The 72,089-nt window shown below is 33.6% G+C and overlaps 2 protein-coding genes across 2 annotated transcripts; both read right to left on the reverse strand.

Moving 5' to 3' along the window:
• Positions 1–4,583: 4,583 nt before the first annotated feature.
• LOC127724911 (salivary glue protein Sgs-3-like) lies at positions 4,584–8,866 on the reverse strand. The gene is made up of 3 exons (XM_052231913.1): positions 8,854–8,866; positions 7,354–7,410; positions 4,584–5,188 (listed from the first exon to the last, which is right to left on the reverse strand). Exons 1-3 carry the CDS (start codon positions 8,864–8,866, stop codon positions 4,584–4,586), a joined length of 675 nt encoding a protein of 224 aa, XP_052087873.1.
• Positions 8,867–16,651: 7,785 nt separating this feature from the next.
• On the reverse strand, positions 16,652–57,335 carry LOC127724912 (furin-like protease kpc-1). The gene is made up of 7 exons (XM_052231914.1): positions 57,228–57,335; positions 54,522–54,586; positions 43,494–43,582; positions 38,165–38,337; positions 28,975–29,178; positions 23,586–23,689; positions 16,652–16,781 (listed from the first exon to the last, which is right to left on the reverse strand). Exons 1-7 carry the CDS (start codon positions 57,333–57,335, stop codon positions 16,652–16,654), a joined length of 873 nt encoding a protein of 290 aa, XP_052087874.1.
• Between the last annotated feature and the right edge of the window lie 14,754 nt (positions 57,336–72,089).

Genomic DNA, 72,089 nt, shown 5'->3' on the forward strand with positions numbered 1-72,089 from the left:
CTTATTTTCTAAGCAAAATCTGAAAGGAAAATCGGCAAAAATTTCACCTCTCATTATTGGAAACAATAACTAAAAGATTGAACATTTCTGTTCTAAAAACAAATATATCATTCTGAAAATTATGTGTACACGTACTTTGCATTTAACGTTTATCAAAGTCAAAAAAATGTAAACAAATGTAACACTCATTCTCTGACAAAAAATAACTGCCAATTATGGTCACAAATCACAGAATAATAACGCTTTTAACCTTTAAAGTTAAACGTTGAAACTATTGTGATATTAAATCAGTGTAAAGATAGAGTTACAATATATGAATTCTCTTATAATTTAGAAACAAGTATCCGTTTGAAAATGTCTGGTTTTCTGTGTAGTTTTTGATTTTGTGTATAGTGATATCATTGTCAAGAGTCATCTTCTACCTAGCTATATATATATATATATATATATAGATTGATGGATGTACGACAGGTTTCCCAGCAGATGTGCCACCACAAACCTATAGTAGTACAACGATCACAATAACAGAAAACACTACAGCAGCACTTGTAACTGTCCCTGCTATAATAGCTGTATTGCCGCTCGCTGAAAAAGAACGAAACAATTAAGAAAGTTTTGATTTAAGATTTATTTAATTCCACTGGTTGACATTATTTCATTTTCAAGAAGAGTTTCTTTTTCTCTATCCACACAAAGGGCGCTAAATTTATTTGGAATGGGATCAAATTACATTGGTCTGCTGGTGGATCCAAATAAGAATAGTAATTGCCGCTATTGCCGCTTCATCGTCTGAGAAAAACACCAACAAAGACAACGCAGCCCCGTACTCATATTTCGGTTTAAAAATCGAGAACGAGGTCGGTGACCCTATTTTCGTAATAGATAATTTTAAAGCTTTTATAATTTTTTTATATGCTTATGTTTCCTTAAGTGTTTTAATTTCCCAGCACTGTGTCGATATACTAATGCTGGTGGACTGCTGGTCCCCTAGGTTATTATCAGTCGAGTAGTCAGCGCGTCGGCGCTGACATGATTTATAACATACCTTTTTTAAATTCCTCTTTGAAACATTCACAAATTATCTAGAAACTAAGGTTGATATAGTCATAATTATAAATTAACTGTTTACAAAACTTCGAATTTTTGAAATACTAAGGCTTTTCTACCCTAGGAATAGATTACCTTAGCTGTATTTGGCAAAACTTTAAGGAATGTTTGGTCCCCAATGCTCTTCAACTTCGTACTTTATTTGGCCTTTTTAACCTTTTTTGATTCAAGCGTCACTGATGAGTCTTTTGTAGACGAAACGCGCGTCTGGCGCATAAATTTCTATCCTGGTATCTATGATGAGTTTATTTCCAACTCCCTCAAGTAAAGTCGACCTTTTGTGGATTTGGTTAATTTTTGTCGGTCCATTTTGGTCAAGTATTTCCTCTTTTACTTCTTTTCGAAAATTTAAAACATCCTTGGTTTTCAAATTTTTTATTTTTTTTTAAACCAGAAAAGCGCTTTGGACGCCACAAATCTATTGCATGCTATTTTTCATTTGCCAGCATCAGGTCGATATACCGCTGTCGGCTAATTTCTAGTCCTCGAGGGTATCATCAACTCATTAATCAGTACTTCGACACTTTCATGATTTATGATTTAATTCTCTTAAATTTTCTTTTGATAAATTTACAAATTATCTAGAAACTAATGTTTAAATACACTCAGGCAAAGTTTTCATTGGGTTGATTGGTTTAAAGTTCCCTTTGGTTCCTCACTTATTTACCTGTGATCACCCCCCCCCCCCCCCCTTTTTTTTATGTTTTGATGGGATTCGTATTGCTCAGGCTTGAGTTTCTATGATTATTTTGTTTTGTTTTTGTTTTTTGGTCGTTTTTCGTATTTTGCCATGGCATTGTCAGTTTGTTTTCGACTTATGAGTTTGAATATCTGTTTGATATCTTTCGCCTCTCTTTTAATCAAGTATTTATACATCTTTGGATTTCAACATTGTAGGATTGAGTATCGTTTCATAATATATGAAAATTATGACAGGAATTTTAAAAAATATTTGACATTCTTTTATGATATGCTGCTTTCGCTTTGTAAACAACAGCGTGATAAAATTCTATATATATCTATACGTTTTGCAAATTCACAGATTGATTTATTTATGACTGTTACAGTTACATGTAACCCCCATCGTACATTTACATACTACTAGTATTGTAACCTATGTACAAACGCTATGTAGATTTCGCCATGCATCGCAACCTTTGTACAAACACGATGTCGATTTCGCCATGTATTGGAATCTATGTACAAACACTATGTCGATTTCGCCCTGTATCGTAACCTATGTACAAACACTATGTACATTATATTGTGTGAAATTTTGAATTAAAAAAAAATTGGAATTGCAGAATGTCATATTTTTTTCTGATTGTTTATGACGTCTTTACACTAAACCCATTGGATGTAGGATGTGTACTGATTGATACTTTAGTCTTAGATACATGAATATGTTATTAGTTGTTACTGGCTTTGAACTAGCTATCAGTAACTGCGAGTACTCTCAGATCTGTACTTTGTGTCTTTTGAGATTTTGTTAGTTGTTTCTGTGATTTGTATCGATCTGATAAAGTTAGCCCTTTTCAACTTTTTATAGTTTGTTCTTATGTCGTGCTGTAAACCACTGTCCCAGGTAAGGTCAGGGTTGGGCGCCCACAATCATTCTTAACCCCGCCAAATTCTGTACATGCCTGTCCCAAGTCTGTTATTCAGTTAGTTTTTGTCGTTTGAATTATTTTACAAAATTTGTTATTTCGGGGCATTTTATAAATTGCTAAGCGATTACGGCTTTTTCTCATTGATGAAGGCCATACGATGACCTATAGTTGCTCATATCTATGTCATTTGGTCGCTGCTAGAGAGTTGTCTCATTGGCATTCATACCACATCTTATTTAAATTATGTTATTATAGAGCCCGTAAATTTAGATACAATCCATCTAAACTTATCGAGATAACCAATTTAACGTTTTTGTTGTTATTTTTTGGTGCCAGCATTGGTTTCATTGTTACTAAATTAAAACATAACTATATATAAATCTGTCTTCTTTGATAGTTGTATGTTGTACTTTGCGTAGATCTAACGAGTCAGGCCATTTTCAACTAATTTGTACAGTTTGTCCAATCATTTTCCATGGGAAGAAGATCTGTACAACGTCATTAATGCGAAGAAACTGTTGACACAGATATGTCTAGCCTATACATAATTCAGATAGTATAATGCAAATGTTGAAATTTAAAATGGCAACACTTGGCAAAAGTGTCAAAGTTAATGGTAGTTTCCTGAATACTGACCTGAGAACAAACTTAACATGTCAACTATGTAAACGTTTGGACCATGACAACAGCAAACCAAAAAAAAAACACAAAAAAACAAACTTTGAAGTGGTTTTCATTTCTGTTGCAATAAAGATATTTTATATCAATTATATACATAAGGTAAAGGAATGTAATCCATACACAGAAATATGTATTTAAGGATATTTTGGGGTACATATGTCAATAAAAAAGTTTATAAAAATACCGAACTCTGAAGCAATACCAAAAGTGTGAAGTCCATAAAAACGGACAAAAACCAACAGACCATGTGAAAAACAACTGACGTATTCCTGACATGGTACAAGCATTTCTCGAAGAAAATGGTGGGTGAAAGCTGCTTTTATAGCTAGCTAAACCTCCCTCTTGCAGGACAGTTTTTTTTATAGTTCTGTTATATGGACAAAATTTGGTGGGCAATCCAAACAGACATGATGACAGGTTTATGTGACAATAATTGGGATCCAGCCGCCAAAAACTGTGTAAACATACAACACAACTGACCAAAATAAATCAAACAAACATACAAATTAATCTAACAAAGACGCCAATAAAAAAGGTGTAGCAGATAGTAAATTTGACAATGACATCAACAATAAAGTGTTTGTCGTTGATAGTACATACCGTAAATAGTATAAACTGTCTCGACCAAGAAAAAATTATTTAAATATAAGTACAAGGGTAAACAAAATAGAAACAACACTGTTAAAACACATGTTGTCCGTGATTTATTTTTGCGATTCGATATTAGTCTATTTAACTTGAAATTTAAAAATTCAATATTATTCATAGATGAGAAATCTTAGAGTTAGAACAACAAGAAAACCATTCTTAACATCTTTGAGATGAATAACAGCAACAAAAGAAAAATTTATTTTACTATCTCTGTCGGTACCTCCCATAGTGAAGTGTGAGAACCCGAGGGTTTATTTGACTATAGACTGATTATCGAGTCACCGACGATGGCAAGATTCAAATGATACATATAAACGGAAAATGATAAGTTCGTTAATGATATACTTGTACATGTACTTAAAACGAAAGTTACAAGTCTTTTAGGCAGTTTTTTTATGATTATTTTTTGTCACTATGTATGCCCGTACAATATAACTCATTTGGCTTGCAAAAATATTGATGCCAAACGTACGTGGTGGAGGCTGTTGCAAAGTCACTTGTTGGTATGGTAAATAAATTATGCTACAAACTTCACTACTTACCCGGAGTTGTTACAGTGTCTGTAGTTGTTTTTGTTGTTGGTATGTCAGCAGTGGTTGTTGCTTTTGTTGTTATGCTGTCAGTAGTTTTTTTTCGTGTTGTTACAGCGTCAGTAGTTGTCTTCGTTGTTGTTACGTCAGCAGTCGTGGTTGCTTTTGTTGTTATGGTATCAGTAATTATATTTCGTGTGGTTACAGCGTCAGTAGTTGTTTTTGTTGTTGGTATGTGAGAAGTAGTTGTTGCCTTTGTTGTAATGGTATCAGTAGTTATTTTTCGTGTTGTTTCAGCGTCAGTAGTTGTTTCTGTTGTTGGTATGTCAGAAGTAGTTGTTGCCTTTGTTGTTATGGTATCAGTAGTTATTTTTTGTGTTGTTTTAGCGTCAGTAGTTGTTTCTGTTGTTGGTATGTCAGAAGTAGTTGTTGCCTTTGTTGTTATGCTGTCAGTAGTTATTTCTTGTGTTGTTACAGCGTCAGTAGTTGTTCTTGTTGTTGGTATGTCAGAAGTAGTTGTTGCCTTTGTTGTTATGGTGTCAGTAGTTATAGATCGTGTTGTTACAGCGTCAGTTGTTGGTTCTGTTGTTACAACGTTACTTTCTTGTGCTGTAAAAATAATAACAACAGTAAAAATTGGGATCTATGAATACCGATCATTTACCTCAATTTAGAATAGACCCTTGAATTTTGAAGAGTTTATATGATCTGTTCATCCTATTTCGACTCTTCAAAATTCAAAAGTATATCCTAAATTGAGGTAAATTATATGGCCTTCCAAATACCGTTTCGATTCCTAACATCACTGAAGAGGCATTATTTGTCGAAATCCGGATATGGTGTACTAATTTTTGCACCTTTTGTTTGCGGTATACCATCTTTTCCGCAAGTTTATTGTTTTCTGTTTGGTATTAAATTTATAATTAAGATCCATTTTGTTACATCTGGTGATCCGTTTATTTGGCAATCGCCAATGACAGTTAGCAGGGTTTAAGAACATCTGTTGTTCGACCTACTAGTCAAATGCGTTTTGTTAAAATATACTTTTTCACTTTTTTTTGTCTGTTGGAAACTGTTGTTTGTGCTGTATTTAGACCCCTCTACCAAGAAATTTATTTTGCATGCACACGTTTAAAAATTGCTGTTTTTATCCAACGCAATCATAGGTTTGAACGTTGTTTTCAATTAAGACTTGTTTATATTTGTTCGTTTGGGCTTGTATTGTATTTGCCTTCGGGATTATATGATCCGTTCATCCTATTTTGACTCCTCAAAATACAAAAGTCTATCCTAAATTGAAGTAAATTATATGGCCTTCCAAATACCGTTTCGTTTCCTAACATCACTGAAGAGACATTAATTGTCGAAATCCGATCCGGATATGGTGTACTAATTTTTGCACCTTTGTTTGCGGTATACCATCTTTTCCGCAAGTTTATTGTTTTCTGTTTGGTATTAAATTTATAATTAAGATCCATTTTGTTACATCTGGTGATCCGTTTATTTGGCAATCGCCAATGGCAGTCAGCAGGGTTTAAGAACATCCTTTGTTCGACCTGCTAGTCAAATGCGTTTTGTTAAAATATACTTTTTCACTTTTTTGGTCTTTTGGAAAATGTTGTTTGTGCTGTATTTGGACCCCTCTACCAAGAAATTTGTTTTTGCATGCACACGTATAAAATTGCGGTTTTTATCCAACGCAATCATAGGTTTGAACGTTGTTTTCAATTAAGACTTGTTTATATTTTTTCGTTTGGGCTTGTATTATATTTGCCTTCGGGTTTATATGATCCGTTCATCCTATTTCGACTCTTCAAAATTCAAGGGTCTATCCTAAATTGAGGTAAATTATATGGCCTTCCAAATACCGTTTCGTTTCCTAACATCACTGAAGAGACATTAATTGTCAAAATCCGGATATGGTGTACTAATTTTTGCACCTTTTGTTAGCGGTATACCATCTTTTCCACAAGTTTATTGTTTTCTGTTTGGTATTAAATTTATAATTAAGATCCATTTTGTTACATCTGGTGATCCGTTTATTTGGCAATCGCCAATGGCAGTCAGCAGGGTTTACGAACATCCGTTGTTCGACCTGCTAGTCATATGCGTTTTGTTAAAATATACTTTTTCACTTTTTTGGTCTTTTGGAAAATATATATATATATTTATATCGGCAATTTGTACATTTTCCCTTTGATCTTACTGCCTAATAATTTGTAGATCCTGGACAGTACTTGATACTCGAAAATATCAGGCAATGACGTCACGAATCAATGCAAAAACGTCACGTGTTCATGTCCACTAGCGTCAATTTATCAATGAAACGCACGCGACTTCATTCATACAACCGAACAACTATCACAACATTTTCTACGCGTAAAAATAGTTTTACTAACTATTTTATTTCATTTCATATTCTCAACCCAAAAAAAAAACATACAGTTAAGACACATTGACGATAAAAAGAATAATGGCATTTTATTTTTTGATATCGACTTCATCAGCTCGAATATCCGCTCGCCCTAGCGGGCTTGCTTGATATTCTTGCTGATAAAGTCGGTATCAAAAACAAAAATGCCATTATTCTATATATATCACATATAGTTATTTATATATATATTTCCAAATAAATGTATGTAAAGTTTTGTAACTAAGTGAAAAAGTAGTTTTTGTTAAGTGTGAAAAAATGAAAGTTACATCACAAGTTAGCGTAGAGTAGCATGCTGACCGGAACTTGAACTGCCGGTGATTTTGAATAAAGTAATACCCACCTTGCCATGGATCTGTTGTAGTTCCGTAAAATGTAAGTGACCAGTTGTCTAAGGTTACTGGAAATATAATGTTAGTCCAATAAGATATATATTGTTCTATTTGTATGCGTTATCCATATATAAATTAAGTCATATTAAAAAGATAAACATTACCAAATACATTAATATGACGTTTATAAAAGAGTGTGGGTTGAAGCTAAAGTGCAACCAGAGATTACTAAAATGAACTTTTACTCAGGGGGTGCAACATCATCTTGATGACAATTACATAATGTAAAGAATTAAAAAAAAAACTAGACTAAGGTATCATTCGAATCATGCCAACACAATAGCATTGGCGTCTGAACGAATGGTTCCCACCCTCTGGAATCTCAAGTCCTCTAGCATGTTCAATCATGTATCAACCCATTTGAGGCTATATTATGGGGTATATAGATAGTCCATTTGTAGCATAAATTAACAACTAACGTCTTTTTTTTTCAATCAAGGACAATGAGGAAGCGAGACACACAAAACACTAAAACACAAACACACACACACACACACACACACACAAACCGACTCATTTTAATCTCAATGACATGATCACATAAACACTCGATTTTTTATTCGAACGCCACTGATGAGTCTTATTTAGACGAAACGTGTCTGGTATCTGGTGACATTTTTTACAATCACTGGGTCAATGTCACTTTTGGTGGACGTTTCGTCCCCGAGGATATTACCAGTCAAGAAGTCAGCCCTATTTTGTTGAGATAAAATATCATTTATATGTTGGTTTTCTGTAGTTTTACTGTCTATATATTATGAATTATTCTTAATCGGGTTTCTTAAGACAGAAGGAGATTGAGATGACATGTTCAAGTCAACAGGTGACACAAACTTGAGTGCGTTATAACTAAGACAGAAGGAGTTTGAGATGACATGTTCAAGTCAACAGGTGACACAAACTTGAGTGCGTTATAACTAAGGTCAGTTATAGTTGGGAGTATAATTATGTGTATTGTTTTGCCATAATTGTGATCAGAATTAGTATTGAGAAATAATTGCAATATTATAATAGTTTTTTTAACAGTTGACTGGGACACACACATTGTGTTGCGTGTTGCGATCCTTCCTTAATTCCTTTGACAGGAGATGTGTAGACAGATCGTCAATTAACTGCACTGGTCGAACCATTATGAAAAAAAACCCGTTAAACTGAATCGAAATCTCTGCGAATATAAATAAGGACAACTGTGTGTGCAAAACTTGGTTTCAAAAAAAAAAAAAATTCAGTCATTTTAATAAACTGAAATTAACGCAAAGAGAGGTTGAAGATGCAAAAGGGATGTTCAAACTCATATGTTGAAGAGAAGGTGAAAAGTAAAATAACAAAAATACCGAACTCCTAGGCAAATTCAAAACGGAAAGTCCTTTATAAAAAATGGCAAAATCAAAAGCTCAAACATTGTTGTCAAACATATCTAACGAATGGGAAACAGTTGTCATATTCCTGACTTGGTGTAGGCATTGAAATGTCATGGCAAGATCATAACAGATACTATATGCATAATGTGTGTACGATTGGACGATATAAAATTATGTAATAGACTAATACTAGTTTACGGTAAAATTAAAAAGCTATTTCCGGAATACTTCCGGATTGTGAACATAAATGAATAACTAGTTTAATGAGCCAATGGGTGTAATCTAGTAAAGGTGGCACGGTAGTATTTACAATCTTGAATTTAGGTTGCTTGCTTTTTTGTGTGCCCTACTTAAGTCAATGTATCTGAACACTGTGATTGGACAAAAAATACAGTATCTACTGAACATACTTTCCCCAGCTGAGGGATAAATCAGGTGTAAAAAAATATGAAATAATTTTACATACAGGTGAAAATGAATTTTTGAGATTAAAAAAAAAATTTGTACTTACAAATGTACTGCATGATAAAATACATAAAAGCACAAGTGGCCTTAGGTTTATAAAGATATCAGAAAAAGTAGACGGTCGTTATACATATTAATATTTATTTCTGAATATTACAATGAAAGTACTGATTTTTGGGCAGTGTGAGAAAGTGGTGAAAATTCTAAAAAGGCTATCATTATCTTTATGGGCCAGGAAGTACTACCGTGTCACCTATATCCACGATCTTTCAGGCTTCATAAAATCGTGCGTAGAGTTTGACGAGGTATATATATTTAAATTCCATGAGTGGAATTTTAGCAACTATTTCTCTTGCTATGTACTAAGATTAGACAAATGTTGTATGAGCCTTCCTGATGTTTCAATTTTCTTGGAATTTTGGTTTTAGTTAGACAAGACAGATTCATAATCTAACTAGTGACATTGGGTATGAAGTCTTAAAGTTCAAGAATTTTAATCAAAATATATTTCAAAACACTATTGACAGTTGACCTTCCTGGTCTTTCAATGTCACAAAGAATTAACCTGTATCTAATCTACTTTCTATGGTCTTTAATTATAATTAAACGGTTAACTCAATTATAAATACGCTTCGAAATGCACACTTGTTGTAGTAAAATCGTTACCATGTATGTTATTACCGAAAACAAAATTTTCAACAAAATTATCCCAACCACAACTACTCCTTAATATACTTGTCTGTCTACTGCCCCCTCCCCTAATCCATAATAGTATATTTTGTACAGCTGTCAACTGAACGTTTTACTGTATGAAACATAATTTTGCATTAGTCTTGAATAGGGAACCAATTCCAACGAATCTTCTGCTATACTGCCTTGGCATCCACATTTATGTCTGCTCAAAGAAACATGCCTTTTCAAGGTAATATGTTTGACGCTTTTAAATTAATACAATCATGGTTCAACCGCGATTTTAAAAAAATCGACCAGGGATAAGCAAAAATCTATTTTCTCAAGTTTGTGGAATATCACGCTGCGTTCACACGTAATTCGAATTCGATTCGCATTAACTAATTCGAATTAGTTTAATTCGCATTCGAAACGTTTAACGTCCAAACGTAAATTCTAGTTCGAATTGTAATGCGCGTCAAATTCGCTTTACTGTCCTAACGACGTTAACTTTTAATTCGTATTAACAAAAACGCATTTCTAATGCGAATTGGATAATGCGATTTAGCCAATTCGAATCAATTCGAATTAAAAAAGAAGAGTGTGTGAACGCGATTAGCGAATTCGATTGGCATTTGATTCGGATTCAATTCGAATTAGATGTACGTGTGAACGAGGCATAAAACTAGAATTTTGTAATTACTTAATGTTAGATTCTCAAAATGTCCATGCAGGATTAGCCTTTCACTTTATCAACAAGGACTTTTAATGGTTTTTAATATGCTTCAATTTCGTATTTGATTTGGCCTTTCAACTGTTTTGTTTTGACCGCCATTGACGAGTCTTATGCAGACAAAACGCGCATCTGGGGTACCAAGAAGTTTAATCCTGTTATTTGTATGAAAATGTGTTATTACGCTTTGACAATAAAATTACAATAGTTAAAATTATATTGGGTTACCAGTAACAGCATCAAGGTGCGACTTTATTTCCAGGGTCCAGCTTCCAATGGGATTTTCATTCCAAAAATGAACTGACATAAAATTCCAGGTTAGACTTCCTGCTGAAACATTGTCTGTAGCGTCCACATGTCTGTAGTGCAACAGATGACTTTTGGTACCAGATGGAGAAACTAAATACAAGTAAGCCACACCTCTCAAGGCTGAGTAGGAGAATGTAATATCAGCTACCACGTGCTCAAGATAGTTTACCGATGAACAATCACCAGGTGTTACAGTAATAGAATCAGAGGCCGAGGTAGTGGTGCTCCTGTAAGGTACAGATGATACTTTAAAAAAATTACAAAATTTTGAATTAAAACGCCGGTGACAAATAGCTGCTTACATCTGCGTCAAGTGGTCTCTTGTCGATAGTTGTCTCAATTGCCATCATACCACATCTTCTTATTTTTATATGAATCTCAAAAATATTTTGCAAGAATTTTTTTTAAGGCTATAGAATTAGCTAGAAAAACTAGCGTGAGGAAAAGAACGAAGTGTGAGATATTTAAAAAGTTATATTAAGGAAAAGTGACAAACATGAGCAAATCCTTAAATGATCTATTAATTGTTCTTGGCTTTCAGCTCTATTTTGACATAAGCTAATCTGAAAATTGTTCATACTGAAAAATGTTTTTTGTGCAAAAATGTAAGTTTCTATGTGTTCAGGTTATTGTATATTCACTAGCTTGGCTTATTTGTGTTGACCATTTTGTCAGTTTTTTACATTATAGCGGTACAAAATCTTCCTATATTTAGTTAGCATTTTATTATCTATGAAATAATGGTTACTACATGTACCATAACAGCTCATGTTTGATGAACTGATAAACGCATTTTGCCCGAAAATGATTCATATTTTGTAAGGAAAATTCAATAAATTCTAGTTTTATTGTATAAACTAGTTCGAATTGATTTTTTCAGACATTATGTTCAATCTAAAAGTCTTTAGACATATTCTCTAAGTGCGACTTCCATTGTGGAAAATAGCATATCATTATTAAATGATGGTAGATTTAGGATATAGTAAAATCCATTGTTAATATCTAATCTTGATACAAGAAAACTTATATGCAAATTTAGAATAAGTGATCATTCCCTCGCTATTGAAACTGGAAGATATAAAAATATTCCACGCCCTCAAAGACTTTGTAATAAGTGCAAAGTTCTGGATGATGAATCCCATTTCTTTTTATTATGTAAAATAAATGATGATTTAAGACATGTCTTATTTAACGATTTAAAAACTCAATACAGAGATTTTCTGATAATAAAATGAAATATATCCTAAATCCAACCACTAGTCAGCAAGGGAAATCTTTAGGCTCCTTTATTAAACAGTCTATTGAACTGAGGACAGGGGGCACTTGCGGTCATTTGTTGTGTTTAATGTTGTTTTTTTTTTTCATGTAAATGTAAATGTCATCATTATATTGTTGTTATTACATGTAATTGTTAAGCCTTTGACCATCTTATGGGTGTAATTTGTGCTGAATAAAGAAATTAAAAATATCAAATTAATACAGATATATTTTATATCTATTTATTGTTTGAAACACGAAATATGTTTTGGTCCAGTTATGATTCACTATAAAAATTCATAAAATGTTAAAAAATATATTCCGCTTGACATAAATAAAAACAACTTGTGTGTGTGTTTTTTCTGAAATCGCTGGTACTTCTAAAGTAAAACAAAATTTAAATTTTTCACTAGTCTTATTTGATGTTTTTATTTGAAACTGTCATTATCATTTCAAAATTTGACCTCTTAGATAAAAATACGAAGATGTGGTATGCTTGCTAATGAGACAGCTTTCCACCATTGACCAAATGACGTTGAAGTTACCAACTATTGGTCAACGTACGGCCTTCAACAGTTAGCAAAATCCCTACCGCATAGTTAGGTATAAAAGACCCCGACATGACAAAATGTACAAAATAGACAAGGCGAAGACGAATTTAACATTTGAGAAATTTTGATAACTTTGTTTTATAAATCAATTAGAGTATGATCATTGCGGATTCTTAAGTCAGCTGATTGTAAAGTCAACCAACACTTATTTTCTGACGAAATAACCTCATAGACAAGTGTATGTAAATTTCAGCTATTCATAAATTTAAAATCGAGGTAATTTATGTGCGTTTTAGAAGTATGGATGACAGGATTGCGATCTACTGCAACATAAAAGCCGGGTTTTGCTCCCTTTTTATATCTGTTTTCAAGGACTTTTAAAGTCCCACTACCAGCTTTGTAGTTTCGAATTAATATCTAACATGACAAACTCCAAATCGAGCAAATTTTAAAGAGGATTTATATTTTTCTCTGTTAAAATTATTTTTATTCCAAAAATGTATCATAAAAAAGGTTTGAATATCACTCTGGTATCTTTCGCCTCTCTTTTGCAAATATATTAGCTATCTCTGAAACTATTTCCACTAGGCGGCTGGAAATCAGGAATTTGAGGAAATTTGCAGACTTTATAGGATAATATTTTAGGATTCTAAAATCATTGCACTAAATATTCAAACTCAAACTTTCCAACAAGATGAAAGGAATAAGCTGTTTGTGTTTCCACCAAATTAAATCCGTATAAATGTTATCTAAAAAGTTTTTATTTCTTTTTTAAAATATTTGTTGCCAGCTGTAAATGTGAGATGTCATTCTTGGTTCGTGTCTGTTTTATATAAAAACAGGATAAAAGTATGTCGATGTATTTCTTAAGGATGTTCGCTCCTCTTGTTTTTGAATTTTTGTCAGATATTCGGAATCCTCTGGTTTTATCCATGTCGTGCCATTAAAAATTTGCCCACTAAGCCCTACTTTTCTTTTCATAATTTTATGACATATAGTTTAAAAAGCCATATTTGAAAATCTTGTAATATCCTTATTATTTTTTCATAGATTTTGAAAGAAAAAAGGTGCCAATGTTAAATGTATGAAAAATCTAGAGAGAATTATTTCCCGCCAAATTTTAAATGGCTTATATCTTGAAAACAAGCACTCGGACCCTTCATTTTTTTCTGCATATTTAGTTCCTTTAATTATATACTATCAATTTATAACAATCTTTTTAAAAGCTTGTTATTTTGAAACATAGTAGCGAACATTCTTAAGACTATTTGAATACTATCTAATTAATTTGAAATCATCGTCTGGACAACAGATTGTTGTATTTGTTAATTGAACATTAATTTGTTTACATTCATTTGACTTCAATCACAGCATGTACGAGTTTGCCTGGTCTAATTTTCAATCAATACAAATTTCGGAATAACGGAATTATGGATTTCTGGTACAACTAACCACAAACAATTCGCAAATGGTCTATAGACAGTAGAAATATAAATATTCTATTACCACAGTTGTTGTTTTGTCAAGGCTTTGATACATACTTCTGAATGAGACATTAAAACCATGTGTCTGGAAATGCTATGAGGGTTTATGCGATTCCGACAATTCTCACTTCAATTTATTCTATCTGGACTTTTAGAGATATGAAACATCGGTGTATACTCATTTTAAAAAGCATACATACTTTTTATATCATTCTTTAGGCCCATTTATCAATATAATCTAAGATAAATACTTACACGGAAGGAGACCTTGTAATTGTGGTGCACGTTTGTTGTGTTGGAACTGTTACCCAGATTTTACCATAGCTCACCATAGCATCAGCGTCCATTAAACCAAAACCCAGAATCTGACTGACTAAATAATACAAAATATAATGTTTTCAGTATTCATCATTTAACTTTCCCCCTTTTTCAGACTCAAACTGATATAGCCAATAAAGATAATTTAAAGTTAGCATGCCTGTGAAAAATTAATGTTCCGTTGTTCTCGCATTGTCCCTGCGTGCGTCAAATTTCAAAATGGGATTTCTGAAGAACAATATCTATTACTTTTCGCAATTAAAAAGGTGTCCTCTTATTAAATAATTAATTAATCTTTCCCCTGTTACGCCTGTAAGAAACTTTTCATCTAATTTGAGTTTACATACGATTTTTATTTGTTCTTCACAACACGACGAGTACCATAATTGACCTTGTAATTTATAACCCTTCCAGAGCATCTGCAGCTTACCAATTTATCATGGTGTGTTTCGTGTTGCTAAATATTTAATTATCTGTGTTTTTGTTTTTCTTTCCTTTTTTCTGTTTCCAAAAGTGTTTTATGTTCTTCGTTTACTCTTTTGGTATCATCATATTTTTGTTATATTACACACAACTGTATATATATGAATAAAAAGGATGTCAGGTTTATGTCAATGAGAAGGCATTCTAACGAAATGAAACACAAAAGGGAATCAAGAGATCTCCAACAAAAGACAAGTGTGTACTGAGAAACACGACGAGTACCAGAAATAGAAATTTCTAACCGTTCCAGAGCATCTGATGTTCAACCAGTTTTTTTTTGTTGATTTCGTGTTGCACAACCTTTAAGTATCTGTTTTTTATGTATTGTAGACCGTTTTTTTGTCTTTCATATTTTTTTCTGTTTACAGTAGTGTTCTTCATGTCCTTCTTTATAAAAAATAAGGAGATGTGGTATGATTGCCAATGACAACTATCCACCAAAGTTCAAATGAAGTGGATGTAAGCAATTATGGGCAACCGTACGGCCTTCAACAATGCGTAAAACCCATACCGTATAGTCGGCTATAAAAGGCCCCGACATGAAAAATATTAAAAAATTCAATTGAGAAAACTAACGGCATATAATTTTAACAAAACAATTATAACTGACATGAACCAACGACAACCACTGCACTACAGGTTCCTGACTTGGTACAGGCACATAAAGAATGTGGCAGAGTTCAACCTGTTTGTGAGCGCTTTACCATTTGCTTTGACTTTTGAATTCTTATTGCCTACGAGTATGTACTTAGTTATTTTGTTAAACATGATAAATATAGAATTTATCCAATAGAGACAATTGAATTATCCAATTTTAAAGTCCGAGCCTTGGCGAGATTAGATAATTCCGATAATCCACGAGTATCTATGTAAGAATCTGTTTCTCTAATGATTATCAAATAAATTTTCATTTTAAATAAACGAAAATCCCTTAGAGTGCCTTCAACATTTAACAAAGTAGTCAATTTTTCTAAGACCTGTTAGCGCTTTTCGATTCATCCATTGGGCTTATAAAGGTTGTGACTCTTTAACTCCGCCAATCAATCACTGAGATCATCGGCAACCACACGCTGATTGAATATTTTTATACAATGGGTCCAGAAAGGGTTAAATTCCCAAAGAATTATGGGAACAATGATATAGGGTCTACGTCGTTATAAAATCAGTCCAACGTTTAAAAAATAACATGTAGAGGTCAATATAACAATAGACAAGTGTTTACAAAACGTATCCTGCCGGTTCTAAATCGCCCGAATCTTAAAAAGCTGTAAATAAATTCAACAATCATCATCGGAGATTCGTCATTAACACAAGCACAGTATGTTTGATGTTGTGAAATACTATGAGTGTAACTGTGGAGGTTAATTCGTAATAATGTGTCTAATACTAATAATTGAGTTTTCAATCAATATATAAACCAAAACAGATATTTTCAGATGAAGCCAAATATTGTTTAATGACAAAATATTATTAACCAACCAAAACAACGTGTTTATGTTAGTGATAATGGCTTCAATGGTAAATACTGAATTCAGAACCAAAAACCTGGTTATCTATAATATCTGTTCTTGAATGCGACTTTTACTTGCGTAGATAATCCAAGGTCTGTTTTTCATATCTCAATTACTCAAAAACTCACATTCTTTATTTGCCCCGTTCATTGACCAATCAGAGTAGGTGTCATTCAAACCATTCCTGTTTGATGTGAAAACAATCAGATGTTGGATGTCTCTCCAAGTTAGATCGGAACTATAATGAGGAATAAATTGGAAGAGTAAATAAAATATATCTATCAAAAGAAATAAACTCTAAACATGCAATGTATACGTTTCTAAGTACAAAATTGTATCTGATATATATATATATTACCAAGAATCTATAATAACATTATCAAAAAGTCACCTTAAAGTTATTGAAAAAAAAGATAGATAATCAACAATGAAAAAATAATCATTAAAGATTCAAGGCTTGTAATTTTGTGCGCATGACGCGGGTTTCGTCTACAAAAGACTCACCAGGGACGATCGAAACAAAAGAGTTGAAAGCCAAAAAAATTACCAAGCTGAAGAGCATAATTTGCCAAATATTTTCCGAGAGGTTTTGCCAATTACAGCTAAGGTAATCTATTCCTGGGATAGAAAATCCTTGGAAACAAATGTGCGTACCTGTTTATAAAAGCAATATGTTCGTACATGAAAATAATTCTTAATAATATTGAACGAACGCAATAAAATATGTTAGCAAAATTTCATCATGTCTGTTTATTTCAATTCAAAATTTAATCAATTAATTTGACAAGAAATATACGTCAATTGATAGATGAATGCACACAAAATCTTTCTTACAACCAAACAACTACCGCAACGTGTAGTATGCGTAACATTTTGTTTTTTACTACTTTGTGTAATGTTATTCTTGCTGATGAAGTCTGTGTAAAAAAAGATGCCGTTATTCTATATTTATCCTTTTGATAACTCGAACTGATTACCTCATATCGATGGCTTCTAGATGAGTGGAAGGAGGGACTATTACTCAAACTAATTACCTCATAATGACTGCATCTGGATGAGTGGATATGGACAGCCGTTTCTTGTGGATACAATTACAAATTTGATAGTGTATATGAATAAATGGAGATGTGGGGAAATATCAATGAGATAGCAACCAAAAAAACAATTGCTATGCCGTAGCAAAATGTCCCGCGACGATGTGCACTGTTGACTACACTAGAAAGGGTGTGAGTATGCCAAGGGTATTAAAAGTCAACTAACTTCAGCAGAAAATGTTAAATCAGTTACTAGTATGTATGGTCAACTATGATGTCGAACAATCCTACTTAGTATAAATTCTTTTAGGCAAACAATCCTGAGAAGTTGCGTTCACAAGTTTATAGTAAAAATTTATAAAAGTCCGTTTACTTTGTAAGTATGAGATGCATTCAAATTGGTTTAGCGAATATGATGACGAATAATTCCACCAAGTGTGAAATGGTCGGACAAACGGCGGACAGGACGAAAAATATTATAATGTCCAAACGCTCCGCGCGCGGCGGGGGACGAAGTACCAAACAAATCTGGAGATCATCATACACACTGCAACAACGGACAGATTTCTATAAAATTTCCTAATCTCTAAATCGCCTCGAGCCTAGAAAAAAAACTCATCAAAGATACCAGGCGTTTTGTATGCCAGAAGCGAGTTTCATATACCTAGTACTTATTAGTGATGCTCGAATCAAATAGATAAAAGGCCAAATCAAGTTAGAAGTTGAAAAGCATTGAGGACCAAAAATTCCCAAAAGTTTGGTCAAATACATCTCAAAAGATTAACGGTACCAAATTTTACTGCACCAGATGTGCACTTGTCGCTCATGTTATCTTTGGCTGGGGTAAGAAAATCCTAAGTATTTAGAACAATTCAAAGTTTTGTGAACAGTATAAATTGATGAAAATTACCGGATCAATGATATTTAATGCCAACACAGAAGTGCTGAAAAGAAGTGAAAACATAACCACAAGGTATTACATATTTGCCATCAACACCAAATTCCCCCAAAATAATAAAAAAGACAACAAATTAAGAAGTTACATATTTCAGACAATCACATGGACATGTTGCGAGATAAGTTGTAGTATATCCTTCTAGTTTTATTCTCAATCAATTGGCTTAAAGAGGTTAAACATTAAATAAAATTGAGAATGGAAATGGGGAATGTGTCAAAGAGACAACAACCCGACCACAGAACAGACAACAGCAGAAGGCCACCAACAGGTCTTCAATGCAGCGAGAAATTCCCGCACCCGGAGGCGTCCTTCAGCTGGCCCCTAAACAAATATATATACTAGTTCAGTGATAATGAACGCCATACTAAACTCCAAATTGTACACAAGAAACTAAAATTAAAAATAATACAAGACTAACAAAGGCTAGAGGCTCCTGACTTGGGACAGGCGCAAAAATGCGGCGGGGTTAAACATGTTTATGAGATCTCAACCCTCCCCCTACACCTCTAGCCAATGTAGAAAAGTAAACGCATAACAATACGCACATTAAAATTCAGTTCAAGAGAAGTCCGAGTCTGATGTCAGAAGATGTAACCAAAGAAAATAAACAAAATGACAATAATACATAAATAACAACAGACTACTAGCAGTTAACTGACATGCCAGCTCCAGACTTCAATTAAACTGATTGAAAGATTATGTCTTCATCATATGAATATCAGGCACAATCCTTCCCGTTAGGGGTTTAGTATCATACCATCATAACATATATGAGAAGAACATAACCCGTGTCATGCCAACAACTGGTTTTTAAATAAATGTGTTTAGTGCCGATGCAAAGACCCTATAAGTGAATCAATATTAACGCCAAAATATGCAATCTTTAATGACCTGACAACAGTATCGTAACTATATCCCTTCTTAATAAGTCTATTTAAAGGTTTTGTTAGTTTCAGAGGTGAATACTGACATTTTTGTGCTTTATAAAGAATATTTCCATAAAAAATTGGATGTGAAATACCTGAACGTATAAGAAGTCTGCATGTTGAGCTATATTTACGAATGATGTCCTTATACCGATGATAAAATTTAGTAAATGTTTTGACTAGTTTGTGATATCGAAAACCCTGGTGTAATAATTTTTCAGTAATACATAAATTTCTCTCGTTAAAATCTAAAACATTGTTACATACACGAGCGAATCGTACAAGTTGAGATATATAAACACCGTAAGATGGTGACAAGGGAACGTCACCATCTAAAAATGGATAATTAACGATAGGAAATGAAAAATCATCTCTTTTATCATATATTTTAGTATTAAGCTTTCCGTTAATGATATAGATATCAAGATCGAGGAAAGGGCAGTGGTCATTGTTAGTATTAGCTTTATTTAAAGTAAGTTCAACAGGATAAATTTCTTTAGTATACATACTGAAGTCGTCATTATTGAGAGCCAAAATATCATCCAAATATCTAAAAGTATTATTAAATTTGTGTATCAGATGTTGTTTCGATGGGTCTTTACTGATTTTTGTCATAAATTGTAACTCATAGCAATACAAAAAAAGGTCAGCAATAAGTGGTGCACAGTTAGTCCCCATTGGAATTCCGATAACCTGACGATATACGGAATCTCCAAAGCGAACAAAAATGTTATCTAGTAAAAATTCAAGGGCATATATTGTATCAAAGCATGTCCAATTGACATAGTTTTTTTGTTTATTGCTACTAAAAAATGACCTAAAAGAGTTTGAACATATATATTCACATTCTGACTTTATAAATGCCCATTTAATTAGGTGTGTGAATTTTTTCTTAATGAGAATGTGAGGCAATGTGGTATATAGGGTAGAAAAATCAAAACTTTGAACAGAATCAAAATCACCAATATATGCATGCAATTTATCAAGTACTTCCAACGAGTTCTTGACACTCCAAAAGTAATTAATTCCACTATTTTCGAAGGCCTTATTTGAACAATTTATTATCAGGTTTTTGATTGTACCAAGTGTACTGGTAAGAAGAATAAACAATTTAGTAGTGGAACAATGGCTTGAAGACGAAATGAATCTATATTTGTAAGGTGTTTTGTGTAGCTTCGGAAGCCAATACATAGTTGGGACTTTCATTGTATTTGGTTCTGCTTGTAAAGCGGTAGCTAAAAGTTTATGTTTGTTACAGATGTCGTTTTCTGAAAATGGAGTCAGTTGGAATGTTGGTGAAATGGTGATTTCTTTTTTCAGAACCTCAATGTAAAATTTACGCCAAACAATAATAATATTATTAGCAGCTTTATCGGCCGGGAAAAAACAAATTCCTTGGCTAGTTCTTTTAGTTTATGTTTGATACGAGAAATAGGTTTATTGTGGTTATTGTTAAGAGTAAAATGTTCTTTAAAATGTTGAATACGTATATCAACTATGTTCATTACTGATTTAAAAAAAAGAGTCCAAAGATTTTTTGTCAGCTTTTTCCCGTTTTATCCATTTCAAACAGTAAGTATGGAGTGAGTCGTGGATGATATTACGACACTCATTCCAATTAATAATTGACGGGGGACGATATTTAGGTCCTTTACTGAGGAATGATTTTAACTCTCGGTCTTGAACGATGTTAAGATCTCCTGTTATAACATGGGAAATGGGTCCATAAATGTATTCGGAATTACTGCAATTACATGAAGTAGGTGTATTTTCACTGATATTAACATCTTTACACAATTGGCTATAATTAAACACAAATTTCCGGGTAGATTTCTTGTAAATATAACAAATAAGAGGGAGCTCAGTATTATCAAAATATCCCGGAATTTGTTCTTTAACAGAATAGTCGTTAAAAATACCGGCAATATTTACAAAATCAAAACCTTTATTGACATACTTTATTTTAATAAACTGTTTTTTATGATCTTCAGGGCGATCAATTTTGGGAAACAGTTTAGAATAACAATATGCCATTATAATTTGAACGATTTCATTCTTAGGACTGCTATATGAAATTGTGTTGCAATCCTCTAAAATTTCATTTAACTTATTAACCGGTAATGAACAGAGCTTTGTTAACAGATAATGTCTGCCGATGTTTTTTGAAATAGAAATAAGGTCCGAAATATTGGTATGATTGGTCCGAAATTTTCTTTGATTGCGATTTTTTCTACGACCATGAGAACGGTTTTTACGAACAGTTTTAGAAACTATATCCAAAATGTTAACAGAATCGGTTCTTGATATATTACCAATTCCCATGATATTATCATTAAGATCGAGAGGGTAGACTGTCTGTAATTTTTTAATCCAATTTAATTCAATTATTTTCCGCGATCGTACAAACTTTGAATGAGATTCACCAGGCTGCTTATTTACTACTTCTAAAGGTTGAACTGCTAAATATTTAATAGGATGATTGTGCTTCTTAAGGTGTTGATAAATGATACTTTTGAATTTATTGGGTCTTTTAAAACGATACAGATGTTCTTGAGTGCGTTTAGATAAATATCGTCCAGTTTCACCTACGTACTGAATACCGCATCCCGGTTTGTTTCATGTGAGTAAATAAATTAAAGACCATACAATTATTACCGGTACAGAAAAAATACTTGGCTATAAATTAACGATACTCAATCATATAATTAATAACAAAGCCTAAAGTACAAACACACCAATAATGAAAAGTATTATATTGTATCAAACTATGCTTGCAGTTACTAGAACCAAGCACACAATTCTTAATCTGCAATATGAAATCAAGCCTCCCTACACTGTGGCTGTTTTTCATAAAAAGGTGCATGCGGCAACGTCATAAACAGTAGAGAAAGCCACACGTCAAGAAGAAACTGTACAGAATTTTAATGACAATTTTTTGTTAATCTTGCATCAAGATATCAGTTTGAATAACGAATTGATTTTCATCCAAACATACCTAGATATTTATTTACGACACGAATATCCCGCCTGCAGCCTTACAACACATAATCGGTCAACAGAAACAAAACGCACACGCGATTCGTAAGTTCACATTATACCCTAATGTACAAACATAATTTGCAGTCATTGCACAAAAGTTCGAACATGTACAATTTTCATGAAAACTTTTTAAATTCATAAGGCCTTAATTTTGTCAAACAACAGTCAACCGAAACGAAATACAATCATCCTTTGTTAGTCATCATTATATTCTAATATTTCCCAAAGAAAAACATTACTTAAAATGTCCGAACAAGTAACGTTTTCACTAAAGTGTCTACGGCCCTAATTCTGTCAACATTCTGTCAACCGGTACAATGCACAAGCTCGATCTGGACTAGTCGGCCACATATCTTATCTATCTTACGGGGCATAAGTCTATTTTGCATTTTAAGCGCTTATTTCATAGTATATTAATATAAATAAGAAGATGTGGTATGAGTGCCAATGAGACAACTATCCATCCAAGTTACAATGTGTAAAAAGTAAACAATTATAGGTCAAAGTACGACCTTCAACACGGAGCCTTGGCTCACACCGAACAGCAAGCATATACATGTATATAGGATCATAGCTGCACTTTGAAATTCAAATAATCCGATTCAAAGCTGTATGTAATGATACTGACTTTTATCCAGGGGATATATCAACAATATCTGCAGCTTTACTGTTTTCGTAATAACAAGTATTTGAGCAACAATACTGACAATTCTAATGCAACATCGTTTGTAACGTTCATTTTGATTGGATAACGTCACCAATTCTCATGGCATCAATTCACAATTCACAATTGATGCCTTGAAAACGTACGCGCAAGCGTAGACGACTTATGGCAGATTTCAAATGCATGACTATAACTATAAAACTTTTGCTTCTAATGATTTGGCAACACACTAAAAGAACTTACTTTGCTTCCAGTATAATAGTAATCTATAGAAGTGGCTAAAGGAACTTGCTTTGGCTCCAGTGTTAGAGAAATGAACTAACTTTGCCTCCCGTGTAAGAGAAATCAATAGAAGAGGCTAAAATAACTTACTTTGCCTCCAGTGTAAGAGAAATCAATAGTAGAGGCTAAAAGAACTTACTTTGCCTCCAGTGTTAGAGCAACTATACCAGTAACTATAGGTGCTGCGTACGATGTCCCCTGAATACCAGCACTTTTACATCCTGATTGTATTGTAGTAGTTGTCTGAAATCAATATGTTTTAATTTGATTTTCTTTTGATGTCTTTGTTACAAATGACAATTTCGATGTTGATATATCATTAGACGTCTAAGTAAACGGGATATGTTTAGTTTTTTATACATATATAATTATCAATCAAACAGGCAATGTCTATGCTATTACGTGAATTTCAGAAAATGAGGCCTTCTAATGCTAAAAGATACGGAGATTAAACCCGAAAATCTACTTATCTGCCTACGAAATAAGGACCCAAAATACTGCTAACATAAATAGTGTGTCCTAATCGGTTTTTAAATTTCTTGATCTCCAAATGACGAGCAAGATTTGGGCCGAAGCGTTTAGAACAGGATTATAGCCCCTGTGTGTTTCCTTAACACATACTGTCTAAATATTGGCCTTAGTTTGGAATGATAACTATTTCTTGAAGGATTTAATCATAACTGCAATCATGTGATTTATTATTCATAAGCCATTTCCAGTATTTAATTAAAAAAAATCAAGTAATCGTTTTCGACGAACAGTCTTTAGGTTTTATTTTAACTACACTAACTACATGCATCACACACCCTATTACCGGTTAACGATACGGCAGATTCGATAGGATCTGTGTTCCCAATTTCTATTAAAAACTATTGTCTGCGTTTCCGATTGCCACTGCAATACAATTGATTTTGCATCCGTTTATAGCAGACTTTAATCTGTGTTACCTATTGCATCTGTAGTCCAATAGCCGGTAATAGGGTGTGTAACATATCTTATTTCTATTTCTAGGAGGCATGGTGTCTACAGTGCTGGTAAATAAAACAAAAGTATTTTAAACCTTGTGTTTAGGTTTTTCTTTCTCTTATGGTGTTTATTAAATAACAGTAGCAAATAGAGGTTTATCTAGGTTATTAATGCCTTTGTGTACCTTTTAAAAATAATTTTAGAAATCAGGAATACAGTGATTCACGTGGGATTTTACACTCAAATATCACTAACATAAATTTTCTTCCAGTGTATATACATGTATAGATTACAGTGAATAAAATTTGATTCTTTGTGACAATACTTTTATAATTATCCGTAATAGTTCTAGAAATCGTTATAAATGATCAAAAAAAGAACAGGATTGGTTGGACCTATATTGATTGTGGTTTGCTTAACGCTGAGGCTTAAAGTCCAGTGGCAAATCTTTCAAAGTGAGTCTACTGGATTAAAATGATCGACACTCTCTCATGACTGATCTAGTATTTTACGTTCCCATTTGACAAGGACGTGACTGAGTATTTAAGAAATAATTCATGGGGGCTTCAATTTATTGTGATTTTACCACGGGTTGGCCCTTTATGCTAAATATTTTACCACAAGCGATAGCGAGGGGTAAAATATCAGCATTAAGTGCCAACCCGTAGTAAAATCACTATAAATTGAAGCCCCCATGAATTATTTCTATTCTAATAGGATAAAGAGAGCATGTGCTGTCTTTGTTTCGTAGCGCTCGATCTAGGTGAAGGGAAGTGTTTGCTGTTCCCGTAATTGAACACTCTATTGATATTGACGTAAAATACGAAGAAAAATGAATAAGTGACATGCTTAGATGATTTACAATAACGTACTAAGACAGTTTTTGACGAAGTTGAGTGATTATCTTACTTTTATTTAAGAATATGAGCTTTCAACAAATTTTTATCTTTTCAGTTTGAAATTCGTGCATTATCCCGTAGAATGCTTATATTCTTACGTCATCGTTCTATGACGTCATTTACACCATCTGACCTCGGGTAATTCATTCGTAGTAAGCAAACGACGTGGGAGTAAGATTGGAACAGCCCAAACAATCCATGACTTTAAATTTGACGATCACCTCACATTTCAATATATGTGTATTAATGTTCATTATTTAAAATTTATGTTAGTGTTTATTTCCTTGCAGCTGTCATTTGGTACTTTATCTCTTATTCTTGACTTATTCATTGATGTCTTCAAATTGTTTAATCCCGATGTTTTGATAATCTACCTTATCTGATATATCAGGCGTGTCAATCTTGAGGTCACTCCTCCCCAACTTCGTCTATAGTAATATAGTAATAAGTATAGTAGTTGAAATTTTGTAAAGGAAATAGATAAACATGTTTATTTTTTGTATCAATTTTATTTGTATTAATTGACCCGCCGCCACCCCTAACAACTCCGAGATTGTGGTTTGTGCTTTGGCAACATGCTATGAGGGCTAAGTAATAATGGATTTTACCCATTCTTTACTTGTCACAATATTATTACCTGAGTTGTCAGGCAGCCCTAATTATAACGGGTAACTAGGCAGCCCTCTCGTTGGGTGAACAATTCATTTGTTTGTCCATCTGACAGTCCTTTTGGATACATGTTTTAGTGTGCAGATGGTTTTTTCACTGAGGTTATCAGTCTCAGGTTGCAAAGTGAGCCCATACCATCTAAGCATGGGCTGGGCCAGCGCTCAACATGCAGGTATATAATTTAAGAGTAGGTATACTTGAGTTACCTATGTTTGACATGGAATGGGCTAGCACTCAACATGCAGGTACCTATGTTTGACATGGAATGGGCCAGCGCTCAACATGTCACACGCGTACAGAGGTATTTTGAAGTAACACAGTGTTCTTCGAATTATATTTCGGCCTTTTTCCTTACTCTCTATTAAAGGCGCGCTTTGCTATAAAGTTCACATTGTTTGAGGTTTCATTCAATACTCTACGAGTTATGTTTCTGTTAGATGTATACTCAAGCGGCTTGTAACTTTCTCCTCATGGTCTAAGTTATTTGAAGTCACAGTAATACATCTACACTCTATCGTCTATTGCAGTTGCAGCGATAGATGCTCGAATAATGTGAATTTAATTTCTTTATTGAGATATGTATTTTACTTATATTTCAAATACATATCGACCATAAGCATGTTGCCCGTAACATCAATTTTTATAATTCTTTATATTTGTATTTATTGTGTTTGTACTTTTATTTTGTTATGTATGTATATTAAATATTTTGTCATTTTTAATTTATTTAATTTTTTCCATTGGAATTACTTCATAAGTCGTTCTGAGTCTGTTTCGGTACAGGTTTGATTAATAGCTTGGAGATACTTCTAACACGCATTAAATCTTAAATCAGCTGGGGAAAGGTCATCGTCCGTTCATATCTTTGTTTAAAAAAACACGGCACATAAATTCATATTTTACCACGGGTGTGTACTGAAAGCGTTTGAAGAACGTCATATTAGAATTTTAAATTATATATCCCGCAAAGATACAGAGACTCTCCAACAGCATGGATCTTAATGCAGGATAGAAAAGTCCGGGTTACCATATCTCTAATCCTCAGTAACCGTTGAGTCGATTTGACCAAGATTTATACAGACCAAATTTGACAAATATTATTTTATATATTGTGATCGAATCTTGCAAAGGTTAAGACATAAGTAAGTCGGATTCAACGAAGACTATATAATAAGATTTGTGCAGATATTGTTTGAATAAATGTCATTCAACTCTGGGATAAGCAATAACATTTTTTTGTCTGAAGGATGCTTCGTGAAGGTTATTTTGATCTCGTTCCATATAATTGTATGAATTTCAAGATTATATATACGTCACTTTTTGTGATTCATTCATGTGACGCAGTCTGTGGTGTCCTGTGCTGTCGTTAATTCATGGGAGATGTCCGTTGTTATTCTGTGGTTTACATGTTGTAATGTACTATTATATTATTTATTTATGCATTTCTCTGTGCTGAGTGTTCTTGCGTTTGTTTGTTTGTACTGTATTTCTGTCACGTAGTGTTGTCATTTTAGCGATATTTTTTTAACATTGCCATATAAGCGGTAGGTTTGGCTAGCCATAAAACCAGGTTCAACCCACCATTTTTTCTTATTATGTCCTGTACCAAGTCAGGAATATGGCAGTTGTTATCAAATAGTCCGTTCTATGTATGTTGGCGTTTGTTTTCGTTGCAGATCAATGTTTCTGTTGTTCCGTTGTTTTCCTCTTATAGTTGATGTGTTTCCCTCGGTTTAGTTTGTAACCCGAATTTGTTTTCTCTTAATCGATTTATGACTTTTGAATAGCGGTATACTACTGTTGCCTTTATCTATTTTCGGAAAAAAGTTTCGAGCATAATAACATTAGAATATATAAGGGTAGACTAGTGTATAGAAATGCGATCAGCTGTGCTTCTTTCGTCCGTCAGTTACACACATGCTGAGGGGATGAATACATGTACATTGTCACGTTGGAATAAGAACGTTAAATCCGATTTACCGTGTTGAGACAGAAATATTTTGCACTGAAAGTAAAAAAATAACAATTACCAATCAATTATTGACTTGATAATATTGTGTCTGTTAACACAGATCTGTACTGAAACAGTATAACAAATATATCGACCTCCTAAGGCAAATTCAAAAGGGGAAGTCCATAAAAACTGACAATATCAAACGCTATCAATCACCGGAACAAGTGAAAAACAACTGCCATATTCATGACTTGTAACCTGGTTTTATGGCTGGCTGAACCTCCCACTTGCATGACAGTTGTATATAGTTCCGTTATATTGACCAAATGGGTTAGCAACCAAAACAGACATAATAGGTTAATGTGACAATAATATTAGGATCCAGCAGCCAAAACTGTGTAAACATACATCACAGACATACAACTCAACTGACTAAAAATTCAAACAAACATACAAATTAATCTAACAAAGACGCCAAAAAAAAGGTGTAGTAGATAGTAAAATTTAAATTTGACAATGACGTCAACAAAAAAGTTTTTGTCGTTGATAATACATTACGTATATAGTATATACACTTTCTCGATATAGTAAAAATAAGTAAATGTAAATACAAAGGTAATCAAAACAGAAACAACACTGTAAAAATCATTTGTGTCAAAAACCGGATGACGGGATGTATAAATACCGAGTCACGTCAAAAGTCATACGACCAAAAGTTTGCAATTGGATATAGTTAAAATAATGGATATCAAAATCAATTACAAATGGGATATTGTCATCAGCATTTCCAATAAATACCTCATATCAAATACTTAATACAAAACAATTATACAATACGATAAATAAACATTGGAAACAGGAATTTTGATTTTTAAAATCTACTACTTTTCTTTTAACTGCTTAAAACAGTTTATTGGTCTACAAAATACTTATCTTCCTACAACAAATATATATGCGCATAACAAACGGCTTGCTAAATATTGATAACCTTCCCTACAACTCCCTCCAAAAGTTTTATCATGGCAAAATACTAGACTTACCAGGTATCTATCATCCTGGCTGCCACCATATGCTACAGCTAAGGCAGATGCACATACTTCAGAGTACCATGCATTTTGACCAATCATTGCACTAGAAATGGCTACAGTATATATACTATTGACATAGCCGTCAGCATTACAGTTGTCTGCAGTATTTCCATTACCTGCTGCCCATATGTAAATAGCACCTTTACCATTCCTTCCCTGCAATGTGTAAGTGTTGCAATTGATACCTTATATTATGTAACAAGAAGCTCTAAAAAGTTTTTATCGCTCAACAACTATTCCGATTTCCACGGTAAACAATGGCAACACTCAAACTCTATAAAATATGTTCAATCAGATTAAATTTTCGAGTAAAAAGTCGGCCTAATACTGGATTTTCAAAAACATTTCATTGCATTTAGAGTTGACCAGAAGTACCATTAGCCAATATTCTTGGGTGTTAAGAAAGGTATTGTAGTGTACGCGCTCAAGGCACCTTGGAATAAACATACAACTTTATGGTTACATGGTTTAATATAAACTAACTAGCATCAACAGCAATACACATGATTTTATAACAAGCATTCAAGATCATTAAGTAGAAATACAGATCGTGGGAATCTAAGACAAAGTCATAACTCATGTCACTGCATCCGGTGATGCATACAGTTTATAGTACCGACAGCTGATTAACGTAAACAAACTTGAACTGATAAATATCAACAATGTAAATACTACATTCCTCTTTTCCTTGGATTGATAATTATATTATTGAAAGATTAATTCCAAAATAAACACTTAGCGAAATTAAGAACTTATTTGATCTAAAGAAATTGTCTGTAAAATGTGTGAAATTAACCTAATGAAACCCTACATGATTATACTAAATATATACAGTCTAAGCGAACATGTACAGTTTTAGTTCATCACAAAATCTTTAAAACGCTCTGGTAACTTTTGGTTACGTTTTGGTCTTGACGGTATCAATGAATCCTCACGAAGGTTAACTTCTGTATCTGTATGTTCATTTTCATTTGTGTCTTCAATATTAGTGTCAATGTTTTCGTACTCTAAAGTTTTCTCTTCGTTTATTTGTCCATTAAACTTTTTAACAAATGAACTGTTCCTTTGGGAAATGTTCCCTTCATTGTTCTTTAAGGTAAGTCGAGATCCTTCTCTATTGATAACATAATACGGATCGTGTTCGAATGATGTTGACAGTTTGTTGGTTTTTGTCTGTTTCTGTAACACTATATCTCCTACGTCAATGTCTGATTCTCGCGTTTTTCTTTTCTGGTCGGCATATATTTTTCCCTTTTCTTTCATTTCAAAGTCTTTTCTTCGCGTATCTGCGTCGTCTTTTCCATTCTCCGCATCAATCTCGGGTAGTTTTGTACGAATTTTCCTATTGAATAAGAGTTCTGCGGGACTTTTCCCAGTAGTACTATGCGGAGTACTGCGGTAGGCTAGCAGAAATTTCGGAATTTCTTTCCTCCAATCTCGATTTTCGGCATTAGCTGTTCTAAATGCTTTAAGTAAAGTTCTGTTCTGTCGTTCAACTTCACCATTGGCTTGAGGCCAATATGGTGTGCTTCTGTTATGTTTGACACCGTTTTCGCTCAAATAATTATAAAATTCCTTTGATGTGAATTGGGGTCCATTGTCCGTTTTTAAAGATATTGGAATTCCGTGATGAGAAAACATCATATCAAGCGAACGGATAATTTTATCGGTTGTAACTGATTTAAGTATCGCTACCTCTTGCCACCTGGAGTAATAATCCACTACGTCAAACACATATTCACCTGTTGGAAACGGTCCCATAAGATCGGCACACAAGTCTTGCCACGGTCCGTCTGGCAGCTGTGTTCTCTTTATAGGTTCTTGTTTCGGCACGGGTCCTACGACTTGGCACGCTCTGCATGATTTAACAAGATTTTCGGCGTCTTGGTCGATTCCAGGCCACCATACTTTTTCACGTAGCCTCAGTTTTGTTTTAACAATACCTTGATGACCCTCATGTGCTAACTGTAATGTCTGTTTTCTAAGCCTATCAGGTATAACGATTCGTGTTCCCTTTAATAGTACACCATCAACAACTGATAATTCTTCTCGGAAACGGAAGAGATTGTTTGACTTTGAAATTTTTCCATTCAAAATCTGTTTCATGTCTTTATCCAAATGTGCTGAATCTTTAATCATTCTAAACGTCATCGCGTTCGGAACTGCATTTTGTGCTACGAAATAAGCATACTCCTCTGCAATGTTTCTACCTGTAGTCTCATCTTGAACTTGCGACAATCTCGAAAGGCAGTCTGCTGCATTTTGCGGTCCTGGTTTGTACTTTACCTTAAACGTATAAGGTTGTAAACGCATCGCCCATCTTTCAATACGAGCTGGTGGTTTAGATTTTGGGGAATAGATAACCTCTAACGGTTTATGGTCGGTCACTAAAATAAATTCCTTTCCATATAAGTACAAATGGAAACGTTCACATCCCCATACGACAGCAAGGGCTTCGCGCTCGGTTTGAGAATATCGTTGTTCGACATCGGTCAATGTCCTACTAGCAAATGTAACCGGTCTAAAGTTCCCATCGCTTTGTTTCTGGCTTAGAATAGCTCCAAGTCCTACAGGGCTCGCATTTACTATCACGTGTGTTTCTGCGTTACTATTATAATATGCTAGCGTTTTTGCACTTGCTAACAACCTTTTCAGTTCATCAAACGCGTCTTGGTGTCTGCTTGACCATATCCATTTAGTTTTTGCTCTCGTTAGCTCTCGGAGAGGTGCTGAAACTGTTGAAAAGTCTGGTATATAGCGACCACAATAATTTACAAGTCCGAGGAAACTTCTCACCTCCGAGGCGGTTTTTGGATTTCTTGCACTTGTTACGGCTTCGACTTTTGACTTTTCGGGACTGATCCCTTTTGCTGAAAGTACATGTCCCATAAACGTCATTTTGTCCATATTGAACCTACATTTGTCCTTATTCAGTCTTAGTCCCTTTTCGCGCATTCGGTCCAAAACTTTATTCAAACGCTCGTCATGTTCCTGTTGTGTGCATCCGTATACAATTATATCATCCGATATGTTTCGTTGTCCGGCACATCCTTCTAAAGCCATTTTAATGCATTGTTGGTACATTTCTGGTGCACACGATATTCCAAACATTAATCGCTTATAACGAAATAATCCAACATGGGTAGTGAATGTTGTTATATTTCTGGATTCAGGTTCCAGTTCTACTTGATGAAAACCCATCCTTAAATCAATTTTAGAATATACCTTAGCTCCATTTAGCTCTTGTAAAATTTCATCCACTGTAGGAATTGGGTGTCTCGAACGTTTTACGGCTTCATTAGCTCGCCTCATATCAACACAAATTCTAATTTCCGAGTTACGTTTCGGAACTACTACTAGTGGTGACACCCATTCTGTCGGACCTTCAACACGCTCAATTACATCCATTTCTTCTAACTCACATAATTTTTCTTCCACAGATTTTCGAATATTAAACGGTAATCTTCTAGTTGGTTGTGCAATTGGTTTAACATTTTTATCTATATAAATTTTCAATTGGTAATCCTTCAATTTACCTAATCCACAAAATAAATCAGAATATTGTGACCTTATATCACCTTGTGTATTGATCATATTGACAGATGGACCGATCAATAAAATGCCTAATTCACTTGCTGTACTACGACCCAGCAGAGGTGTATGATTACCATCAATTACCATGAAATCGGCTTTAACACACTTTCTTGATTCCTCACATGTTATATCAGATCTAATCTTGCTATTGATCATTAACGGATTAATAGCTCCGTATGCATATAACTGCTTCTCAATTGGAATTTTATTGACACCACATTTCTTTAATTTGCTCATAATTTCACTATTGATAATATTACACGTAGCTCCGGAATCAACTAAAAATGGAATAACAACATCTCCTATTTTCAAAGTAATCCTTTTTTCGGAGGATCGATCAATCGCGAATACATATTCTTCGGAATCGTCGGAACTTTCTTCTTCCATATATCTAACTTTTTCCTTCTTGTAAAACTTTCCTTGTTCCTTTGTTGACTTCTTGCTCTTGCATTTCTTTGCAAAGTGTCCCATCTTGCCACATTTGTGACAAGTCTTATCCATGGCAACTGTACATTCTCTAGCTATATGCCCCGTACGGCCACATCGATGACACTCGATATCTTTTCTTTTAGAGTGATAGTCATGTCTCTGATGTCTCGCTGCATTAAAGTCGCGTTTAACTTGAACTCTGTTTATGTGAACTTCCTCAAATTGTGCGGAATGCTGATCTGCTGCTTCACTTGCTCTCGCTATGTCTTGGACTTTTTCTAGTGTCAAATCTTTTTCACGCAAAAGTCGGCGTCTTAATTTTGTTGAATAGCACATGTCAATAACCTGGTCTCGAATGGCATCGTTAAGCATTGTTCCAAAGTCACAAGTTTTTGCTAAGTTTTTAAGTCTTGTAACGTAACTATCAATTGATTCATTCTCGTTCTGTTTACATTTACGAAACACGTGTCGTTCTACCGGCTGATTTTTCTTCGGAAGAAAATATTGGTCGAATTTAACCACGGCATCTTCAAACGAATCTCCTGTATCGGTAAATGTCTCAAAAATATCTTGTGCGTCTTGTCCAATTAAATGTAATAGTAATGCTCTTTTCTGTCCTCCCTCGGATACGCCAGATGCTGTCATATAATACTGAAAACTTTTCTTCCATTTTGTCCATCTTTGTGAAAGTGAAGATTGTTCTCCGTTACAATCAAAAGATTGCACAGTTGGTAAATCCAGTAATTTTGCCATAATAACTTCGTATTCACGTTCACCGAATAAGATATCTAAACAATAATTCCCGGATTCTAAATCCATTTACAAAAATACATTTTCTCGTCGCCAAATTGTAGTGTACGCGCTCAAGGCACCTTGGAATAAACATACAACTTTATGGTTACATGGTTTAATATAAACTAACTAGCATCAACAGCAATACACATGATTTTATAACAAGCATTCAAGATCATTAAGTAGAAATACAGATCGTGGGAATCTAAGACAAAGTCATAACTCATGTCACTGCATCCGGTGATGCATACAGTTTATAGTACCGACAGCTGATTAACGTAAACAAACTTGAACTGATAAATATCAACAATGTAAATACTACAGGTATGTTTTAGGAAAGATCTGTAGATTGAGTCAGTTATCTATCTTCTAATCAAATGGATCTGCAAATTCCGAAATAATGTAAAATATAGGGCATTTCTTCATTAAACATGCAAGTTTTAAATTAATAAAAAATGCATATCTCAATCAGACAAGCAACGAAACAATATAATATTACATCAGTACGAACATACATTCATTCCAACGTCAAAACCGATCATTTTCAGTATGTTTTTAGGTAATTGTATAATATGTTATGAATATGAAATATCAAGTAGTATTCAACATAATAATCGGTATTTTTAATCGATGAATGACTGAATGCAAGAACATCTTCTTTCAATGTTTCATAATCAAACTCTTTCGAGGTAATGTTTTGTAACTAGTACATCCTACCAGTGTGAATGATTGACACGTCACATCTAATGTATATTGGTGTTGGAACAACGAATATTAAGAAACAAAAACGGCAAACATCTAATAAGTTAATAAATGTTACCGGCTTTTTCTTTATTATGGCATTTTGTAAAATGCCTGAAAACTTTTAACTTTTTCTAACATGTCTGTGTAAGATTCAGGCAGTTTATATATTGACTAATGTTTTCATGCAATTTACAAAAAAAAACTTGCATTTCAAGAGGTTTAACAATGAAAAACAAAATCTACTGAACTATTTGAAATTTCCAACATGCACTGAAATCGACAATTATTTGTTATTTAATAAAATATTTGGATATCAAGTTCTGTTGCACATTTGTCTTGATTTTTTTGCTACATTGTTTAGAGTGATGATAAAAACAAGGACCATGACATATTCATACACTGTAAATACTTTTTACTGATAAAACGTTTAACGTTCGGAGTTACGCAAACAGCACACACAAGAATATCTTCTTTTTCAGGTATTCCCCAAAGATTCAAAGTGAAATTGGTATGATTTATTTTTAGTTTTAGAACCTCTGAGCTACACCATGAACAAAGAGAAGAAAGTGTAAAAAAAAAAATTAACCTGCGATTATGGGAGTGTCTGGCATTTGCGGAACACACTATAAGTCATTTAAACACTTTCAAAGGCATTGGACAAATCCCAGATAAAAAAAAAAATAACCAGTCTGTACAATCAGATTAAAATTCATATTTATCGTAACTCGTTTGCTCTTCGAAGCCAATGATCATAACGAAATCCGAGATCGATATTTTGATTAGATTGCGAGACTGTAGAGCTGTGTCCGGGATTAGTGAAGAGACAGATTGAACTCTGTTTGTCTTCGACTTGTGAGTTTGAATATCCCTTTGGTAAACTATCCTTTTTTCCGTTCTATAATCACAAGCAATGATATCTGAAAATGATTAACGTGTTCGCTTTAAAACCATGACGTTCTAAATTAACATAATTCAAAAGAATCAAGACGTGTGTTGCATAGCTGGTTAACATCACTCATAGGATTCAAATTTTACCAGTTATTAATGTTTTGACACATTCCCCTCATTAACGTCTAATGTGTCAACCTCTGCGACGACAATATACCCTTTCGTAACATGTCTAAAAGTAATAGTAGTACTAGTAGCAACAGTACAGTTTTATTTTTTAGAGAGAAAAATATTTCGAAACTTAAGATTTCAAAACAGAATGAAAACTGGCTTGTAAATTGCAAGACACTATTATTTTGTCGAATTTTCTTTCATAAGTCTGGAAATAGCAGTTCCGTAAAAGTAATCTCAATGACAGTGGTTTCAAGATCGGTTTCCTTATTCGTTTTCAGCAGTGTTTGTATAGATTTGATACAAATAAAGATTGAACATGAAGTAAAAATTTGAATTTCGTATTGTAAACATATCGTGTAAATCAATTGAACAGTTCGTTTGGTGTTATTCCATGCTTTGACATGTTGTTAAAGAAACGAAATAGGGTAATGAAGGTAGAATATATCGTGAAATAGAGTTGCAATGTTACATCGGTACACGTGTGTAACCAGTAAAAGTGAATTCTACTGTTCTGTATTGTACTTTTGTTGATATGCTAATGTCGATCAATAAAAATGGACAGGGTTGAGATCTCACAGCTAGTATAACCTAGCTACATTTAAAATTAAGATTGGAAATGGGGAATGTGTCAAAGAGACAACAACCCGACCAAAGAGCAGAAAACAGCCCTAGGCCACCAATAGGTCTTCAAGACAGCGAGAAAATCCCGCATCCGTAGGCGGGCTTCATCTGGCCCTTGTGTACTAGTTCAGTGAAAAGGGACGACACATTAAACTCCGAAACATACAAAAAGAACTGAAATTAAAAAAAGAATCATACAAGACTTACAAAGGCCAGAGGCTCCTTACTTGGGACAGGCGCAAAAATACAGCGGTGTTAAACATGTTTTGTGAGATCTCAACCCTCTTCCCCTATACCTCTAGACAATGAAGAATAAACAAACACACAGCAATATGCACAGTAAAACTCAGTTTTAAGGAAGTCCAAGTCCGATGTCAGAATAAGTAACAGAAGAAACTAAGCAAAATGACAATGATACATAAATTAACAAAGGACTACTAGCAGTTACTGACATGCCAGCTCCAGACCTCAATTAAACTGATTGAAGGATTATATCTTCATCATATGAAAATCAAGCACAATCCCTCCCGTTAGGGGTTTAGTATCATACCATCATAAAATATATGAGAAGAACACAACCCGTATCATGCCAACAACTGGTTTTAGAATACATGAGTTTATATTTGCATGTGCCTGTCCCAAGTTAGGAACCTCGTCCGTAGTTATCGTATCTTATTATTGTTTTTCGTCATTTGGAGAATTGGGTGTTGATGACAAATTTTTTATTGTTTCCGTTAAATTCATTTACACCTGTCTATTTTGAAGGCTATACTAGTATGTTGCCCTTCTAGATGTCGTTTGGTTATTGTTGTGTTGTTGAATTGTCGACGTTTACCTAATACATTGTATCTCCTCTTGTATTCCTATTACGCACAATACATCGAAGTTTAAATTTAATAGACGAACAGTTAAATTGATTGTATATCTAAAAGATAAATAGAAAACTGAGGCTAAATGTGTCAATGCGATAAAGTATATGTTCAACGCCAGCGAGTAAAATATTGTAGATTTTAGAAATAACTGTATTGTATTTAAAGCTTTGCGGACGTCCATCGGTAGTTTTACTGTCGCAAATTTAGTTTACCTGGCGACGCGTAGCGGAGACAGGTAAACGGATATTTGCGACAGTAAAACTACCGATGGACGTCCGCAAAGCTTCAAATACAATACAGTTATCTCTATTCTAATGCAAAATAAACAAATAATTCAAGTTCAGTCATTATTTCACTATAAAAGAGGGACGAAAGATACCAGAGGGACAGTCAAACTCATAGATCGAAAACAAACTGACAACGCCATGGCCAAAAATAAAAAGACAAACAGACAAATAATAGTACAGATGACACAACATAGAAAACTAAAGACTAAGTAACACGAACCCCACCAAAAACTGGGGGTGATCTCAGGTGCTCCGGATGGGTAAGCAGATCCTGCTCCACATGTGGCACCCGTTGTGTTGCTTCATTAAACGAAAATTCCGCGAAATGATTTTATCTTCTTTGGCGCCTAAACTAGGTGACGTCATAGGTATGCTTCCGGCTTCAAACGTAACCACCGGACGTTTTCTGGCTTCTTGTCTGCTTCAGAATGTAATAAAACTAGATAAAAAGAAGATTTCTAAGTGCAAAATGTCAATACATTCCGGTATTCAAAATGTCGGCTTCCTTAGTTACAGACGGGGAGATAGAGAATTTTACGCTTATTGTCATCCAATCAGAACCACTGATACAAAATAATTGCATTAGAATCATAATTCTATTATCTACGTAAACCGGAACAAAACCATTCCCGACTGAAAAATCTATTTCATTCTTGAAAAAAATAGAACGATATTCCTATGTCAGTATGTCAATTAGACATTAAACCAACAACACAAAAAAGAAAAAATATGGCAACTTACATTAGTCACTCCATCCTGCAATGCTGCTTTTGTCAGTAAACCAGGACTTTTAAAACCAGTACCATCAACAGGTCCCCAGCTATTGCTATATATATCAACATTTGACAGATAGTGAGAAAGACCTTGCGCTTCCTCTGAATCTGTGATTGCATAGGGACCAAGTATCCGAACTCCTTTAAAAGAAATAAATCATGTCTCTTAGGCTGTACAGTGTCTGTAAAGCATGACACATTTATTGTATACATGAATATACAATGGCAGCGGGAACTACTTTTGATTGGGGGAAAATGGAAGTGAGATCAAGATTTAATTGATATATCTACTGACAGCTTTTTTGAGATTTTTTAATGCGATACTTCCAATATTTGGTGCATAATGGTAACTATCAAACATCATGTGGGGCTTGCAAACGAGGTAGGATGAGTGATTGTTTGATATAACACCCTTGTTAGACGTGAATAAATATCAAATCAGCGTTTTGCACTATTGGTGATATGATATTATATTATGTTATTGGTATCAACAAATGAAGGACAACGTTTCCGAATATTAAGACCATAATCATAGTATGCTAGAATGGTCTCTAAATCATCGTAGAATTGTTTATTTTTCAATAATAAGGAAGCAACTACTTGATGTTAAGAGGGGGGAAAGGGGGGGGGGGGGGGGGGGGGGGGGGGCTAAGAAGAAAACTTTAATCCTGCATTTCGTTCGCTGCATCTTTGGACTAAATGTTTTTTCTTATTTGAACCGATACTGATTTTTTTTTTGCATATCGCCAAACAGAGTTAGCCAGGCCGCACATTTGTGTGCAAAGTCCATGAACCAAAATAAAACGATCGACAATATCAATCAACAGAATGAATGGAAAATAACTGTCATATTCCTGATTTGGTACAGGCATTTTCCGTTAAACTAGTGTTATAGCTACATAAACATGCAATTGTATGAGATTTTCTTATAGTTTTGAGTTTGTCAGTCTTTTTAAACGTCTATGGAGTAAAGAGTCCATTCGTTTGATGTGTTTTGTCATTTGATTTTGCCATGTGACTTTCCGATTGAATTTTCCTCGGAGTTCAGTATTTTTGTGATTTTACTTTTTAGAGCACTTAGAACAGCTAGATCAGTCATAAGGTACCAAAGGGGGACATTCAAACCATTAAGTCGAAAATTAACTAACAACTCAAAGGCAAAAAATTAATCATAAACTATCCCAATAGATATAGGAAGATGTGGTATGAGTGCCAATGAGACAACTCTCCATCCAAGTCACAATTTATAAAAGTAAACCATTATAGGTCAAGGTATGGCCTTCAACACGGAGCATTAGCTCACACCGAACAGCAAGCTATAAAGGGTCCCAAAAAATTACTAGTGTAAAACCATTCAAACGGAAAAACCAACGGTCTAATCTATATAAAAACGAGAAACGAGAAACAAGTATGAACTACACAAACAGACGACAACTACTGTAATCAGATTCCTGACTTAGGACAGGTGCAAACCCATAAGTCGAAAATTAACTAACAACTCAATGGCAAAAAATTAATCATAAACTATCCTAAGCACCATCACAAGGAAAACAAGTTTCAGATCATTTTTATAGTTTCAGTATTACCACCAATGTAAATCTCAATTGAAACACCAAAGATGAAAATAACATGGTTGACCATATTTGTTAAATATCAGATATTTTCCGTAATTGATATTGCTACATCTATTGTAGCTGGGATTCGTTTAAAACCTGCCAAATTGATGTATCTACGTCCTATCAAAGATATTAACTTCTAAATGGAATATACCTTGCTTAAATATAACCATTAACATAAAAACAAGAAGGCAACGAAGGAGAAGAAAACAGGTCAAAGTAGTACTAGACACCACAGAACACCAGAGATACATCCGAAATACATTGGTGACCTACTAGATATTAAATACTAATGGATTCAGTCGATGATTATACCAGGCAATGGGTTAAACGCGATAAAAAAAGAAAGAAGTAGATACTCTTTCAGAATGGATTACGTCTGTGAGGTCGTTGATACAATTCAGAATTGAAAAACTGAATGGGTCTATGAATACGCATGCTATCAATCTTTAAAGACCCAAATGTTGCAAAAAGTAAAATAGCAAAATAACGAACTCAAAGGAAAATTCAAAACGAAAAGTCCCTTAACAAATGGCAAAGTCAAAAGTTAGAACACATCAAACGAATGGAAAACAACTGTCTTCCTGACTTGGTACAGGCATTTCCTTATGTAGAAAGCACCTACCTCCATGAAAAATATGTTGTTATCCCCACAGATGAAGCCTCTAACAACATCGTTGTTATGTGTAAGTCACATTACATTAACTGCTTGAAAAATGAATTAGGTATTGACAATTCACTTATACCCCAACGACACTAATCAAGGAGGAAATCCCGGATAATCATAGGTCTGTTCTATTTTCCTTTGGAATTTCAACCAACGATGAAGAACTGGATCTTCTTTCACTGTGTTTGATACATAAATTACACAAGTGTCCTTACAAACAACGTTATATTATATATTGCTGGGTCATCAAATCAGCAATCAAAGCCGGGCTTCAAAGTTATTATTGAGAAACTACATATTCTAGAGGTGGCGTAAATCAGATGTGGATACTAAAATATTCCCAAGATCTGTTAGAGTTCATACAATCTAAGACTCTTTGGCACAACTTTTTGGAACTTTTGGTCCTTAAGGTTCTTCAACTTTGTACTTGTTTTGGCTTTCGTACTTTTTTGATCTGAGCGTCACTGGTTAGTCTTGTGTGGATGAAACGCGCGTCTTGCGTATTAAATTTTTAACCTGGTACCTTTTGTTAGCTATTATTCGTATGTTTCTCTGTCCTATATGTTCTCCCATTTATTTGTATTGTAGTCCTGTCATGTAATGTTGTCATTTTAATGTTATATTTAACATTGCCATAAAAGCGGGAGGTTTGGCTAGCCACAAAACCAGGTTCAACCCACCATTTTTTCTTAAAATGTCCTGTACCAAGTCAGGAAAATGGCCATTGTTATATTATAGTTCGTTTCTGTGTGTGTTGCATTTTAATGTTGTGTTTCTGTTGTGTCGTAGTTCTCTTATATTTGATGTGTTTCCCTCAGTTTTAGTTTGTAACCCGGATTTGTTTTTTTCTCAATCGATTTATGAATTTCGAACAGCGGTATACTACTGTTGCCTTTATTCATCATGCAATAGTTTTAACACATTAGACTTTTCTACACTTCACACTTGTATTCCCCATCCAAACTAAAAGACAAATTGAAAGAGTAAGGTCCTGCTTTGTATCATTAAAAAGAATGGCCAACATAGATACTAGTATCTTGTTTTAGGGGGGAATAAATCGTTCTTTGTCAAAAATCACTCTGATTCATACAAAAATTATCTCAAATTGTCAAGATGCTTGAAATATATGTTGGAGGACGTGTTTTTCAACAAACAATCGGCAATATATACAAAAATGCATGATTCATGAAATAGTACACAAACAGATTGTCGTCCAAACTTCAGGACACACCAGACAGGTCCATTAAAGATTTTCCGTTCAATTCGGTTCATATGGTAAATAACACAAAAAATACTTCTCTGTTAGGACATTACAAACAGGAATTATTTACCACCAAAAATTATCAATTTTGAGGACTATGAGTCTTTTAAATTCAGATTCGCGGCCGACATAATGTAAATAATGCAATTAAAGATTTTTGACATACACCTTAACATAAATATGATTTAAACTGAATCACCTGTATGATGTCACATGCGGAAACCTATGGGATGGGTAGTAATTGTAAAACTTCAAATTAAATGGTCATGAATAAAGGTTTTTTCTTTAAAATGTTGTGATTTTTGCAAGAGATTCGTTTGAGTTTTAGTTGGAATTTATGAAATAATTTTATTCTAGAAATTTTGTTTTATTTTAAACATGTCTTAATGTCAAATAGATCTCCAGGTTTTTATGAATACTACCTCCGACCCAATATTATAACGTCTAAAGTTTATAAACCAGATATTAGGTCTTCATCATTGGACACTGACGTCATTAAAAACTTCTTCCGAGGCCGGTATGTTATACATATGTAGAAAGACTCAATAAAGTTTCTTTCTACATACTTGGTCGTTCTGTCACACATTGTCAACATCTTCATATAAACAAAAATCTATGAACGATATTAGAAATTTTAAATACAGATATTGCTAAAAAAAAAAGAGAGAAATAAATTTACATAGTTTGCATAATCGATACCTACTCTATTTGTTAATCCTTTTCCATACTTTCAATGTATTTATTAATGTGTGTGTTACATTTGAGGTTGCCGTAGGATTAAACATAGAGCCTTCCAGACGAAACATTGTTTATCAAAATGGTTATCTGATCAATATTTAGAACATACTCATCCATTCTCGTCCAATGGAAAATCAGTATTTTCCCTTCTATTTTTCATAGTACATGGCTTTCCATGCACTATAAAATGCTACACAATGATGATTTTTATTGTTGATTAATTATGCAAGAGAACTCTTAAAAATTCGAAGTGTACAACCCCCCTAGGCAATGTCCAAGGGGTAAGAGAAAAAGAAAACATCATGAGTACTGTTGCTTGTTTAATTACCCGGTACTATAAATTAAATCAGGAGAATAGAACTAAAAAGTATTTCAAGTTGGGATTTCAACGTTGTAATTGTTATTTAATGGTATATATTTGGACCCCCCCCCCCCCCCCCGAAAAAAATTGGAAAGATGACAAAGGTGTTGGTAAAATACATGTAATATTTAATCAAATTTTTATACCAAACCTCAAACTCAATGTAGAACTTAAGTATTGTCTTTAATTACTTGATGTAAATTCAATTCATTGTCCTTTAAATTATCGATTTTTGATTGGTCTGCACGAGAGGGTGACATTCAAAAAATTGTCTCCCGCTCAGCCATGGGATAGAGTAAATTATTTACCTCGTATTTGTCAATCAAAATCTGGCATTTTTACGTGAAGTATAATAACAGCTAATATTATATAGTAATTGTATGACCTTTATTTTATTTTCATGCTCCAGTTGTCCGGATAACTTTTCCGGTTATGATCTATACTTGTTTTTGTTTTACCATTAATCTAAAGAAATTATGAATGATAGGACAAGAAAGTGCCTTTGACAATGCTTTAAAATCAAATTGTAATGGTATAGTATTGCATTAAGATATTTCATACAATAACATTTAAGAGTTCCTCCTTATCTCTACAGGACAATATTTCTTGAAATTGGTGTTACAAATGTATAACCTATATTATTATTACACTCACCTATGAGGGTGGAATTAAATGCGACACCAACTACACAAATACTGTTATCTTTCACCGCTGCAATTAATCCACTAACTTGTGTACCATGACTGAAATATAATATGTCGTAATATAAAATCCGATTACATAATAGAGTTGTCTATATTAAAAAATAACCGTTCAAGTAGCTTGGCGAACGCTGTTAAAAACATTAGATTTTGAAATACTTAAAATCTTTTGCTGTGTTTAATGCACATGACTTGAATAAACTTCAATCAGAAACGTTAGACATGTCGGACCAGAAAAAAAGTTTTCTTTGTGAATAAAAAATCAATATGTAAGCCCGATTTTTTCGGACATCTACATTTGATATATTGTTTTTGATAATTTTATACATAGCATAATTCAATATAAGTTTAAAAACATTGTACTAACAACTTTAACGGTACCAATTGTTATGCACCAGATGTAAAAATATAGAAAAAAAGGTCTTACGGTAATTCGTGTTAACATTCAAAGATCCGATTTAGACATTTTTAGTAGGCTTGCAGAGCCCTCATACATATCAACGACAGTAATATTTCATAAATTCCTCGGGCAGAGATATGGAAATGATACCATAACGATTTTCGAGAAAATTTGTTATTGATGGTGTAAACAGGGGCGCAGGACATTTAAGCGAAATATTTTAAACTACTAGGGGACATTTTAGCGCAGACATTAGAGCCAATTTTAGCGCGGGATTAATCCGTTCACCTGTATTTTCGATAGCCCATTTCAGCGAAAACTTACCTGGTTGAATAATACTCACCTTACTATAACCATGAACAGTAATTTATCCTGGTTTAATGTTTAAGTTGTTTATATGTTCATCATGGAAATACAAGTTGTTGAAACGAATAGAGGAAAGAAAAGTGTAATTTGTGATGGATACCGATATAGGATAGACAAAATATTGAAAGACCAAGAAATAGCATGGAGTTGTTCGGTAAATATTTATAGAATAACTAATCGAAGAATTCAAATAGAGAAAAATATTCAACGAGTGACCGAACAACACATTAATTCACGAGTTAATTATCAGTGTTGTTCGGTCACGAGTTGAATATTTTTCGAAATTTGAATTCTTTGATTAGTTATTCTTTTTATTACATTGGCAAATGGCTTTTTTATGAAATTAAAGTAGAAAACGTAAGGAACTATATCTTTTTCGACGCATTCACAATTTGTTTTGATTCGACGTTATCGACGTCTTCACAACGCCTATTGTTGTATGACGTCAGAGGAGTGAAATAACCACGTTTATTTCACATGTGAAATTATCGGTTTTTATTTCACTGGGAAATCAATGTTATTCATTGCAACCAATATGATAATAATTAATATCTATATGAAATGCACAAAATTATATTAAACCTTTTATATTTAGATAAAAGACGCTAAATGAAAAAAAATATATATATAAGATTTTATTATACACACAGCCGTTAATAAATAGGATGTAGTTTTTCTCATTGTTGAAGGCCTATAACTGCTTACATCTCAAGTATCAATTTTATAAACCTCTTATATTTACAGATAAAAGACTGCAAAGCTAGATTAAGGACAGAAAGCATCTATTATCATTAAGCAAACACACAGCCATAATCATGAACGACAGATTGAACGCCACATCCTTCGTACACGAGCTAAACGAAAAACTGACGATGATATCTCACAAAGGCCTTCTAAGATCATACGCACAGAGTTTATACAGAGTATGGATGAGGAAAATTTGCAAACAAAGGACCTAAAATGTATTACACAAGTTATTTACAGAAAAAAGACGTTAAACACATCCTCCTCTTCCGAAATCTAATTATTATTATAATGGGTTAAAAATATGGCGCTAAAATGGGCATTGACAATTTTAATTTTCGCTAAAATGGGTTAAAAATCTGGCGCTAAACTGGGTTCTACTTAGGCGCTAAAACGTTCGATTTTTTTCAATGCGCTTAAATGTCCTCCGCCGGTAAACAGAGTATCCAAAATAAAGCCAATAGTAGTATACCGCTGTTCAATATATAGTCATAAATCAATTTAACTGAAACAAATCCGGGTCACAAACCAAAACTGAAACAAACAAAACGGAACAACAGAAACACTGAACTGCTACAAACACAAACGCCAACATACATAGAAACGGACTATGTGATAACATCTGCCATATTCCTGACTTGGTACAGGACATTTAAAGAAAAAAAGGTGGGTTGAACCTGGTTTTATGGCTAGACAATTTTGAAACATCCCGCTTATATGACAATGTTAAAAATACCGCTAAAATGACAACATTACGTGACAGGAATACAGTACAAATAAATGCAAGAACATTCAGGACAGAGATATACACAAATAAATAATATAATAGTACATTTCAAAATGTAAACCACAGAATAACCACGAACACCTAAAATTAATTTACGACAGAACACAAATACAGCACAATGGAATAATGAACTGTGCGTCACACGGATGTATCCACGCCACAAAAAGTGACGTCACAGGTAAATTTCAAAAAATAGAATGTAAAAAGCCGGTTGGATATACGTCTGGATATTCAAAATTGCGAATAAGTAGAGATAGTGGTTCAAGAGATCGTCAAATTACTTCAAGACCCTTTCTGATCCTTAAATTATTCCTTCAATCTTTATATATATATGAAATTGATCAATAATTAAGGAAAAATAGATGCAGATTCTTGAAAAGGAATTTTCGGCAACTTATATCAGTATCATCTTTGAATTATAAGGCAAAGAGTCAGTTTGATATTCAAACCACATTTCAAAAGATCAACAGAGATTGCAGACCTACCGGATCATTCTGTCTCAACTGAATTGTCGTAGACGTAGTCCTATCAAAACGATTTTCAGGCCACTTAAATTCTGTGGTATGTAAAGAGGACTCAAAAGGCCAGTTTTATATTCAAATTTGGGAGAGAGAGGAAAGGCAATAAAGGTTCATGGCAACATGAGAATACTTGCTGAGCCGTCCTGGTCTTGAATAGTCATTAAATTTAGCTTAAAACGAGGGACGAAATTTTGTAGGGTACAGAAATGGAAAGGCCAAAATAAATCTAAGTTTCACTTTTCGCTACTTAAAGTTCTACAACTTAACAACGATAAAAGCTAAAATTGTGAAAATCGAACTTGACCTTCATTTTTCATTTGAAAAAAATTCGTCAAAGCGTTTTCAAGTATTGATCGGACAACGCTCTAAGTATCACTTTTCGCTACCTAAAGGTCTACAACTCGTGAAAATCATTTAGTCACAGGAAACAACATACCTAAGTTTGAGAAGATTTCGTCAAAGCGTTTTCAAGTTATCAAGTTTTCTTCGGAAATCCGATTAAAATCATGGCTGATCCTCATATACTAGTTACTACTTTTCATGATAACCATAATTCTTTCTGTTTAGAAAAATTCAACTTTTGACTAACCTGAGGTAATTGAACATAACGGATTATTGAAGTCGAACGAATTTCATTAAGTGATATTGAAACCCATAAATGATTTTTTATTATTTTTTTTCTTCGTTAAATATTGCATTTCCATATTGCCGAAACTGAGCAATGTAAATCTGAATCAGACCATTATAATATTGCAAGTACGTGCTGTTGTTAGACAATTCCACGCCAGAAACTCCTCTTATCGCCTTTACAACAACGGTAGCGGCAGACGGGATTTGTTGATGACCACCCATAATCAGATCAATATGTAGTGACAACGCCACTTCAATAAAATTTGTTTACGCAACTTCATTTGCGAGACATGTTTACGGTCGCAACGACAACTGCTAATCAAGTCGTCGAATGCCATGGCAGGCAGATTCATGCCATAAATATTCCCAATATACTGAAATGCCAAAGAATTGACTGCAGAAAAAACATTTTAAGCCCTAACATTAAACCCGCACAATTGTCAAAACACACTGTTGAGTGGGACAGAGGACAAATCAGAACTCAAAACATGCCCAACAGAATTAGTTGACTTTTCTGTCAATTATTTATTGACGAGCCTACGACAAAAGAGAGACATATCGATCCTAGATTCCGTCGTCAGCGCCGGTGTCGGCGGCGTCAACATTTAGGTTCAGTCTCTGGTTAAAGTTTTTTTTAGACATCAATTACTTTATCAAACCTTCATGGAATTTTATGCAATTTGGACAGAGGCTAAAAGTACAGTATCCAGAACAAAATTTGGAAAATAACTATTTTCATTTTTTCTGTATTGTACTGATAAATATCCTTAGATTTTTTTTACAGTATACAAGTAAATACAGTATGGGGTTAAAGTTTGTTACACATCAATTACTTTGTCAAAGCTTCATAAAATTTGATAAAGAGATAATGTCTAAAGCAAACGTTGGAAAATATATTTTTTTTCACTTTCAGTATTTTTCTGATAGATGGACTTAGATTTGTACAGTTAACATTTACAGACAGTCTGGAATTAATTTTTTTTACATGATACATTTGTAAACATTCATGCATTTTTGTGAAACTTGGACAGACGCTAACCTTCAAGACCAAGAAAAAGCACCTAAAGAAAATGTTTGATTTTTTTTTTTTAAATTCTGTACTTTACTGATAAATGGACTCACCTTTTAAGTCAACATTACACTTTTACACTGAGACACAGGGTTCGGCGAAACACCTTATGAATTTTGTAAAAATAAGGAGGTGTGGTATGATTGCCAGTGAGACAATTATTTATGGGTTGGTTACAATCAGTCATTGCCTTCGACGGTGACACATCCATTGATATGGGAAAAACCTGGGTTTCAGTGCATACTAAATGATTTAAAAAAAAAATAAACATGACGTTATCAATTCAACTTTCGAAATGCAATTTTTTTTAGACAATGGAGTAATGAATAAAATTTATGTTTATACATATAAATGTATTTAACAGAATTGCATATTTAAAAATGAGAATTAATAAAAAAAAAATGTACTGTTGCGTTTCTAAAGTCCGTCAGTATACCACTGATGAAAAGTTTTAGAAATGGTATTCATAACAGCGAAATATCCAGTATATTAATATTAATCGCTTCAATAAATGTGCATTTAGAAAAATATAAATACAATAACATGTGCATTTTATTTGAATATTTGATTAATTTTATATTATATGAAAAGTTTTCCCTTGCTTTCTTTACTGCAAACATTGAAAGATGTTCCTATAAAATGTATGTCCTAATGGTCGCATCGTATTTTACTGGTAATTCACTGTCCTTCGTTCGGAAAAGTTTGTGTTTATATCTCACCCTCCCCTCCCCAAATAAAAAAAATGCAGAATAATTGTAAGCAACACGTCTGACACAATACACAATGTCATCTTCTATTTTCATATGAACAGAACAAAACATATGTTAGTAACTCATGAGATGGGAAGTTTACTCAATATTTTATATTTTATCAATTGACATTTTTTATTCAGTGTCCTGTGATAAGATTGGTCACAACGGGACATTGAACGTTAATAGTCACGTTGAAAGTTACCTCCCCTGAAACATCGAATATTTGGTAGCATTCCCTCACATCAATACTAATAAAATAAGTCCACTCTTTGAGGCTTAACATTGACAAAATATTGAATAAATCATATCTTATACACACAAGTAGTCTGTAAAATTTACCCTTCCAGATTTTTTTTATTCCGTGTAATGAAAAAAATACTGATATCTTACGAATTTCAACTTCTTTCCGTTATGATTGTTTTGATATTGGTGGGACAAGGGCTTCCGGTTTGTTACAAGCTTACATTGAAGGAACTACTTATTCAAGGCCTTATTGATATACCGGACTCAAAGGAAATTTCAAAACGGAAAGTCCCTTATTAAATGACAAAATCAAAAGCTCAAACACATCAAACGAATAGAAAACAACTGTCATAAAAATTATTATTATATTAAAATAACAACATAGGATAATTTTATAAAATTAAGTGGTAAATTTATATATATATTTTTGAATTCCAACTTTTCAAAATAACGATTTTTATTTTATAAATGAGTAAATCAAAACCCTATACAGACCTCATTTACAACTGACTAATAACTGTTCTGCACAAGAACTAACTGCTTATATGTATTTGATGTTTTTAATCTGTCAGTAATCATGGAATAGATTTGTAAAAACCAGACCTTATGAAAACAGTAAGTAAACTCTTCCAACAATTAGTTATTTATACAGCTTGTTTCTCAACTTCTAATCGAACAGACCTAGATGCATAAGGTCCTTCACAATATTAAGGTAAATGTTCATTTTTGGTTTTGATTCTGTATTTTTTTTATACACTACGTAACATGCAAATGCAAAATGATTAGTGTTGTCTGTTCAGTCCAATTTTATTAATAAATCTTGTTTTGTTAAGATTTTTTAAAATAAAAAAAACTATGCCTGTAAACTTCAATGAATAAAACCGTATCTAAATAGCCTAAATGTAACAGTTATGTAGGTCTGAGTGGCTCTTTCAAAACGTGTATAAATGAAATATTTTCGCAAGGTTGATAATCATTCTTAAATTGAAATGTATTATATGAAAACAAACTTTTATTTTAGTCGTTCGTCATCCCCTTTACACGTCAAAATGAAGCATAAACCCATTAAAAAAAACCCAAAAAACACACGTTTACCTTCTTAGTTTTATAATTGCCTGACATAATCATATATTGTAAATCGTAATAAAACAGTAGATAAGAACAATAGTAAAATAATATTTAAAAAAAATATATATTAGTGTTCAGTCATGTAGTATAAAATGGCAATAAAATAAAATTAAAAAAAAAACATAAAACATTTTGCACTAATATTAAGTAATTTAAATGGAAATGTTACATTATAGCATTGTACAAGATCTTGTTTTGGTGTACTATGTAGTACTACATGGAACAATCTATGAAGTAATTGATTGTTGTTTGCTTTACGTCCTGTGGCAAATATTTCATGCATATTCATGACGAAAACACGTAAATTTTATATATAATAGGTAGGTATTGCAATTATAGGAGGTAGACGGTGAGGTTGGACGTAAAACTTAGAATACCACTGGAAAATGAGGGTATTATTGATAAGGACAGAAATTTAGCCTTGAAACAGCTGGCCACATCCGGACATCTCAAATAATTGGTGCAAGTGTTTTTTAATTTGCAGAGAGCGTTGATCCATCATGTTCATGGAATCTACTCTGAAGTCGGCCATCGATATTTACGTGTAGTTTCCAATATCATTTAATGTATCTAATTTAGGTTGGATACATTTAGCTCGCTTTAGTAACTGTGAGAATTCTGTGAAACTGTATTGTTTATTGTACTTGAGTTTTTGGTATGATATTCTATACATGTACTACCGACCTCCTGTTTGGTCTCATGGGAGCGTGTTCGCCTCGAGAGCGGGATTTGGTTGGTTCGAACCACAACCGGTTCAAACAAAGACGTTAAAGTTGGTATTTGCTGTTTCAACCCTTAACACGTGGCATTTAAGAGTACGAGCAAAGAGGTAGAAATGTGTCCGGGTAGGGTGACTTTTCTTCCTGTGAACTGTTACCTTGTGAACTTAAACATTAAAAATCCGGCTTACCGTGTCGTTCTCGTACAAAGCAGAATTAGTATAATTTATATTATATTTACATTTTATAGTCCTGAATATGCATTTAATTTGCCGCTGGACGTTAAGCAGCCACCCATTATCATCTTTTATCTTGCCGTTACTATATAGTGAAGTGTTTTTCGTCTACTTGTTTATATTGCACCTTCTTTGATCTCCACTGATTGAAGTTAAAAAAAAAGGCAGGTGATATTTTTCAACTATACACTTGTTTCTGTTGGGATTTTTTTTAATGTGAATAATAATAAATTAAATGTGCCTTTTGGGATACCTTTTACGGTAAATATTATTAAATCAACTCCGTATTTTTTAGTCTTGGGGCGGTTTTGAGCTAATTAATCAGTACAGGCATCTTTCTACTGTATGTTGACTCTTAATATTTTGATTTATCTGTGTCGTTGGGTTGCTGTCGCATTAATGTATACCTAAATCTCATTTTTTTCAAAACCAAAGGATTGACTTGGGTATAGAAATATTGACATCTCGGGACTTCTACCGTCCGACAGTAAAACCTATATAAAGGGGTGCGTCTGTTTGGCTGTGCGGATGTATGAACACGCAGCTATACGTCCGGTCGAAAAAGAAATGTCGTATATCCGATGCCTCGTGCTGTGAGTGTTTCACGCTATCTATACGTTTTTGGGGCCCTTTATAGCTTGCTGTTCGGTGTAAGCCAAGGCCCCGTGTTGAAGACCGTACTTTGACCTATAATGGTTTACTTTTATAAATTTTGACTTGGATGGAGAGTTGTCCCATTGGCACTCATACCACATCTTCTTATATCTAGTTAAAGAACCTTTTGAACAACTCTTTGAGGGGGAAATACGATCTACGCACAAGTTAAATAATTAAAATCGTTCACGAAACAACAACAAAGGTCAGCTAAATCTTCAAATAAGTCGCATGGTTGATTTTAACACATTTTTTGCGCCTTTTGCAAGGACAATTGTAGATGAAGAAAACTTTAAATAACAAAACCAATCAGTAAGACAGTATCTAAAAATTAAACGAAAACAGCCAAAATAAGTTGAATCCTTATATAAATTGTAGCCCTTTAAAACATTTTTTTTATCCATTTTTGCTTTTAAGACAACTATATCAGATAAAAAAAAACCTTGAAACAGCAAATTTTGTCATCTAGACGAGACTGCAATCGTCGTACGCTTCAATAGATCTATATGAGTTATCGCTACTCAATGAAGGTTTTTTCAGTTCTACTCCCCCCGCTAGTTTATTGCAGATCTTCTTGATATTGGTGAAAAAATCTAAAATAAAATCATAAAACATCAAAGGTCCTTACATTGTTTCATTATGATTCCATTCTTGATCTTCAAACACCATGTTATAAATCAATCCCATTGTTTGTCGCCATTTTACCATTCGACCAATCGATTTACAAAAAAATATTCAACGTATTTTTCATATGTAGGATATAATATTATAGACGTTTTCAAACGTATCCATGTAAATGCAAATTCAAAAATGTCATTTCTACTGAAATCCTCGCTTAAAAAATCACATATGACATCAAATATATAAAAAATGGGAAACTGTTTGAGACAATTATCAACTAAAGACTAATGATTATACATCACTAAATGAAGCAGATTGTTTCATTGCTTCCTTAATGTCCAGTGGAAAACATGTCATGCATAATCACGAGATGCAAAGTGGATCGACCTGAAGCAAATGTTAACAATTTTAGAGTAACACTTTAATAAGATAGAGCGTTGACCAGATTGTTTGATTGTTGGTTGCTTAACGTCCAGTGACAAATATTTCAGGCATGTTCGTTGGCTAGAGGTAAATCGTATGCCGTACTAGAATAAAGTTGAACCATGATCAAAATCGTAAGTTAAGCTATTAGCCCCCCTCCCCCTTCCCTCCTTTTTTTTCACCACCGCAGACGAATACCAAAAACAAAACGAAATGAATTTACGATCAATAACGGCCACTATAAGTAAATGAGATATGGACTTATTCTGTAAATAAATTCCTATTGAAGCCCACATTTCCCGGTTTCGGACAGGTTTGTTATTTCATCCAAATACCGTCTGATTGTTGATGGTATTTCGCTGGCTGTTTTTCCGGATCCTATTTTGAACTCCCTGATTCTGAGAGCGTGTGTCTAATTAGTCATGCAAGATTAACTTTTAGTAAATAGAACCTCAGCCTTAAGACCTACACCGGGTTAATAAGTTCGAGGTACAATAAGTAAACAAAAGAGATCCTTTAAGAAATGAGATCGTCCCAGGTATCTTAGATAATTATTTTGCGTTGAATAACAATGACAAATGCACGAACAGGTTTGTAAAGCTAGCTTAACCTCTCATTTGTATCAGTCGCATAAGATTCCATTATATTGACAAAAATGTGTGAACAAGACAAACAGACATAATAGGTAAAAATGTCAAAAATTGGGGTACAGCAGTCTTCATAACTTTTTATTAATCAAAATAAACACCCAAAAAGGATGTCACAGTGATCCCCAGTCTTTAAGTTTTCGTTTGATACAAACACACCGCTATAACTAAATATTTTAAAAGTTTTAGCTATGAGTATAAACTATTTTGTTTTAGATATGCACTGAAGTCTGGTATGTTACCAGACCGGTTCCTGAATAAGTGGTTCAACACCATAACAATATCTTAACCAAACATTATAAATGCCATGTTTTGTGAAAATGTATATATCTTTTTGACCCTATTCTTTTTCGCAACCTAAGTCCCTGATTCACGTTCACCAAGACAATTTTTGAACTGATTAGCGTTCGCACCGGGTCGTTTCGCCCCGATTTTGGTTACCCATAGTAATTTTGCATACATGTAGTCATGGGGATATAAAGGCTTTAGAGTGTAATCTATCAAAAGTCTTTAATGAGGACTAACGATGGTCGTTTTAATCTTCACAAAAACAAAATCACCCGTTCCGTTAGTTGATAGACTTCTCCCTATTTTGAATTTACCTTGTTGTTCGTTATTTGTGTTATACTTTTTAGATGATAAAAAGTACGACTTCCTTGATTTTCTCAACAAGCATCCAAACAGTCTCAACAATTGATGCTGCAGTTATCTACAGTATAATATGTAAATGTTCAACAGAGTACTGTGACATCAAATAAAGAAATTAATACGTTATCAAAAAATTGAAAACAACACGTTTAATAATTTCATGCGTCCGAAGCGCTTTTCTAAATTTGCCTTCATCAGGAACGCTCAATGCCAAACATTTGAAATCCGAGGGATGTATAAGTACCGAAACAGTCGAAGAGCTATACGACAAAAAATACCTAAAACAAATAGCCAAATTCATCTAAGGTCAACTTTGCCTGAGGGAGTTGAAACCTTAAACATCCGAAATTATCTTCTGTATATTGTATAGTATATAGGAAGGAATATTCTTACCTGTAGCCTGAAGATGGGTTTGGATCATCATCGAAATTATAAATGTCCAGGTCATTGGCAGTATCCTGAAACAAAAAAGTATTCATTAATGAATATACAATGTTTATGTTAAGAATCTCCAAATGATATGAAATATATCTCAGAAAACATCGACTATCATTTATATATATATATATATATATATATAAGAAGATGTGGTCTGAGCGCCAATGAGACAACTCTCCATCCAAGTCACAATTTGTAAAAGTAAACCATTGTAGGTCAAAGTACGGCCTTCAACACGGAGCCTTGGCTCACATCGAACAGCAAGCTATAAAAGGCATGTCTAACAAAATTGCTGGTATTTAATTAAAGAATGCATCAAACTCATAACATACAGGGAGATAACTCTGTAAAAATCAGCTGAACGTTTTAATCACGTTCTATTGTAAAGGAAATATAAAGCTTCTCAATGATCGAAATTAATGTTTGTCAAACTGCATTATATCCAATGAAATTTTTCCGATAAAGTATGTGGTTCAAGTTTTTGAAATTTTCATATTTTTGTCAATGGGTCAAAGTAAATATTTTGTCAAAATTTTATGAAAACCAAACGAGCCATATTAATTTTAGTCAAAGTGCTTGGTACCACCTTAAATAGTTTTAAACACCTGTTTATTGTGAAAGATTGTGAGTTGGCCTTTAGCGTTTACATTTAAAGCAACTTTTGAGCATTATTCAGTTCGATTAGATATATTTAAACAATAAAGGATTAACGAAATGGTGCTGATTGGATCACATTGTTCCAGAAAGCGATTAGTTAATGAACTAGTATAAATCAACATGCAGACATCTTATACGTTCAGGTATTTCACATCCAATCTTTTATGGTAATATTCAATACAAAGCACAACAATGCCGTCATTCATCTCAAAAGATAACCAAACCTTTAAACAGACTTATTCAGAAGGGATATAGTTACGATACTGTTGTCCGGGTCATTAAAGATGGCATATTTCGGAATTAATATTGATTCACTCATAGGGTCTTTGCATCGGAAATAAACACATTTATTTTGAAACCAGTTGTTGGCATGATACGGGTTATGTTCTTCTCATATATTTTATGATGGTATGATACTAAACCCATAACGGGAGGGATTGTGCTTGGTTTTCATACGAGGAAGACATAATCTTTCAATCAGTTTAATTGAGGTCTGGAGCTAGCATGTCAGTAACTGCTAGTAGACCTTTGTTAATTTATGTATCATTGTCATTTTGCTTAGTTTTTCTGTTACCTATTCTGACATCGGACTCGGACGGACTTCTTTTAAACTGAATTTCATTGTGCGTATTGCTGAATGTTTTTTTATTCTACATTAGCTAGAGGTATGGGGGAGGGTTGAGATCTCACAGAACATGCTTAATGGTTTACTTTTATAAATTTTGACTTGGATGGAGAGTTGTCTCATTGGCACTTAAACCACATCTTCTTATATCTATTAACCCCGCCGCACAGGTCAGGAGCCTCTGGCCTTTGTTTGTCTTGTATGTTTTTTAATCTTAGTTCATTTATATGTTTCTGAGTTTAGTGTGACGTCTATTTTCACTGAACTAGTACACATTTTTTTTAGGGGCCAGCTGAAGCTCGCCTCCGGGTGAGGGATTTTCTCGCTGTGTTGTAGATCCATTGGTGGCCTTGGACTGTTTTCTGCTCTTTGGTCCTGTTGCACATATTTTATCTATCCAGGGGCAATAACTTAAAAAAAAAAACTTTTTTTCGTTGTTCTTTATAACAATTCATAAATAAAAAGCGTGCGTGGGGGACAAAAAAGTTTTTTTTATTGTATACTAAATAATTATTTCAAACAGACATTCAAGGGCATTACTTATAGTATACTATAAGTTTTATAAAAAAACTGTATCCGTGAGAGCGCTAACGAAGCCATTTTCCATAAATTAAATATTTCCAAGGGTCGTAACTCTTTTTTTAAAAAGTCGATCGTCCGGCATTATAAAACTTGTCCGAGATATTGCTGATATTAACTTATAGTATAAGTTTTATAAAAGTCTGGCAAGAACTGTACCAGTGAGAGCGATAACGAAGCCATTTTCCATAAATTTAATATTTCCAAGGGGAATAACTCTTTAAAAAAAATGTCGATCGGCCACCATTATAAAACTTGTCCGAGATATTGCTGATATTTACCTATAGTATAAGTTTTATAAAAGTCTGGCAAGAACTGTACCAGTGAGAGCGCTAAAAAGACCGGACGGACAGACGGACACACGAACGGACGGACGGACGCCCAGTATTTCTATGTCCTCCGCAACGCGTTACGCGGGGGACAATAAAGTGTTTATGGAATGACTTTTTAAAAAAAAACACCCCGTATCAACCCTCGACCAATGTAATGCCAAGAGCAGACCTCTCGGGATTTACTTGCGGTTTTGGCTTGATCACTGTGTATTATCACCACCATATTTATAGGTATCCTTGGCCTTGGTACCTATATGTTGGTATATGTACAGTACAGTAATGTAGTTTTTCTTAGACAATGAACAGAGAACCAGGCCAAGGGTAACTATATCCGGTGGTGATGATATACACAGTGTTGATACAGGTGTGCTATTGAAAAAGATACCTGATATTCTCTTTTTATATTTGTGACATTTTTGGCCCCGAGCAATGACCTTGTTATTCATAAATTTCATAATTGATACTTACAACATTTGCAGCTAAATCAGGATGGTCGGTTTGTATTCCATCGTCCAATACTGCAATAACGATACCAGTTCCAGTGTAACCTGCTGACCAGGCGCTACTGACCTTCATTGTTGGGCTAACATCGTCATTCTGAAAATGATAATTGTGATTCTTATTTCTTCAACTTTTCGTGCATTTACCCGATTCATGACACTTTGGATTCTTTTTTGGAACGTGCCGGTACATTCATTAACTTTCGGATATGATTTTTGGAAAAATAATTTCGGAATATTGTTATCAGGGTCTTTCAATAAATTATAAATAATGGTAGTTTTACCACTTTCTTCCAATAATAATGATATTTCGATATATGAATTTTCTAAAATGCTCGGCAAGCTTCACATATACAATTAAAAAAAATGTAGCTATCTAAATTAGACAAATTTTACAATTATGTGTGATAGAATCTACGTTTATATACTTATTTACTTAATACATGTATATGTGTAGCGGGAAAACATTTTTACGTTATCTTTCACGAGTTTGATATAATTAAAAAAACTGAAATAAACGAACTATAGGCTCACCTAGTTGGTTTCTGCCCAAAACACAACGAAGGGTAAACAAATCGTCATTTAAGAGCAATCACCTCTGTAAAGTGTCTGATATCGCTTTAAGCAAAATTTGACATGTGTAGATCTTGCTGATCATGTTTTGCTGTTGAAAGTGTCTATCTTCCCATTATAGTTTTCAAGATAATAGGCATAAAAAATCCCACTAAAAATGGGTAAAAATCGTCATTAAAGAGCAACAACTGCTATCAGAAGTCGACTAACGATTAACTGGCCATTAAGCCGGGGTCACACAATTGCGATTTTGCTGCCGTGCTTGATAGGACCATTCCCGATTAAAATTTGTTAAAAGTCTGATCAAGATCCTGTGAATCGAGGCTGGAAATTCAAACTTTTATTAAAATTTGTAAAAAAACAATTATCTAATCACGACAACAATCAGATATTGTCCAGGAAGCGTCCAAATTCAGCCGTTTCCATCCGAATATGGCCCGACTATCCCGTTTTCAATCCGATTCTAATCCGATTTGTATCTTCCCATGGTAAAAAAACAACAGAATCTGTCCCAACAGCGTCCCGATTCTGCCGAATGCGACCCGACAGACATCAGACAGTGAACCGACGCTGACGGAAGATATCCGTTAGAAAACTGTCGCCATATTCGGGATGAGCAGGTACTGTCGGAACACATTGCTATTACAGTCTGCTGTATTGCATTGCAACCGGTTTTGTCTGGACTCAGTCGTATCGTGTTATGTAATTGACTGGACTCTGACGTGGGTATTATTGCCGAATTTCGTATAAAAGACGGTTCGCATTCAGGATGCAATCTGGACTCAATCGGCAAAAAAACTGCAATGACAGATTTCTCCAGACCATGATGCCCGTTCCACAGGACACCGTCCAGAAAACAGAAAACATTGTTACGATTTTGATCCGATACAGCAGAATCTGTCACGACATAGTCACGATTATAATCCGACTTGACAAAATCGGCTGAGTTTCCCCGAATGTTACGGGACGCACCTAAATGTCGGGGGTGCCTGGCCGACCTCTCCGGACCATTCCCGATCCGTAGGAATCTGTTACGAACCTTTACGACTGCGTCCAGACAATGATAGGACATTCCAGATCATTGAGGATAGTAATCCAACTTTTTCACTTGTCGTGTCATAGCGCTGTCTGATCTCAAACGGGAGCCATAATCGGCACTGTGTGAATGCCGCATTAGATTTGTATGTACATCTCGTTTTGCTGATCCGTTCTGCTTATTTAAGTATTTATCTATCTATTATAATAGTTTTAAAGATATCAGGCCAAATCCTCCAAAAAGGTAAAAATCGTTATTAAAAGGCAATAACTCCAATAAGGAGTCGTCGTATGATTTTTGCAATATTGGCTTATTGGTGGATTTTGTCTTTCTTATCATTTTGCTATTTAAAATGTATATCGATCTATTATATGTTTCAAGATATAACGCAAAAACGCTAAGTAACTGGTAAAAATATGGATAAAGGGCAGCAACTCCAATAAAGAGTCGTCACACAATTTTGGTTATAAATCTTATTTGTAGATCTTGTCTTGCTGATCAGTTTTGCGTTCAAAGGTTCCATCTATCTTTAATAGTATTCGATATAATAGGCATTTTTTTTAATTGGTAAAATTCGTCATTTAAGAGCAATAACTTCTTCAAGACTGAAGTCGTCTGACAATTTCCATGTTTAAAATAAACAATCCCAACATTCTGAACATGTTTGACCTTGTCATATTTTTTTACTTTATAGCATTTTTCAAGATAATAGACAACACATGCATTTTATCCCTATGTTCTATTTTTAGCCAAGTCAGCTTTTTTGGTTGGCAAGCGGGGTCATCAGACACATTTTTTTAACTAGATACCCCATTGAAGATTGTGGCCAAATAGGATAAATTTGACCTAACAGTTTCAGAGGAGAAGATTATTGTAAAAGTTAATGACGATGACGGCACCAAGTGATGAAAAAGGCTCACTTGATCCTTTGTGCCTGGTGAGCTAAAATGACAATTTACCTTAAAAACAAAATTTTAACAAGATTAACAGAAAAAGACCACTTGATGTTGGTATACGATCTTCAACGAAACATTGCATTGTCAACTACCTACAAAGAGTGTTTAACTGTATTAATTTTGGGATCGTCATATATCAGACTGACAACGAACTTTCAATACTGCTATTCCTTGATAGATGCTATATTCGTTAACAAACGAGATTATTATTCTTCACCATCAAATAACCAATCTTATAACATTAACATTTCCTCTAGCTGAGTGTAGAAAGGCGTGTCGGTCTTTCTACACTCAGCTAGATGAAATGTTAATGTTATAAGAGTATATCAAGATAATTTTCACCTCTCCTTTTATATTGAGAGCACTCTTAATCTAATTTTTATGGCATAGTTTTAATAATCCACAATGCTTTTCAATATGAAAATGGTAACATACGCTATAAATTTATTACTTTTGAATACCTTACGGCATATTTTGTTAATAGTGAACAAAAAGGCAAAACATGCTACACAGAGGAACAAGTGATCAGTATGCTGGAGTATATTATTGACAACATATTTGTTGAATTTCGAGGTAGACTTTTTCAACAAATTGTCGGCATTCCTATGGGAACGAAATGTGCGCCTTTCCTTGCCGACCTCTTCATATTTTCATATGAGTCGGAGTTCCTTCAGACACAAGAAGATCAAAGAAGCCAGATAATTTAATTTCACATTCAGATATATTGATGATGTTCTTTCCATTAACAAACCAAACTTTTCTGGTTGGGTTCCATTAATATATCCTCAAGAACTAGAAATTAAACAAACAACAGAAGCGGCTTCCTCCGCCTCATTTTTAGACTTATACCTCGAATTTGACATAATCGGTCATCTCAGTACCAGAATCTATGACAAACGAGACGATTTTAGTTTTGAAATTATCAATTACCCCACCTTAATATAAATTACAAATCACTCAAATTTTCCAAAATAACGAAGAAACGTTTGTTTTGACTCCAAGAAGGCAATAAAATTAATAAATCCCTCACCACACGCACACACACACACCAGACTCCCGACCCTCTAAAGATCGTTTTTGTTTTGTTCTATTCACCAAAGTCAGAATTGCCCAAACAGAATCTTTATTATGAACTAATAGTTTGAATTGAGCTCCATGTTTCTCGAAAATAAAGTCAGCAAAATATTCTTTACCCTGGACATTTAATGGAAATTCCTTTTAGAATTCTTTAAACAAAAAATCTATCGTAAATTAATCTTATTGTCTATTCACCTTAAGGACAATGATCTCATTTACAATAGAAACTATGAAAAAAGTAAATTCCTAAATGTAAACGCAGTGTCTCGATATTTGTTTGGTACAACAAAAATCAAAGAAACCAGTTTTACAATCCACATTTAGTAGGGTGCCCAGTCAACGAATTTGATCGATTTGGGTTAACGGAATAACACACGGCTGTATTTGATATCATTGGAAAGAAGAGAACAAGCCTCATCGAAATATTGATGTCGTCGTTGTCTACAGTGGTCATGATTTTCTTAAATTTGGGTCAAAGGTCAAAGCTAAAATTTCAAGGAAAACGCAGAGTAACGTTTAGACAGCTGGCCGCCCCTACATATATGCGTTTATAGCAAAATAAATTCGAATAATTCAAAGGATTATAACTATAGTTTCTATATTTAGGACTAATTTGATATTTATGTTGCCAAATATGGTTCGAGATTGACATTTGTACTTATAGGGTGCACATTTACAATTTTCATTCACCTGTTAAATAACAGTGACCTTGACCTATGAAAATTTCCAAATTCGGAATTTTTACATAAGATTCGATACAACTGATCTCTAAAGAGGTTTTTTTAAATATTAACATTTATAAGTTGCCCTCCCAAAATGTTATTTTTCCGTCTTTTGATAGAAGGTGTTCGTAAACATTTTTTCCAGTTTTCTTTTGGCGAGTGTGGAAGCACATAAAATTGTACTAACTTAAAGTTCCAAAACTGGTGTAATATTAACGCAGAATGGATTGAATTAGCAGGTCTGAGTATATCTTTGCTTTATAGAAATAAGAAAGACTGCAAACGGTGAAAAGGGGGGAGGGTTTCTGTTAAAGTATAAATGAAAATAAAACGATAATTAGAAACGTTAATCACTTACAATTGACACGAAGTTAAAGATTATCTACAAAAAGAAGGTTGTAAACAACATCAATCTAACTAAAATATAGATATCTGATTTCGTTTTCCTCATAAGAGCTTATATATACGAGCACTCGAGTTAATATAGATAAGAATTTTAATCAGATTGAAACAACATAGAAAAAATTGCAGAAGCTAGCAGTAGCTATTACGTTTCATTGTCTACTGTTAAGTTGAAAGCCCACCGACCAGGTTTAGGTTAGAGAGCTAATTTCAGCTGTTCTTTTTTAAATCGTATGAGAATGCGAGGAATAAAGCATACAATCTGATGGCGGCAGAGGCAACAACGTAAACTATTTGTAAATCTTTATGTTACAGAGGGTAGAGGAATCGGATGATTCATACTTTGTATATTGATCCACTGTGTTACGAAGTTCCCTTCTGTCATATAATCACTATCCTTGACCTCATTTTCATGGTGTTGTGACAGCTAAAAAACTGTATAGCTTTTTTTCTTCATGTGAATGTCTCACTTGTGAGTTTAAACGTCTCTTTGGTATCCTTCGCATCTTTTTTATCATGAGTTCTAGGATAACTATATTATGGTATCCTTGCAAGGTCTAAATGTCAGTCATACATGGTTCACCTGACCTCGACCTCATGTCATGGATCAGTGAACAAGGTTAAGTTTCAGTGGTCAAGTCCTTATCTAAGATACTATAAGTAGTGGGTCAAATATATTTGGTGTATGTGTAATGGTAGCAAAGTGTACATGTCTTTGTGATCTTACCTCATTTACATGGAACACTGACAAATTTAAATGTTAATTTTATGTAATACTTGTACATGTATAATATAAAAATAGGGAGATGTGGAAGTAAGCAGTTATAGGCAACCGTACGGCCTTCAACAATGGGAAAAACCCATACCGTATGGTCGGCTATAAGAGGCCCGGATATAAAAAAAATTGAAACAATTCATTTGACAAAACTAACAGCCTAATTTATAACAAAAACAATTTAACCAAAAAAATTGACAGACATGAACCAACGACAACCATGCACTCAAATACCGGCTCGATCCTGACATGGGACAGGCATATAAAGAATGTACTTGTATCCTTTTCTCTAAGAATTTCGACACAATTCAGTCAGTTAGTAAAACATGCTGTACCAGTAGAATCCTAGTTTTACGGTAAAATAAATGATGTTTATGATCATACTTTTCTCAGACTATAAATTGGTGACGTCCTTTCATTAGCTTTCAGTAAGAGGACGACCATTTAATTTCGAAAGGAGGGAGGGGAGGAGAATTTTGAAGATCAATAACTTGGCCTGGTACGAACTGAAAATAAATGACTTTGCACAAGACCAGATTAAAACGTAAACTCTGCAACATGAAATGCATGATAGTTGAGGAAATAAATGTGTACAAAAGTGAAAATAAATTTTCGCGCAGCAAAGCTGCGGAAAAAAATAAGCATGCGTAGCAACAGATGAAAAAAAATTATCAATCCGGTAAAAAATTTCCTGCTGCCAGCTTGGCACATATAGGTCATTGGCTTCAGTGGTTTGCTCTGACAAACCTATAGCCAATTCAGCTTTGAAATTATTGCAGTTGTGTCTGCTGGTGTATAATTTATAGCACGAACGGCGAGACATTTTTGTTGTCGTTCACACCGAGAGGGATTTAGGTCGAAAACATCATGCAAGACCATAACATAGACTTGATGTGCCATATTCCGGGTGTGAAAAGAAACCGACCGATTTGATTCTTATACTACAATTAAAAAGACACAAAACATATTCCTCTGGAAAAAATAATAATTTACAAAGTTAGCTGACTATTCAAAACCAATAAATCAACCACACAACAAGCAAAAATGATAAATGTATTGAGTGACCACTGTCCTTGTTAATGACCTAATAGTGTAAGCAACAAAATGATTTATGTCACGGGATAATACGTGTTTAATCAATGCCAAAATGTTGACTTAACTTGTGTTTTTAATTGCTTATTTCATCAAAACTACTCTTATTTCACACATGAAATTGAGCACACACATGCACCGTGTCTTATTGCTTTAGTCAGAGTAAAAAATATCGTGATGATACACATAATAAAAATTAACTTTGCTTTCGATGAAATTGTGGTAAATTTCGGGTAAACTTTTAGTCTTACTAAAATGCTGAAATAATTATACTAAAATAACTTAAATACTTTCCGCTTTTGTTAAATGATATATTTAATTTATAAACTATATTATAAGTATTATTTTAACCACCATGCAAAAAGAGCGTAGTAATTTTCTTTTTCACGTTACAGATTTCCCTTACAATACGGGGGTACCCCGTAAAAACACGAAATTAAGAAAATCGTAACCATGGGAACTTACGACGACAAATCATGATTGTAAAATATAATGATTTTCCTATAATTTGCAAAAAAATTAGCCGTGTATTATCCGTTAACTTAAACTCGATAACTAGATGACGTTTTGGACACTGGGCACCCTACTAATTGTACCAACTTGAAATACGAATTTGACGATAATATTTATATATGCAATTACATTGACTGTTTAGCCTTAGTACTTTTTTTCCATAAGACATCGAAGAAATGCTCTTATATCTGAATTTAAAAATAGTTTTGCACGAATAGTTTGCCTGCGACATTTATAATTTTAAGAACCTACCAAGTGCCAAAGATTATTCCATTCTGTATCCACAGTTCTTGGTACTCTGACATGGCCTATTTCTTGTTGAACCCATTTAATCTACAAATAAATATAAACATATAAACCAATGTTGAAATACAAACGTAGTCATTTCGGAATACTAGTCTTACTACATCGAAGAACTCATTATATGCATATGTAAAGGTTGGCGGCTGTTAAAACGTTTAAACCTGCTTCATTTGTTTGCACCTGTCCTAAGGCAGGAACCTGTTTCAGTGGTTGTCGTTTGTTGATGTGGTTCTTAGGTGTTTCTCGTTTTTTATATAGATTAGACCGTTGGTTTTCCTGTTTGAATTGTTTTACACTAGTTATTTTGGGGCCCTTTATAGCTTGCTGTTCGGTGTGAGCCAAGGCTTTATGTTGAAGGCCGTACTTTGACCTTTAGTTGTTTACTTTTTACACATTGTGACTTGGATGGAGAGTTGTCTCATTGGCATTCATACCACATCTTCTTATTTCTATTAACCCAATTACTTAGTAGAATCAATATCGAACATACAAACTTTTGTGTCTTCGTGAATCAAATGTTACTACTCGGACATTCTCGCAAATGGCCGATTAGTTAATATTGTTCGATTAATGCTTTAAAGACATATTACTAGTATTCTGATTGTACATGTAATACAAACCATGTGTCCACGCAAATCTTACCAGAATCTAACATCGCTTCGTTCTAATTTCTGTTTTAAAGACCTTTTGAGAGTTTCTGGTTTTGTCCAAATGATACACACCTTCAAAAATCTTAAGACTGAAATTTTTTTTATTGGCTGATGTAAATATTAAGTTTTTTTCGTGCATTACTACCTATTATGAACTGAAATCAATGTAAACTTCAGTGGGTATTTATTTGTCATGTTTTCACCACTGCCTGATTTTTCGGCAGATTGGCGCTTAAACTTTCCTATTATGTTTCCCTTATTCTACTTGTTGGACATCATCACAAGAGTGTCCCGTTTTAGTAAAGGAGAGGGTTTTTAGAAACACCTAATCGCTATTTATTCCATTCCGGGTAAGTTCTAAAATGACACAACTTTTTCATCCAGTTGAAGCTATCTGGGAACCTGTTTAAACAATGCACCATGCATGATACTTTTTAATGAGACCTGTTTAAAACATCGTAAATACTTCAAACAAAATATATCGAAGAAGTGGATCATAATCTATCAAAGTTTCCTATTGATCGCTTTCTAAATTTTTCCCTCCCTCAGCTCGTTACTGATGACCTTTGTTTTTTTGCCTGTTGACCCAAACAGAAAGTTGTCTAAAAGACTGTTTTTTTCCGGATTGGACTAAATAGTGATAAGGTGTATTGGGGTGAGGGACATGTGTTCGTGATTTTCACCATATAAATTTAGTTATTTTAAAATTGAATTTTCCTAATAAATAAAAAATCCCCTTAATATATAAAAAAGCTATACTATATGCAGAAAATATCAAAGAAAAAGAAGCACATTGAATTCAAACACATGCAATGTTGATAATAATTGACAATCATGGTAAAAATATTGTTATATAGTACCTTACACATGTTGTATACTTTAATCTAAAACTATAAAATTGAAATTTACATCAAATTGACAAAAACAATTAAAACCAATCATAAAGTAGGTTTTTTTTAATAGTCTTATTCAAAGAGGTATAGGTCACAGAGCAATGTTCAAGCTACAGGTTGTGCAACATTGTCAGATTTTATATAGATTATTTATCGAAAGACCACTTTGTATGAATAGAAGGAAAACTAAGTGATAGAATTTAAAAAGGAGAAGATAGCTCTTATAGTGTGAATCCAAAAAAGAAAAAGAAAAATTGGGGTCAACAGACTCGTTTACTTGCTAGAAAAAACAAAGAATATAATATATATTTCTGCATATTCCTTGGAAAAATTAAATTATGAGTTAACTCCCTTATATCGCTTAGTTAAAAACAATTCCAATCAAAAATGATTATTATGTTTTTGTAAAAACCGTCGTAATAATAATACAAATTATACATATTTCTTCATTTTAATAACAGTTTTACAAATTTGCATATTGTATTAATGGTATTGACCGATTGTGTTCTTCTATTTAACAATCCAAGATGGCGACAGACACCCGTTCTATGCAACTTCCGAAGCAAGGATGTCGGCTCTCTTGAAGTTCTGCATTTAGTTGCTTCTGTCCTTGCTTGGAATTTTCTGTTCTATAGAGATAACATATGAAGTAAAACTAACTAAATGTTATCCTAATACAGACATGTTTTGTCTCCCAATTTAACAAATTGATTGTTTATCAAGTACAATTTGGAGTTGACGGTTTCGTGAAGTCAGTGGTAGTATTTGAAAATCGTTAATCCCATTGCCTTTCCTTAAAACAGTACATTTATTTTCAAATGAACGTTTTACGTTAATTGACGTTTGTGCAACACTGTCAAGGGCTATAATTCCGAAGAAAATACAAAAGTCAAGCAATGACCGAGATATATACCATGCTTCACATGTAAAGATTTGTTAATTTGTTTTCGTCTTATACATCATTCAGTAAAATGATGTCAAATTGATTTTTTTTTTCAAATACTTATTTTTGATTTGTTTTATGCATTTGCCCGTATTTCTAGAGAAAAGGTTTTTTGGTCATCAGTATGATATTAAAAGAAGGCCCAGAGCGTGAAAACTTCATTAAAGAAGTACATGATAATGTCAACCCATATACTTTTTATTCAAGAGACCATGACATAAACTTTTCAAAATGTCATTTTACCTCAAAAAGTATAATGTGATACCGTTATATGTAGAGATGGACTTTAAAAATGTAGTAACTTGGGCAATGAAATAAAATTTTGTCAAAAGACATGCATGACATTATACAATGGCGTAATTCGCTAAATCGAGGACTTAGTATGTAGATCTACATTTGTATGGAGTAACATGGGAGAAAAGTTCACTGATCTGAGTAGTATTGGTCCGTTGATCCGGTGTCCGTTGATCTGGATTTATCAAAGGAACGTTCCAAGGTCATAAGCAAATTATACACTATTACTGTATTTTTTTCCAATGTTGATATAATCGAGCAATTCTACCACATCTTTTTGTTCAAATTATCACCTTTTATCGTGTTTAGTTTTAAAGAATTTTCATTTTCATTAACCAAGGAAACGTTGATGAGTATTCTTCTACAAACTCGGTCACACACCTTAACAGAAGATGAATATTTCTAACCAATTGACATATATACTTCTACACATTTTTGTCATATTCTAACCTCGGACAGTGGTGTTGCAGCACAACATGTTAAGATCAAACTGTAAAAATCAGTTGCAAATGGCTTAACTGTGTAAATCGGTACGAAACACAAATAAACCAACTAACATAAAAACAATTATAGACACAAAGCACCGATATAAGAGTACGTACAGTTACTGAAAGCTAGTTCAAAGCCAATTACAACTAATAAATAAATCATGACTTTGTTTTCCCAGGCTAAAGTATCAATCAATACACATCCAACAGATTTCGTGTTAATAAGACGTCATAAACATTCATAAATTGCAAGCAAATTGAGCCTTTTTAACGATATGAATTTGGCGCGATATTGTATATTTGGCTAAACCAGTAAGGCAAAATAATTCATTGATCGGGTATCGAAAACCCAGTGATATACCCCTTTCTGAGTAATATATACCAAGTTTCTAGGAGAACATAAACATTGTTGACGCTATTTACTTCCGTTTTATGGTGTTGCATTTTTTTAGTGCATTCATTATACTCATACTGTCTAAATTGTAAAATGTGATGATTAAAAAATAACAAATAAATACATTAATTATAATATATCAATCACGTATTATGCAAGTTGATTAAGATAAAGGAATACATTTTTCATTTATTAATTATGTTTCATTTTTTTTTACTTTCAGCGCTCGTCCAAATGTGTAAAATTGAGAATGGAAATGTGGAATATGTCAAAGAGACAACAACCCGACCAAAGAGCAGATAACAGCCGAAGACCACCAATGGGTCTTCAACGCAGCGAGAAAATCCCGCACCCAGAGGCGGGCTTCAGCTGGCCCCTAAATAAAAATGTGTACTAGTTCAGTGAAAATGGACGTCATACTAACCTCCAAAACATATAAATGAACTAAAATTAAAAAACATACAAGACTAACAAAGGCCAGAGGCTCCTGACTTGGGACAGGCGCAAAAATGCGGCGGGGTTAAACATGTTTGTTTATCCAAAAGCGAATATGAAGTAATAAGTAATTGTTGATTCGATCTTGAATACCCAAATTTTTTTTTTCGTATTTAATATCTTCTCCTGTCAAGGACATGTTTCCAATTATATATCTCATTCTAGCCAATGAAATCTGATCAACATCATAAAGCAACCACCAATAAGGACCGATTTTTGTTACGCAATAATTTCGAATTTGGAGTGATTATCATATGAAACTTATTATAGCTTTGATGTAAAGCAGTAATAAAATAAATCATACAAATTACTCCAATAAATAAAAGTCTTACAAATAAATTGCATTACTGTCTCAAAATCTGTATATTTTATAAATGATCTATACCGATTGTGTTCTGCTATTTTACAATCTAAGATGGCGGAAGACACCAGATCTATCTTAACAGACGTAAAGGCGACTTAATAAGTATACAATTGTGGAAGCCTGGATTTAGACCCGTTCTTAAAATGCGTCCTTTTGACTCTGTGGAAAGTATAAAAAGTTACGAAAAAGAGTGCGACAATTTTTATTTTCTTATTTGTTTTTGTTAGGGACAAACTGAGAAACACAGGAAAAGGTGTGACAACTTACTGTTTCACCATGATATTAAAAAACTTCTATCCCATCCATACTAAACAATAAGAAAGTTTAAGGCTTGTATTGTTAATATTTTTTTATTATATTATTATGTTTTTTGCGATTCGTATTAATTGAAACGCACTCTGGGTACTTTAATTTGGAATAAAAGATATTTGTATTTGTAATGTATAATTACCAAATAAGAAAATAATTTCGATTTTTAAATTTGAAACCAAAATGTGACTATTTTACAACTAGTGTGCCTTTAAAATGTCTTGCCACCTAATAATGATGCAACCTGCATTGCTACACAAGATTTCAATGTCCAATGAGCGGTCTCGTCTATGTGTATGTATTCAGTGAATATTCATATGGCTAATAAATTGATTTCATGCAAATGACTATAATAGCTGTGAATTATTTTAGCTGTGAAATACAAATAAATGTGAATTATTATAGCTGTTAATCATTTAATTATCATAGCGCTTCAACCGATGTCAGTCAAAGTTAGTCCATCTATTTAGTAATTGTGTTAAGGGTATACCAGATATGGAACTGCAGCATCATGGGTAGTAAATGAAACCACGTGATAGAGGAGATAACAACACTATAAAACATAAATAGTCTTACCCCTGGACTTCGTCTCAATAGATTTACATCAGTGTCTTCTCTAATAGTACTCAGTTTTTCTTTTGTTCTTGTCTGACGGATCTGCGCTTTGATATATACTTCATGTCCTATCCGAAACTGAAAGAATTCGAAAAAAAAGAAAGAACGTCAATCAACATGCGTCTATTCTGAAATAATTCGAAAAAAAGAGTGAACATCAATCGATATTCGTGTATTCTGAAATAATTCGAAATGAAGAGTGAACATCAATCGGTATTCGTGTATTCTGAAATAATTCGAAAAAAAGAGTAAACATCCATCGATATTCGTGTATTCTGAAATAATGCGGAAAAAAAAGAGAAAACATCAATCGATATTGGTGTATTCTGAAATTAATTCGAACAAAAAAGAGTGAACATCAGTCGACATTCGTGCATTCTGAAATAATTCGAAAAAAGAGTGAACAACAATCAACTTTCGTGTATTCTGAAATAATATCAATTTCATTTTTGTCGAGCCTGCGACTTTTGTCGCAAAAGCGAGACATAGCGATCCTACATTCCGTCGTCGTCGTAGTCGTCGTCGGCGGCGTCCACAAATATTCACTCTGTGGTTAAAGTTTTTGAAATTTTAATAACTTTCTTAAACTATCCTGCATTTCAACCAAACTTGGACAGAAGCTTGTTCATGATCATAAGATAGTATCTAGAAGTAAATTAAAAAAAAAATCCTGTTTTTCAGTATTTTACTCATAAATGGACTTAGTTTTTTGCCAGTTACATGTAACATTACATTCACTCTGTGGTTAAAGTTTTTCAAATTTTAATAACTTTCTTACATTCCTAGATTTGTACCAAACTTGGACAGAAGCTTGTTTATAATCATAAGATAGTATCCAGAAGAAAAATTTTGTAAAAAAAAATCCTGTTTATCCGTATTTTACTCATATATGGACTTAGTTTTTCTGCCAGTTAACATAACATTCACTCTGTGGTTAAAGTTTTTCAAATTTTAATAACTTTCTTAAACTATCCTGGATTTGTATCACACTTGGACAGAAGCTTGTTTGTGATCATAAGATAGTATTCAAAAGTAAATTTTGTTAAAACAAAATCATGTTTATCCGTATTTTACTTATAAATGGACTTAGTTTTTCTGCCAGTTAACATTACATTCACTTTGTGGTTAAAGCTTTCAAAATTTCAATAACTTTCTTAAACTATCCTGGATTTGTACTAAACTTGGACAGAAGCTTGTTTAGGATCAAAAGCTAGTATCTAGAAGGAAATTTTGTAAAAATTTATTTCCGTTTTTTCCGCATTTTACTTATAAATGGACTTAGTATATAATACATATTTGTTTAGGGGTCAGCTGAAGGACGCCTCCGGGTGCGGGAGTTTCTCGCTGCATTGAAGACCCATAGGTGGCCTTCGGCTGTTGTCTGCTCTATGGTCGGGTTGTTGTCTCTTTGACACATTCCCCATTTCCATTCTGAATTTTATTAGTTTTATTCCAGTAAACATTACGTACAGTCTGCAGTTAAAGTTTTTAAAACATTTATTAGATTCATAAACCTTCTTGGATTTTTACCAAACTTGAACTGAACTTCTTACAATCAAAAGATAGTATCTAAAGGAAAATTTTTAATAATTTTTTCCCCATTTTTGTTGAGCCTGCGACTAACAGCAAAAGTAGGCGAGACACTGGGTTCCGCGGAACCCTTACAAATTTTTTATAATACTCATAGGAATCCGTTACCTAATAATTTAAGTATAAGACAGAAACATTTTTTTTTATTGATTTACAATAAACGATTTGATTAATTTAATACACGAACCAGTGAAATTGCAAATATGGGTGTTCTTCGTTAAACAGTTTAATCAAATTGAAAAAAAATAATATTTATTGAATTATGTCAGACAATCTGTGTTTGCTGTGGCCATTTAATATATTCATCATAGACAGCAGGGTTAAAATTTTGTACGCCAGACGCACG

Source organism: Mytilus californianus, unplaced genomic scaffold, assembly GCF_021869535.1.
Source record: "Mytilus californianus isolate M0D057914Y unplaced genomic scaffold, xbMytCali1.0.p SCAF_14, whole genome shotgun sequence".
NCBI lineage: Eukaryota > Metazoa > Mollusca > Bivalvia > Mytilida > Mytilidae > Mytilus > Mytilus californianus.

What these genes read in the sequence shown, in the direction of transcription:
- LOC127724911 (XM_052231913.1), bottom strand. An exon ending in TACAACAGATCCATGGCAAG is followed by an intron (nt 5,189 to 7,353) that starts GTGGGTATTACT and finishes TTATTTTTACAG; the next exon opens with CACAAGAAAGTAACGTTGTA.
- LOC127724912 (XM_052231914.1), bottom strand. Translation starts at nt 57,335, where the DNA reads ATGAAGGTCAGTAGCGCCTGGTCAGCAGGTTACACTGGAACTGGTATC. An exon ending in ATTTAATTCCACCCTCATAG is followed by an intron (nt 38,338 to 43,493) that starts GTGAGTGTAATA and finishes TTTCTTTTAAAG; the next exon opens with GAGTTCGGATACTTGGTCCC. An exon ending in GCTCTAACACTGGAGGCAAA is followed by an intron (nt 16,782 to 23,585) that starts GTAAGTTCTTTT and finishes TCCTCATTATAG; the next exon opens with TTCCGATCTAACTTGGAGAG.